This window comes from Hemiscyllium ocellatum, chromosome 4, assembly GCF_020745735.1.
Source record: "Hemiscyllium ocellatum isolate sHemOce1 chromosome 4, sHemOce1.pat.X.cur, whole genome shotgun sequence".
Classification (NCBI taxonomy): domain Eukaryota; kingdom Metazoa; phylum Chordata; class Chondrichthyes; order Orectolobiformes; family Hemiscylliidae; genus Hemiscyllium; species Hemiscyllium ocellatum.
Genome location: NC_083404.1, coordinates 141,362,547 through 141,434,335, shown reverse-complemented (window position 1 = coordinate 141,434,335; position 71,789 = coordinate 141,362,547). Strand labels below are relative to the sequence as shown.

At 46.7% G+C, this 71,789-nt stretch overlaps 2 protein-coding genes across 2 annotated transcripts in view; one reads left to right on the top strand and one right to left on the bottom strand.

Moving 5' to 3' along the window:
* The first annotated feature begins 19,964 nt into the window (after positions 1–19,964).
* LOC132815140 (chondroitin sulfate glucuronyltransferase-like) lies at positions 19,965–47,636 on the top strand. Its single transcript, XM_060823939.1, has 4 exons — positions 19,965–21,632; positions 25,877–26,438; positions 39,187–39,369; positions 42,746–47,636. The coding sequence occupies exons 1-4, from the start codon at positions 21,355–21,357 to the stop codon at positions 44,003–44,005; spliced, it is 2,283 nt and encodes a 760-aa protein (XP_060679922.1). The 5' UTR covers positions 19,965–21,354; the 3' UTR covers positions 44,006–47,636.
* Positions 47,637–60,698: 13,062 nt separating this feature from the next.
* smarcd3a (SWI/SNF related, matrix associated, actin dependent regulator of chromatin, subfamily d, member 3a) overlaps positions 60,699–71,789 on the bottom strand; it is a 48,988-nt gene continuing 37,897 nt past the window's right edge. The window contains exons 10-13 of the mRNA XM_060824072.1: positions 70,326–70,461; positions 68,628–68,750; positions 63,633–63,734; positions 60,699–61,603 (exon numbers count right to left, since the gene is read on the bottom strand). Coding sequence (XP_060680055.1) covers positions 61,550–61,603; positions 63,633–63,734; positions 68,628–68,750; positions 70,326–70,461 — 415 coding nt within the window. The 3' untranslated portion in view covers positions 60,699–61,549. The remainder of the gene's footprint in view (positions 61,604–63,632; positions 63,735–68,627; positions 68,751–70,325; positions 70,462–71,789) is intronic.

Genomic DNA, 71,789 nt, shown 5'->3' with positions numbered 1-71,789 from the left:
CTCATTGACAGCAAATCCAAAATGGCCTCTCCCCTCCTCGGCCTGTCTACATACTGAGTAAGGATACTCTCCTGAACACACCTGACAAAAACGGCTCCATCCAAACCATCTGCACTAAGGAGGCTCCAGATGATATTGGGAAAGTTGAAATCATCCATAACAACAACCCTGCTACATCTGCATCCTTCCAAAATCTTGTTGCGACTGAGAACTTTGAGGAGCTGGGTTACAAGCTTGACCAGGTCAAGATTGATGAAGTTGATGTGCTGGAAATTTTGGAAAACATTGTGATTGTTAAGTCCCCAGGGCCAGACCAGATTTATTCTAGACTGCTCCGGGAAGCAAGAAAGGAGGTTGCTAAGCCGCTGGCGAGGATATTTGCCTCCTCACTCTCCACGGGAGTCGTACCGGAGGATTGGAAGGAGGTGAATGTTGTTCCTCTTTTCAAGAAGGGTAATAGGGAAATCCCTGGCAATTACAGACCAGTCAGTCTTACGTCTGTGGTCAGCAAAGTTTGGAAAAAATTCTGAGGGTTAGGATTTATGGCTATTTGGAAAAGCATAGTGTGATTAAAGGCAGTCAGCATGGCTTTGTAAGGGGCAGATCAGGCCTCACTAATCTTATGGGTTCTTTGAGGAGATGACAAGACAGGTCAACAAAGGTCGAGCAGTATATGTGGTGTATATGGACTTCAGCAAAGTATTTGATATGGTTCCCCATGGTAGGCTCATTCATAAAGTCAGGAGGTATGGGAAACAGGGAAATTTGACTATCTGGATTCAGAGTTGGCTGGCTGACAGAAGGCAGAGAGTGGTTGTAGATGGGAAGTATTCTGCCCGGAGGTCAGTGTTGAGTGGGGTCCCACAGGGTTCTGTTTTTGGGCCTCTGCTCTTTGTAGTTTTTATAAATGACTTGGATGAGGAGGTTGAAGGGTGGGTTAGTAAATTTGCAGATGACACAAAGTTGGAGGTGTCGTTGTTAGTATCGAGGGCTACTGCAGGGCTGCAGTGCGACATAGACAGGATGCAGAGCTAGGCTGAGAAATGGCAGATGGAGTTCAACCTGGATAAATGCAAAGCGATGCATTTTGGAAGGTCAAACTCAAATGCTAAATATAGGATTAAAGACAGAATTTTTGGCAGTGTGGAGGAACAGCAGGATCTGGGTGTGCAAGTACATAGATCCCTCAAAGTTACCACCCAAGTGGGTAGGGTTGTTCAGAAAACATCTGGTATTTTGGCTTTCATTAACAGGGGGATCAAGTTTAGGAGCTGTGAGGTTTTGCTGCAGCTCTAAAAGTCCCTGATAAGACCACACTTGGAATATTGTGTCCAGTTCTGGTCACCCTATTATAGGAAAGATACAGAGGCTTTGGAGAGGGTGCAAGGAAGGTTTACCAGGATGCTGCCTGGACTGGAGGGCTTCTCTTATGAAGAGAGGTTGACTGAGCTCGTACTTTTCTCTCTGGTGAATTTACACGACATTCTGTGTCCTATGATCCTGCCTCACTAGCTAGCTGACGAATAAACCTGTTGGACTATAACCTGGTGTTGTGTGATTTTCAAAGAAGATACTTGGGAACACCACTGCTTCAAGTTCCCCTCCAAGCCACTTACCATCCTGACTTGGAAATATATTGTCATTGTTTTCACTGTTGTTGGATCAAAATCCTGGTAACTTTGTGCAGTGCATCTCCCTTACAGCATGTGGACTTCAGTAAATGACAATCCCATCAAAGCACTGGAACTTACAAATATGGTAATCATACAGACAAGGCCTGGGAAAACCTCCAGGTGCAATGGAAGATAAGGTTACAGGTGAAATGAGAAGCTTTGTTGATGGACAGGTAACAAATAAGAAAGAAGATGAGTTCAAATCCCTGCACCTTTTTGCTGATATTCCACTGAATGAGGCATTTGATCTGTTTCACAGGGTGTTTGGCTGAAATTTTAAACATCTAATGACATAGGAAGTTAATTGCATTCCTCTGAGCTTCCTGCAATTGATAATTAACATTCTTCTTGTGACTTGGCAGTTTTATCTAGCATGGTGCACGCAAATCTGAATTACCTTAAACCATTACATTTCAACAACTGACAATATTTATTACTAAGCTGAAAATGTGTTGCTGGAAAAGCGCAGCAGGTCCAAGGAACAGGTAGATTCGACATTTCGGGCATAAGCCCTTCTTCAGGAATTTTCCTGATGAAGGGCTTATGCCCGAAACGTCGAATCTCCTGTTCCTTGGATGCTGCCTGACCTGCTGCGCTTTTCCAGCAACACATTTTCAGCTCTGATCTCCAGCATCTGCAGACCTCACTTTCTCCTCAAACATTTATTACTAAGGTTTACTCACAAAGAATCTCTAATGATTTCAGGTGTCAGAGGGCCTTGTGCTTGTAAATGTACCCCCCAAAAAATTAGCATATAGAGGATAGAACTAAACTTGGGGGAAAACAAATAAACATTGAAACAAATAAAATTCTGTTCAATGAATCATCTGAATTAACTTTTTAAAATTCTTTCACATGATTTGGCCATCACTGGTGAGGCCTGCATTTGTTAACCATCTCTAATTGCCCTTGAGAAGATGATAAGCAGTTGTGGATTTTGAGTGACTGCCCTGGGGAGTTGGCAAGGAATTTGTCCAAATCAGCGTAACTAGTAATTGAGAAAGATGGTTTGTAAGCTTGCATTGTCTTATGAATAAGGACAGCATTGATTGTGAAGTAGTGAGATCATGACACTAGTTAATTAAATAGAAGATCCTATTGCATCTAGACAGCAAGTGTCTGTTTTTTCAGAGGATATGAGAATAGTGTTGAGAATGGACTTGAGACTGGTGAACACTGCAATGTAAAAGGGAGACAGAATGAGTAAAGGGATAATGGTCAATATCTTACTTGGCACATTTTGTAAAAAGCTTAAAAGAGTTCTTGAGGAAATTCTGTAGTTATCGTTTTATTGGTTTTTGGGTCTGTTATCAATATTTTAAATTTTAGATTGGCCAGAAAATTAAAAGTGCACAGGATACAGGGCAATGTGGTGAGTTGGACCCAAAATTGGCTCAATGACAAAAACATATGCACATACACGTTAGGAGCAGCAACAGATCATTAAACCTTTGAGCCTGTTCTATTGACATTCAATAAGATCATGTCTGATATCGGTATAGCTTCAAATCTGCATTCCCATCTACTTCTGATAACATTTCATCCCTTTGCTTAATAAGATTCTATCCAACTCATTCTTAAAAAGATTCAATGCCTCTGCTTCCAAATGCTTTTCAAGAACAGAGTTCCAAAATTCATGACATTGAGAGATTTGTAGAAATATGTCAAGCAAATGCAAGCAGATGACCCAAACCCTGAAACCGGATAGACACTTTTTGGACTCACACTCCTTGTTAGAGAGAATAGTGTTACTCACCCTTGCTGTGCTGTCCCGTTATCACTACGTTCCTTCTTACTCCCCCCTTTAATTGTTTTTCTGTACCACGGTTCCAGGGTCAGTTTGCGCATCCACTCTGCAGCCCTCACTGAGATTGAGACAAGCTGAAAGACCACAAATCTATTGGACAATTGCAAAAGCTGAGAATCCCAGACTCTACATCCCCTTACCTGCCTCACTCAGAGTCATATTCTCTTGTCCCTGAACACTGACCAAATCAGACAATATTACCCTAAGAGGTGTGACTGCCTCCTGGTGCAAAGAATCCAGGTAACCTTCCCCTCTTTGATATATCAAAGTATCTGTAATTTTCCCTTCAGCAGATAAAGTCAGAGCTGAAGGCACTCAAAATCAAACATTTGTGAAGAAGTGTTTGCTTAGTATCCTACCATTCTCAATGTATTCTAAGGGACTACTTAATTATTGTATTCAATTTAATTCAGGCTTTATATATTTAATTAACCATATCATGATTTGCAATATTTTGAATCTTAGCATCAGAAGAAACCTTAATCACTTATCAGATACTCACCAATTAACAGCCTCTTTTCCTATAGTCTGACTGTGTCAGTTAGGATTGTACAGAATTCACAAGTTTAGGAGAATGAGAGGCAATCTCACAGAAACCTCTAAAAATCTAACAGGAGTAGATGGGGTAGATGCAGGAACAATGTCCCTGATGACCAGGGGAGTCCAGATCAGGGGTCATACTCTAAGGATACTTCCGTGCTGTACATCTCTATGACTCTATAAGGGGTAAGCCATTTAGAACTGAGATGAGGAGAAACTTCTTCACCCAGAAAGTGGTGACCCTGTGGAATTCTCTGCCTCTGGAAACTGTTCAGGCCGAAACATTGAAGCTTTCAAGAAAGATGTAGTTGTTGGTATAGTTCTTAGGACTTGAAGGATCAAAAGTTATGGGAAAAAGCGTTCCAAGTTGGATTATCACATTGATTGTGTAGCAAGATTGAATGGCTGAACAGCCTACTCCTGGTCATATATTCTATGTTTCTATTATGAGGAGAGAAGAAGGGTTCCGTGGAAAAGAGATAACATGAGTTTGCAGCATGGATAGTTACCTGAGATGAGATGATTTAGATGAGGCGATGGAGAGTTACAGAGTAGCTAGGACGAATTTAAAGAGAGATAAGAGGAAGGAGGGGACATGAGCAGTCTCCAGCAGGTAGAATAATGGAGAACCCTAAAGCTTTATTTAGATATGTGAGGAATAAAAGGATGACTAGGGTAGGAATTGGTCTGTCAAAGACAGAAGTGGGAAGTTGTGTGTGGACCCTGTGGAGATTGGAGAGGTGCTGAATGAATATTTCTCATCTGTTTTCACTCGGGAAAAGGAGAATGTTGTAGAGGAGAGGACTGAGATATGGGCTGTTAAGACTTTAAAGGATTGAGGTTAGTAAGAAGGAGGTGTTATCGATTCTAGGAGGTGTGAAAATAGATAAGTCCCCTGAGCCAGATGGGATTTTTCTGAGAATTCTCTGGGATGCTAGGGAGGAGATGGTGGAACCTTTGGCCTTGATCTTTGAGTCGTCATTGCCTACAGCTTTAGTACCGGAGGACTGGAAGATTGTAAATGTAGTGCTCGTGTTTAAGAGGGGCAGTAGAAGTGACCCAGGTAATTATAGATCAGTGAGCCTTACATCTATTGTAGGAAAACATTTGGAAAGGATTATAAGATATAGGATTTATAATCATCTAGCAAGCAAAAGTTTGATTGGAAATAGTCAACATGGATAAGTTAAGGGCAGGTTGTGTCTCACAAACCTCACTGAATGTTTTGAGAAGGTGACCAAGCATGTGGATGAGGGTAGGGCAGTTGATGTGGTGTACGTGGACTTCAGTAAAGCCTTTGATGTGGTTCCACATGGAGAAAATGCAGAGGCATGAGATTGAAGGTGATTTAGCGGTTTGGATTAGAAACTGGCTTTCTGTAAGAAGGCAACAAGTGGTGATTGATGGAAAATATTCAGCCTGGAGTCCGGTTACTAGTGGTGTGCCACATGGATCTTTTTTGGGACCATTGCTGTTTGTTATTTTTATAAATGTCTTGGACGCAGGCATAGGTGGATGGGTTAGTAGGCTTGCAGATGATACTAAAGTCAGTTGAGTGGTGGACAGTGTGGAAGAATGTTGCAGGTTGCAGGGAGACTTGGAGAAACTGCAGAATTGGGCTGAAAGGTGGCAAATGGAGTTAAATGCAGGTAAATGTGTGGTGATTCACTTTGGGAAGAATAAGAGGAAGGCAGAATACAGGGTCAATAGAAAGATTCATGGTAGTGTGGATGTGCAGAGGGAACTTGGTGTCCATGTATATGGAGCCCTGAAAGTTGCCATCCAGGTTGGTAATGCTGTTAAGAAGGCATACAGTGTGTTAGGTTTTATTGGTAGAGGGATTGAATTCCAGAGCAGTGATGTCATGCTGCAACTGTACAAAATGCTAGTGTGGCCTTACTCTGAGTATTGTGTGCAGTTCTGGTCACCCCATTTCAGGAAGAAAGTGGAAGCATTGGAAAAGGTGCAGAGGAGATTTACCAGGATGTTGCCTGGTCTGGAGCAAAGGTCTTATGAGGAAAGGCTGAGGGATTTAGGTCTATTCTCATTGGAAAGAAGGCTAAGGCGGGATTTAATAGAGACATACAAGATGATCAGAGAATTAGATAGGGTGGACATTGAGAGTCTTTTTCCTAGGATGATGATGTTTGCTTGTATGAGGGGGCATAGCTGCAAATTGACGGATGGTAGATTTAAGACAGATGTCAGAGGTAGGTTCTTTACTCAGAGAGTGGTAAGAACATGGAATGCCCTGCTTGCCAATGTAGTTAACTCAGAAACATTAGGGGCATTTAAACAGCCCTTGGATAAGCAAATGCATGATGGGATAGTGTAGGGTGATGGGCTTACATTAGTTCACAGGTCAGCACAACATTGAAGCCAAAGGGCCTGTTCTGCGCTATATTGTTATATGTTCTACGAAAGCATACAGAAATAGACAGAGACATAAATGTCATGTTCTGTTTGAAGGAACAGAATGTTTCCCTCCCTGGTAAGGTGTGTATAATGGTGAAAAAGCTGGAAAATATGGTGAAAATGAAAATAAACTCAGATTCTTGACATTGAAGAAAAACTTTTCCAACTTCTCCCCAATGTGTAAATGGTGACTTCAGAAATCTCACAACTGAGCAGTGACTCCCTTCTCCCCATATATTTGCATCTCAGTAAAGGCCCAATTCACCTTGTTTATGTGAGCAATGGGACTCTCTGCCATTGCTGGCTTCCCCAAGGGAAGGATGCTATTAATCATTTCTATGTTTCTTTGAGAACGCTCTGTAACCAACTTGCAGTCATCGTTAGCAGCAAAAGTACCCCCTCCATCAATGTTCAAATTACACATGCCTATCAATGATAAATTGTGCAACTTGTGTCAGATAGCCTGTGTGCTGCCATAGTCTTTGTTTTGTTTGGATAAAGTGGAACTCCAGTGTTTGTTTCCTTAATATGCTACTGTATAATATAGATATTTTTATGAATAAAGCATATTTGTGAAATTAAAAAGAACTCTCAGGTTCCTGTCTCCCACCAAGGTACTCAGATCATGCCTGCTGAGAGGCAAAGGGAGGCGAACACCTTGATGATACTCAGACTAAACAGGATGGAGAAACAATGCTGGTCACACTTCCACCAGGGCCATAGTGGCACAGACCATAGATTCCCTAAGGATGAGGTTTTGATGCCTTGACCACTGCAGTGGGGCATTGTAGCATTGTCCATAAAGGGTGCCCCACATCACTGTGGTATTTTGTGCTCTTCACACCCAGAATCCAACAAAGAGGGGGTATTCTGGGCAAACATGAAGTGGGAGTTCAGCAACAATCTTCTGAGGGTAAGAATGAACACGTAGATCAGGCCATTAAGCAGGATCCTCAGACGGCCATGTGGAATTTGCACACTCTCCCTGTGTGTGCCTGGGTTTCCTCTGAGCGCTCTGGTCTCATCTCACAAAGATGTGCAGATTAAGTACATTGCCCACGCTAAATTGCCCATAGTGTCCAGGCACGTGCAGGCTAAGAGGATAGCCATGGGAAATGCAGGGTTACAGAGTTAGGGTGGGTGGGGGGTCTGGATGAGCTGCTCTTCAGAGGGTTGGTGTCAACTCGATGGGCCAAATGGCCTGCTTCTATACTATAAGGATTCTGTGAAGATAGCATGACAGAGCAATGTATTGCCAATCTGAGAGGCCAGAGATAACCTCAGTGAATCTCACTTCCAGGATGAATGAGGTGTATTGGAACTATGTTTAATTGCTTAACATTCTATTGGTAATATGGCAAACAGCTTTTATTTAGAGCAAAGGACATGTGGACCTTGTTATTTTTGCCTTTCACATTGCTGAATAAATGCCTCATTATCCATCTGACTGTATCCTTAATCTCTTTGGGTTTTAGCACTTTTAAATATCTACACATAATAAGACCATAAGATGTAGGACAAAATTATGTATAAATGTCCTACTAACCATTAGAGAAGAAGTAGCAGACAGTGAGACAATGAATGAACATTGCAAGGTATTAGGGTTAGATAGTTCTTCAGCCTGCATTTAGTTCATGAAACTTGCGTGCTGTATAGTAAAGCCTCTCAAAGCAGCCAGCAGGTTAAGAGGAATCCTGAATAATCTGTGACAGGCAGCACTTTCATAGAATCGTACAGTACAGAAGAGGCCCTTTGGCCCATCAAGTACCACCAAAAATACACTGAATCTACACTAGTCACACTTTCCTGCACTTGGCCCACAGCATTGAAGGTTCTGACACTTTAAGAGCTCATCCATACACTTTTCAAAGGTTGTGAGGTTACCTGCTTCAACTACGCATCCCCCCCTCCCCCACCCAAGGCACTGCATTCCAGACTTTACCTTACTCTGGTTAAAAAGGATTTCCTCAAGTCCCCTTTAAACCTCATGCCTTTTACCATAAAATTATGCCCCCCACTCCATTACTGACCCTTCAACTAAGGGGGCAGTCACTTTTTTGTTCAACCTGTCCACGCACCGCATAATTTTCTAACTTCACCTCTCAACCTTCTCTATTCTAATTTGAAAAAGCCTGAGCAGTTTTAAGTGGTTTTTACCCACAGCACAGTGCACTATTAGGTGCAGTAGAAATGTGAGCTGTGCATTGTACATCTCCCTGCCTTGAATGGCAATGTGTTCCCTACAAAAGTTGATGCATAAAGTATACCTTTCCTTGCAGAGATGTGTGGAAACATCACTGACTCCATTCTCTCATTCACATTTGGCTATGAATAGAATTTCATGTGCATGTCAGGCTTGAGCATAATCCCAGCAAACCACGTTCAGCATCAGTGTTATTTACATTATTTGCAAAACACCTTGTCAACAGACATCAACAACATAGTTCAATGAGTCCTGACATCTGAGGTTATCTACAGTCAAGGAATCAGTTACATCAGAGATGCATGAGACAATGGTTAGCCATTACTTCTTTCATCCTTGAGATGTTCACCTCTGACATGTGTATGACTTAGCCAGGTCTGACAGTGTAAACTATACTACAGAAGAATGAGTAGCAGTGAAAATGACCATATCTTTACAAGAGTGGAATATATGATGTGACACCAAAGCCACCTAATATACCCTCATTAAGTTTTCTTCTTCCTTTTCCTCCCACTCTGTCTAAGTGCAGTCCTGCATTCTGCAGCTGGGCTGGAGGGACCCTGCTCTGTGATTGGCCCTGTTGCCTTGGATAATATTGAAAGTGATTTCTTTGCTGAGAGTTTCTTGCCCTGATGTAGGTCACTCTCCTCAGCTTGGACTGCTGCAAGCTTCAGCATCACAAGGAGAGGGTTGGTATATTGTTAGGCAGAAAGTACCTAATGGGTGCTTTCAGGTCTGATCAATATGATTTCAAGTGCACTTTAGTACAAAACAAATCTCCTTATTATATATTAAAGAAATAGGCAACTAATGAATGTATCTATTACATTAAACTGCATAATTATATATAGATATGCAAGCCTGACTTCTATTTGTTGGGGACTTCAGTGATGGTGGCACTCAGAATTCTATCTCAGATTTTAGGGCACTGGTCTTGCAAACCCCAGCACAATCGTGAAAAGTCTGAAGAGTGGGGCAAAGTCCCTGATATTAATACTATTCTGAGTCTTAGATTACCTGCTGAGTCGCAATTTCATAATATCTTCAGTACTTTTCCAAACATTCCATTGTGAAGATGAAAGATTTCCATATTATTCTGTGTTACTTACATAAAAGAACGGTTCCCAAAGATAATCAAGGTTATGCAGTTCTCTCTCAACTAAAACAGGCATGTTTTCATTATAACAGGCCTACTTTAATGTATTTTTCCACTTTGTTTCAACTGTTCATTATTTACTAGATTGTGCTCTGAGTTTAATCTATAAGATCTAGTCTTTAACCAAGGTGCAAGTCTCTGAGCTGATGGAGGATGCAGTTGAAAGAGTGTACTGAATGTTATAGCTCAAGCATCATGGTGTGAGGGATTATTCACAGCTTGCAATGTTTGACGTAGTGACAGTTTGGTCTTCAATATTGTGCCATAGCCATCTATGCCAGAATGTCCTTGCAGTGGCACTTGTGACTCTCCAGCTGCAAAGTTCCCTGAGAACAACAGCCAAGAGCCAATTATACAATTAATGAGGGGAGAGAAGATTACATAAGAAAGGTTAGTCCAGGTCACAGTAGACTGTGTCACAAATCTCACTTGACAGAACAGTCTAAAACTGGGAAACCCTCCCTTATAGTTGAACTGTCACTGAAAATGATAAGACATCTTCCATTTTGAGAGACTTTTACTGTGCTTCTTTTGTTTGAAGTCATTTATTGAAGAGGTCGATTCATTGTTTTGATTGGACTGTATCATCATCTACGTATAGACCTAAAAATCTGTTTTTTGATGTTGATAGCGTGTTTGTTGCTTATTCTGCTAATATTGGTGAAATCCCAGGGATCATAGGGCTGCTCTCTCATTAGAGAGAGACAACTGGTGGTGGTTTAACCTGAGGGTCACCATGCCTCAGGCAAGGGGAGAGATTCAGAAGGCAGGGCCTTCATGGTGACCTCAGCCAATAAGGGAATTGAAGTCATGCTGTTGACATCACTCTACACTACAAACCAACTTTCCGAGCTAACTAAAGCTCCTTTTTAGAATCCCCACTGTGTGGAAACAGGCCTTTCGGCCCAACAAGTCCAAACCAACCCTCCAAAGATATGCCACAGAAGAATATCTTCTCTATTTATTTATATGCAAGCAGGCGCATTTTTTGTGGAAAACTTGAGTCATGATTTGGTTGTGAACTAGTTTAAACTGTATGTTCTTCGGATTTGGGAATAGATTATAACACAGATAGTTGGTACTTTGAATTCTTAGGCCATTACAGAAATCAAATGAGGGGATTGGTTAGCTAGAAGGTTAGAGCTGAAAATGTGTTGCTGGTTAAAGCACGGCAGGTCAGGCAGCATCCAAGGAACAGGAAATTCGACGTTTCGGGCCAGAACCATTCCTGATGAAGGGCTCTGGCCCGAAACGTCAAATTTCCTGTTCCTTGGATGCTGCCTGACCTGCTGTGCTTTAACCAGCAACACATTTTCAGCTCTGATCTCCAGCATCTGCAGACCTCACTTTTTACTAGCTAGAAGGTTAGCTTGCTTTGCAAGGTCATGCCTAACAGCATAGGTTCAATATCTACACCATCTGAGGTTAGCATGAATGACTCTCCTTCTCAACCTCCCCTCTCACCTGATTATGTGGTAACCCTCAGATTAAATCACCACCAATTGTCTTTCTCTAACGAGAAAGAGTCACCCCATGATCCTGTAGGGCAAAGGTGACTTCATTTCAAGTTATGAACTTGATTGCAAAGCCTGTTCATTCAAGATCACATGGAAAGAACTGGGGAAAATATAAAATTACATGTTAACGTTTCTGTTTAAAAAATATTTTTGCAACTGGAAGAGGAACATTTTGTCTTAAGAGATTAGGTTTAACCCTGACTCCTTGAAAATGTTTGGCAGAAAATCCAAACTGAACTAATCAAAACATTTTGCTTTTGTTTACCAAATTTTTATTTTCCTTATCTTTCTCATATAAGGTTAAGAACAAACATCAGATTCTGAACATTGTTTTAAAGGAGAAAAACTATAAACAAAAAAATTTAAAAGATAGGAATGTTTTTGTTACTTTCCTACTGTTAACCTGTAAAGTTGTGGTGTTGTTTCTTTAAGTGTCCCTCTATAAATCTTTCCATCAAGAACTATTGAAATCAATATTTAATTGTGAGATCAACTTTTTTCTTCATTTTATATTTCTTTTGATAGTTTTATTAGTCATGTGATTAAGCACATGAAGAGTTAGGGTGAGAACGTTTCAATGTATCTTTCTTTTAAAGTATGCATGATTACTCGTTTTGTGTTGTATTAATTTGAATTAAATTGAGAACAGTAAAGTTAACTTTTATTACATTCACTTGTGGGATATGGGTATTGCTGGCTGGGGCAGCATTACTGCCACCCATCGTTGCCTTGAAATGGTGGTGACATACTTTCTTGAACTGCTGCATTTCATATGCTGCATGTAGACCCAGTGATGTTGGGAAGAGAATTTGACCCAGCAACACTGACGACCAGTGCTTTATTTCCAAGTCTGATTGTGAGTAGCTTGGAAGAGAAGGTGCAGATGGTGGTGTTCCTAATAAATTGTGAAAACTAGAATTTTATTTGTCGGCATAGATGCAGTCTAGTTATTATGTTGAGGCATGTATAAGTTTTTAATTTGGATGAGATCAAAGATATAGGAGCATAAGTCAGCCATTCAGCAAATTGATTCTGCTCCCCCATTAAAGCAGATCATGGCTTATTTAATAATCCTCAGATTGTCTCTGTATAAATGTTGGACTCCATTGTCCTGATTCAGGTATCTGTTGCTCAAGCTTCTTGGTGCACATACAATAGAAGATTGTACGTGTGATTAAAAACACTGAGGATTTCTTCTCCTACTGTCATAACAGTGTGGATGCTTTATAATTCCTAATGAAGGGTTAATGCCCAACATGTCGATTCTCCTGCTCCTCAGATGCTGCCTGACCTGCTGTTCTTTTCCAGCACCACCCTCTCGATTCTGGCTGCTTTATGGTTCAAGATGTGAAATGAGTAGATCTTGCTGTGCAGGTGTAGGACCTTGAAAGACAATTTCTATTTTGGCAATTGGGGTGAATCATTCCATATTATAATCCATTGCTGTGCCTCACTGTCTTGAGAGTGCTTGCATATGATCAATTTGTAATGATTGGTGCTATGATTGGTCTCTGTGCAGTCAATCAATCATAACTTCCACATATGTCCATTTGTGATCTCAAGTGTCTGTATAACACAATTGCTCTTTACAGGGCCTCATATTGCATTAAAATGGAACCCCTTTCCTGACAAAACATTTATTCTGCGCACTCCAGCTTTGATTGCAGCTGTTTATATCAAGATTACAATAGAGATGAAGATGAAGCTTTACAGTGAATCACAGACTCAGCATTTGGGGGTTGCTGCAGCACAGTGGTATTGTCCCTACTTCTGTACCAGGAGGCCTGGGTTCAAGTCTCACCTATTCCAATGGTATGTCTTAACATCTCTGAACAGATAAATTAGAAATACTCAGACTCTGCCTCTCAGTTTACACGACCCCAAAATGTTCACATTCCATTCTTAGATGCCCTCCCCGTCAAACCCACTGGCTTTGATCATAGTCACATTTCTACCAAGCTGTTTAACTGTTCACCTCCCTACTCTATCTGCTAAGTCTCAGGTATACTCTGTAGTCATACCAGACATAGTGCTACACTTCTCTCTCATCAAAGTCAGGGTGCTACTGACTATCAATGACACACTCCTTCCCCCATTCGTCCCTTTCCTCCCTTGCTCTCTTATCTCTTCCTTATATGTTGAATGGTCCCATCTTTACAATTATTGTCTACTCTGCATCTCAGCATGCTGCCTCCAATTCTGACAATTGAGTTCCCTAGCTTCACACAACAACAGCGGCCTCTGATATTCTCCCTTCACTTTCCTTAGGTTGATAATGCTAAGAATTGACCAGGATCCATTCACACAATTGATTTGAACAGGTATTCCCAACTGATAGGTAACTGGAACCCTGACTGGTATCTGTGCAAATCCCTGGACTGACTACACTGGACCTGCGAGACTGATCATAGCTCCCTTCCCTACCAGCAGTGATACAAAACAATGAACCTGACTGTTCCTTAAGCGAGGACAAATGTTCGGCACAACATCGTGGGCCGAAGGGCCTGTTCTGTGCTGTATTGTTCTATGTTCCAAGTAATTGACTGAAAGCAAACATTGCCCTAGACTTACTGTGCTGAGACACCCTGACTGAAGACAGTCTTCCTTGATGGCCCTTAAATCTTAAGACATGGCCATTTAGTTCATGCATATGCAGTGTGTTTTGCCACATTAGCCGCTGGCACATGGTGTAGATGTGAATGAAGTAGCATACTGCCATACAACATTGTCCACACCTTTGAATGATCAATGTTAACACCATGATAAAGTGCATGGCCATGTGTCTATGCTAAAAATGCTGAGTATCCAAATAGATACAAAGACAACATGCAAAGAATCCAGAGGTGCACCCAGGTCTAATCTATCAGGTGGGCATCTGTTCATGTGCGCGATGTCCTGGCAGCAGCATGATAAGTGCCAGAATTCTCCAACATGCAACATCCAAGTGTCAGACTTTATTGTAAATGGATCAAAAATGTGTCATGAGATACGGAGAGACTGAGATCTGTCCAATGCCAACAGCTATGGACTTGGTGGGGGGGGGTGTCTCTATGTTTGGTGGTTTCTGCCATGAGATGTTACTAACTGTTGTCCAACATGGAAGTCTGGAGAAAAAAAGATGAGCTGGAGTGCCAGGTTACCACTGATTTTCATGTCGGGTACCGTCACCTTCGAGTTTGGTTTTAGTATACGTGGGAGAATGGGAAACTGTATCTCAATGAAGTAAGGTTAGGGAATAATACAATGCTAATGTATGCAAATAGGCTTCTCACTACTCACTAGTGAGATTCTTGCCTCATCATCTGAAGCACATTTAGAGAATTGTATGTTTTCCTTTTGACGTTAAGAATCTTATTTCTGCTGACTCCACCCTATTTTCCCAACTGATTTGTCAACAACCATGTTCTTCATGGGCTGGGAAGATTCCACCTGTGATTCCGAATCAGGAGGACTCATGACTTGACACGTGGCGTTCCTACAGCTCTCTTGCCCTTGTCCTTCTGGAGGTTGTGAGTTTGATAGGTGCTGTTAAAGCAGCCTTGGAGAGTTGCTGCAGTGTATCTTGTAGCTGCTTGCTACTGTTGATAGTACTAGATATAAAAGATACAAGATATATTTTTAAAATGGTAATGATAGCTCAACAGCACCATCTGGTGTAAACTTTATGATGGTCCAGTCCTCTAGTACCCTTTCCATACCTACGGCCAAAGACTCCACAATTTATTTATTTCCCTCAGTAAGACAAGACACATCCTATGTTAAAGAATGGCTTATTAATTTAAACTTTGAGTATACAAACCTATTAAGACCCTCCCTTACATCATTATTTTATTCTATTAAATTTTAACATGAGAATTGAACACACCGATGTCCTAAAGACATCCTAAAGCAAGGATCCTTTATTTCACTGGCACTGGACCATAACAAACATGAAGGGAAATACAAGTTAAACATAGAAGACACAGTATTTAATGGAATTAAGCCTGTGGTTTACATTGATGAGGAAATGCTTTGTTTATATGACACTTCTACTTATTAAACTTCCTTCCCGTAAAGACACCCTTTCTTTCAGAAAGGGTTCATTTGAATTGCGAGTAAAAAATGAGGTCTGCAGATGCTGGAGATCACAGCTGCAAATGTGTTGCTGGTCAAAGCGCAGCAGGCCAGGCAGCATCTCAGGAATAGAGAATTCGACGTTTCGAGCATAAGCCCTTCATCAGGAATAAGAGCTCGAAACGTCGAATTCTCTATTCCTGAGATGCTGCCTGGCCTGCTGTGCTTTGACCAGCAACACATTTTCATTTGAATTGCTCCAGCTGCCTTGCTCAACAGACTCATTCACCATTACCACCAATTTCTAGTCTCCTTTCATCTATTAAGACATTATCTTCCAGCTACTTTCTTGTGAAGACAGGTGAAAAGTGTTCATTAAGTATCTCATTTAAGTGTTCTGCTGCAGAACCTTCCTTGTCTGGACTACACTATCAAGATTCTGGTCTTATTCTGGTTATCTAACGGTACAGAACAAGCATATGGTTTAAACAAGTTTCTTCATTGACCTTTCTGCATGCATGAGTCCATTGATCTGCTGAGCAAAGCCTCTTCAAGATTTCAGTGGGAGACCAGAACACTCCTTCCTGATGATTACCTCCCGCATATTATCATGTTTATAGTGTGAAGTATGTCAATGCTGGCTGATGTTATCCAACCTTCTCTCACCTGGGGTTCTGCTAGACACTTGTAACACCACAAGAGGCAGAAGCAGTAGTGGGTCATTCAGCCACTGAGTCTGCTTCAACGTTCAATAAAATCATGGCTTCTCTGACAATCTTCACCTCTACTTTCCTGCCTTTTCTCCAAAATACTTGATTCCCTTCCTGATTAAAAATCTGATTATCGCAGCCCTGCATATACTTGCCCTGGCCTTCTTGCATATGGATATACACTACTTCAAAATTGGAAGAGTTGATCATTGAACTGAACATTGTGTAATCATTAAGGAGGTTGGATCTGAAAATGTGTTGCTGGTTAAAGCACAGCAGGTTAGGCAGCATCCAAGGAACAGGAAATTCAACGTTTCGGGCATAAGCCCTTCATCAGGAATGAGGAAAGTGTGTCCAGCAGGCTAAGATAAAAGGTAGGGAGGAGGGACTTGGGGGAGGGGCGATGGAGATGTGATAGGTGGAAGGAGGTCAAGGTGAGGGTGATAGGCCAGAGTGGGGTGGGGGCGGAGAGGTCAGGAAGAAGATTGCAGGTTAGGAGGGCGGTGCTGAGTTCGAGGGAATCGACTGAGACAAGGTGGGGGGAGGGGAAATGAGGAAACTGGAGAAATCTGAGTTCATCCCTTGTGGTTGGAGGGTTCCCAGGTGGAAGATGAGGCGCTCTTTCTCCAACCGTCGTGTTGTTATGTTCTGGCGATGGAGGAGTCAAAGGACCTGCATGTCCTTGGTGGAGTGGGAGGGGGAGTTAAAGTGTTGAGTCACGGGGTGGTTGGGTTGGTTGGTCCGGGCGTCCCAGAGGTGCTCCCTGAAGCGTTCCGCAAGTAGGCGGCCCATCTCCCCAATATAGAGGAGGCCACATCGGGTGCAGCGGATGCAATAGATGATGTGTGTGGAGGTACAGGTGAATTTGTGGCGGATATGGAAGGATCCGACTTACATTAAGGAGGTTGGCCAAACAAGACTTTTCCTTTCTGACAGGGCAAGTTTAATTTGGGAGACCTGGTCAGCGTAGATGAGTTGGATGACTCTAGGAGTGAACATCTTCCTACTTCACATCCCTATGATGGAGGGAAAGACATTGATGAAGCACCTGAACATGCTTGGGCACATGACACTTACTTGAGAAACTCCTACAGAGGTGACCTGGAGCTGAGATGTTTGACATTAATAGTTAAAACCATTTCCCTTTGTGTTAGGAACGCTTATGGTCATTGGCGATTTTTCCTTAATTCCCATTGACTTCAATTTTGTTAAGGTTTTTTGATATCAAACTTGCTCAAATGCTGCCTTAATGTCAAGGTAGCTACTCTTTCCTTGCCTCTGGAAGCCATATCTTTTGCCTGTTTGGAAACAGACTGTTTGGGGAAGAGGGATTACTAGACCTCAAACTGTGACTCTGCGCTCTCACCACAGATGCTGCCAGACTGGCTGAGTTTCTCCAGCTATTTCTATTTTTGTCACTTGATCCCAGGAATGAGTTGAGTGAAGCAGTAGTTATCTTGCCTTTACTGGTCAGTGCATTGAATACAGGATTTGGGAGGTCATGTCGTGGCTGTTTAGGACATTGTAGTGTGGGAAAAGCACAGCAGGTCAGGCAGCATCCGAGGAGCAGGAGAATCGATATTTCGGGCAAAAGCCCTTCATCAGAACGTTGATTCTCCTGCTCCTTGGATGCTGCCTGACCTGCTGTGCTTTTCCAGCAGCACACTATCGACTCAATCTCCAGCATCTACAGTCCTCACTTTCGTCTGTCCAGGACACTGGTTAGGCCACTTTTCAAATATTAAGCACACTCCTGGTCTCCCTGCTATGTTGTGAAACTTGCAAGAGTTCAGAAAAGATTTACAAGGATGTTGCCAGAGTTGGAGGATCTGAGCTACAGGGAGAGGCTGAACAGGCTAGGGCTGTTTTCCCTGGACCGTCGGAGGCTGAGGGGTGACCTTATAGAGGTTTACAAAATCATGAGGGTCATGGATAGGATAAATAGACAAAGTCTTTTACCTGGGGTGGGGGAGTCCAGAACTAGAGGGCATAGGTTTAGGGTGAGAGGGGAGAAATATAAAAGAGACCTAAGAGGCAACTTTTTCACACAGAGGGTGGTACGTGTATGGAATGAGCTGCCAGAGGAAGTGGTGGAAGCTGGTACAACTACAACATTTAAGAGGCATTTGGATGGGTATATGAATAGGAAGGGTTTGGAGGGATATGGGCCGGGTGCTGGCAGGTGGGATTAGATTAGGTTGGGATATCTGGTCGGTATGGACGGGTTGGGTCGAAGGGTCTGTTTCCATGCTGTACATCTCCATGACTCTATAAGCAAAATTATATCTTTTTTCTCAACTAACGAGACCACTTCTCCCGAGACGGAATAGGACTGTTGAGTCGGAGCTCAGCTGCTCTGTCCGTTCTTTTATTTCTCTGTGTCTTTAACCTCCCAAATCCTCGGTGATATCCGGGGTGTGTGGGGAAGGAGAGCCAGCGCGGTCCCTCGGACTCGAGGTGAAGCTCCACGCCGTCTGAGTTGTAGCGAATTACAATCCCTGCAGTGTGGAAACAGGCCCTTCGGCCCGACAAGTGCAGACTGGCCCTCTGAAGAGTATCCCACCCAGACCCGTTCCCCATTACTCTACATTTAACACTGACTGTTGTTCCAAACTATTACTTTCCCAAGTTTCTGATTTATTCAAAGTTTGGGAGAGGATTTGTAGCTCGGGTGCTCATTGTTGTGGTTCTGTTCACCGAGCTGGGAATTTGTGCTGCAGACGTTTCGTCCCCTGTCAAGGTGACATCCTCAGTGCTTGGGAGCCTCCTGTGAAGCGCTTCTGTGATCTTTCCTCCGGCATTTATAGTGATTTGTATCTTCCGGTTGTCAGTTCCAGCTGTCCGCTGCAGTGGTCGGTATATTGGGTCCAGGTTGATGTGCTTATTGATTGAATCTGTGGATGAGTGCCATGCCTCTAGGAATTCCCTGGCTGTTCTCTGTTTGGCTTCTCCTATAATAGTAGTGCTGTCCCAGACCAGCTATCCTTAGTAGCCACACACTCAGATGACAAGCAACATGAGTTCGACTGGGACAACACTACTATTATAGGAGAAGCCAAACCGAGAACAGCCAGGGAATTCCTAGAGGCATGGCACTCATCCACAGATTCAATCAATAAGCACATCGACCTGGACCCAATATACCGGCCACTGCAGCGGACAGCTGGAACTGACAACCGGCAGATACAAATCACTATAAACACCGGAGGAAAGATCACAGAAGTGCCTCACAGGAGGCTCCCACACACTGAGGATGTCACCTCGACAGGGGACGAAACGTCTGCAGAACAAGTTTCTGATTTATTGCTGGACTTCTCCCATTTTTCTAACTTGTTTTCGCCCCAAGAATCTGTTCTGAAGACTCTGTACCTCAGATAGTGCAGTCAGCGGCGACACGGACACTTCTGGACATTTCTGACCGGCGGATCTCCCGCGCTTTCCCCTCCGCACGCGCAGCCGCGACCGTTGACGCGCACGCGCAGCGAGACACAAGGCACCGGCTCAGCGCATGCCCAGTCCAACACCTCTTCCGCGACTCCGGAGGGAACCATGACCGTTGACGCGCACGTGCGGCAATACACAAGTTACCGGCTCAGCGCATGCCCAGTCCAACATCTCTTCCTCGACTCCGGAGGGAGCCGTGACCGTTGACGCGCACGCGCAGCGATCCACAAGGCACCGGCTCAGCGCATGCCCAGTCCAACACCTCTTCCTCGACTCCGTGAGGGAGCCGTGACTGTGACAGGCGCACGCGCGAAGGGAGGTCACCGGTTCGGCGCACGCGCAGTCCAACACCCCCGTCCCCGATTCCGGCGGGAGCCGTGACCGTTGACGCGCACGCGCAGCGAGGTTGAGAGGGGGACCGTTTCTGCGCACGCGCGGTTGGACCACCCCGCGACTCCGGAGGGAAGTGTAGGACAGGCCGAGGCCGTGGTCAGGGAGAAGGCGCCTCTGCTCCTGAGGCCCGCCGAGGCCACCCCTGGCAGACAGCGGGAGAGCAGCAGAGGCCTGTCCCGCCGAGCAGCCGGCCGAGGGGGCGGGGGGGATAGTGGAGCCGTCCTCACCCCCCACCCTCCATTGACTGGGGGTGAAGCAGGAAGGCCCACAGGGATGGCACTGTCGAGCTGGTCCTGGGCAAGCCTCTCGAACCCGGGCATGAGGTGACTGCAGTGAAACTGTGCCCTTCTCCAGCAGGCCGTCTGTCATATACTCTGACAGCTCTCAGTCACAACACTCCGCCTTAAAGAAGATTTAAACTCTGCTTCACACCCTGGCGTCTCCCTGACTGAGAAATTCTGGTCGTTAACTGGGAGGAACAAGCGTTTAAACTGAGAAGAGTTTACTCACCAAATCCCCACGATTGGATTGTGATTTGCTTTCTTGTCATATAAGAGAACAAGGATTGAGGATGATATTAATGCTGCCTGCCAGGTTGCCCGAATTTCCCTGTCATCTAACAGTAACCCAGTGGTCAGTGCAGACATTGGATGCAGCAATGGAAACCAGAATCTAAAATCATCAGAGAGCTCTCAGAAACCTTTTCTCAAGAGTAGCACACTTCACTGTGTTGAATACCTGGTTGAACCTTTCCATTGTATAAAATAACGAGCTGCGGATGCTGGAGATCTGAAAACCTGTTTTAATTTGTCCATTCACTGGGCCATACACATTTAGAAGAATTATTCTCCTTGCCCCACTCCAAGAGCAGTGGAAATTGGGAAAGTGTGGGAAATGTTTATCTCTGCATCACTTTAAAAGATGTGGAAATGTGAAACGTGACAGCAGTAGTGTTTTAACAAGTTTGTGACAACTGTGACCAAAGCCACCTGGCATCAGGGTGTAGGATTTGTGAAAAATTGAAGTTATTTTGGTCCTTCACTGCCATTATTTATTACAAATTCTGATTAAGTTTACAGCAGATAGTTTGAATTCAGTTTACTAATGTGAGATGTCAGTTTATGTGTTGCTAAATATGATGTGATCAGCATTACTGTCTTATCGATCAGGTTTTGATTTGAATTGAATCTGCCTGTGAGGCTGACTTCATGTCCTTTAGGTGTTGCTTTGATATACTTTGTTGTGATTAGGGATAGTCAGTGCTCATGGCTTAGACTTATCACTCCAAGTCTCATCAGTGTTTGTTTCTGTTTTATACCTGTTTACAGCTGAGATGAAGCAAATCAATTTTTAAATTATTTCCCTGAGAGTATCTCTGTGAGGTCTTTATTTTGTGCTTGTCTCACTTTCATTCTTTGCTGGCTTTCCAACCCATTCCAAACGATGCGCTTCACCTCTCTGCTTCTCTTCTTCCGGCCTGCCCTGCCACTCATCCTGGGACTCTCTTTGGGCTGCAGTCTGAGTTTGCTGCGAGTCTCCTGGAGTCAGGGAGATGGGCATGAATCGTGTATGGATGCTGGGCACAGCAGGGGGCTGCCCCATGATACCAGTCACCTGGAGCCTAGATTGGAAAATGGAGAGTTCAGTAACAACAAAGAGTATGAACCCAAAATTGTCCCTTATTACAAAGATCCCAACAAGCCACACAAGAAAGTGCTCAGGTAAGAATTTAGGATGAAAAGAAATACATGTTAACAATGTTTAAAAGCAAATGCACTCACATTTGGAATATCTGATTTTATTCTGTTTGGTATCCTCTTGCTGAAAAAGTCCTGACCAGTGCTGTAACAGCCAGCCCAAATGCCACGTGTAAATTTTAAATTGAGAGTAGTGGAAAACTATTCAACCTACAGATGACACCATTCTGTCCTTGCCTGATATTCCTCCAGAGACTCTAATGTTCTGGGAGACGTAGGTTCAAATCCCACTGCTGATGAAGGGCTTTTGCGCGATACTTCGATGCTGCCTGACCTGCTGTGCTTTCCCAGCACCACTCTAATCTAGGCTCAAATTCCACTGCAGCAGTTGATAAGATTTGCGTTCAGGAGAAGTCTGGAATAAAAAGCTAATGTGTTGATGACCACTTAACTATTGTTAACATTTAGCTCATTAATGCCCTTTGGGGAGACAATTTCCTGTCCTTACCTCCTCATCTGACATGTGATTCCAGACCCACAGCAATTTGGTTGACTCTTAACCGCCCTCTGAAATAGCCTAGCGAGCCATTCAGTTCAAGTGCAATAAGGGATGGGCAATAAATGCTAGCCCAGCTAGTGACATATACATTCCATGGAGGAATTTTTTAAAAAAGCATGTTCGTGATTCATTAAGGAGCAATTGAGAGGCAGAGTATTAACCAATTCGTCAGTCATTAAAGACAGCAGTCATTCTGCAAGAATTATTATCAGCCATGGCTCACTTAACATAGAACATAACAGCGCAGTACAGGCCCTTTGGCCCTCGATGTTGCACCACCCTGTCATACTAATCTGAAGCCCATCCCACCTACACTATTCCATGTACGTCCACATGCCTGTCCAATGATGACTTAAATGCACTTAAACTTGGCAAATCTACTACCGTTGCAGGCAAAGCATTCCATACCCTTATTACTCTCTGAGTAAAGAACCTATCTCTGACATCTGTCTTATACCTATCTCCCCTCACTTTAAAGTTGTGTCCCCTCTTGTTTGCCATCCCCATACTTGGAAAAAGGCTCTCCCTGTCCACCCTATCTAACCCTCTGATTATCTTGTATGTCTCTATTAAGTCACCTAGTAAAAAATGAGGTCTGCAGATGCTGGAGATCACAGCTGCAAATGTGTTGCTGGTCAAAGCACAGCAGGTTAGGCAGCATCTCAGGAATAGAGAATTCGACGTTTCGAGCATAAGCCCTTCATCAGGAATAAGAGAGAGAGAGCCAAGCAGGCTGAGATAAAAGGTAGGGAGGAGGGACTAGGGGGAGGGGCGATGGAGGTGGGATAGGTGGAAGGAGGTCAAGGTGAGGGTGATAGGCCGGAGTGGGGTGGGGGCGGAGAGGTCAGGAAGAGGATTGCAGGTTAGGAGGGCGGTGCTGAGTTGAGGGAACCGACTGAGACAAGGTGGGGGGAGGGGAAATGAGGAAGCTGGAGAAATCTGAATTCATACCTTGTGGTTGGAGGGTTCCCAGGCGGAAGATGAGGCGCTCCTCCTCCAGCCGTCGTGTAGTTGTGTTCTGCCGGTGGAGGAGTCCAAGGACCTGCATGTCCTTGGTGGAGTGGGAGGGGGAGTTAAAGTTAAGTCACCTCTCAACCTTCTTCTCTCTGACGAGAACAGCCTCAAGGCCCTCAGCCTTTCCTCGTAAGACCTTCCCTCCATACCAGGCAACATCCTAGTAAATCTCCTCTGCACCCTTTCCAAGGCTTCCACGTCCTTCTTATAATGCGGTGACCAGAATTGTACACAATACTCCAAATGTGACCATACCAGGGCTTTGTACACCTGCAGCATAACCTCCTGGTTCCGGAACTCGACCCCTCTATTAATAAAGGCCAAAACACTGTATGCCTTCTTAACAAACCTGTCAGTCTGGGTGGCAACTTTCAGGGATCTGTGTACATGGATGCCGAGATCTCTCTGCTGATCTGCACTCCCAAGAATCTTATCATTAGCCCAGTACTTTACATTCTGATTACTCTGCCCAAAGTGTATCACCTCACACTTGTCCACATTAAACTCCATTTGCCACCTCTCAGCCCAGCTCCATATCCTATCTATGTTTCTCGGCAACCTACTTCATCCTTCGTCACTATCCACAACTCCCCAACCTTAATGTTGTCCGCAAATTTACTAACCCACCCTTCTACGCCCCCATTCAATTTATAAAGATGACGAACAGCAGTGGACCCAACACCGACCCTTGCGGTACGCCGCTAGTAACTGGACACCAAGATGAACATGTTCCATCAACTTCAACCTCTGTCCTTCCTGCTCCTGTAACTCAAGATCTTGGGGTCAAGCTTTGTCCAGTCCTGTAGTGTGATGGACGAGTTGGACCAAAGTGTCTGTTTCCATGCTGTATATCTCTATTACTCTATGACCCACCTTTTAGATCAGTTATTAAATTAAGTTTCTGCCTGTCCCCTCATTGGTGTAAGTGATACTGCAAAGAAGAGGTTATTGTGAAGAAGAGCAAAGGAATTTTCCCTGGCCGCTGATTTTCCTGCTACCAACATCAAAATGCTTCAGCTGATTGGTATCACATTATTGTTGGTGGAGCTTGCTGTGTGTAGGTTGACTGCTACCCCTCCTTGGCTCTTGGCTGTGGTTGTTTATTCAAACTTGGTGAACAGCATCAGAACTATTCTAAAGAAGAATGTATCAGAATTGCAATATTCACTCTGTTTCTCTCTCCACAGATGCTGCTAGACTTGCTGAGTTGCTCCAGCATCTTGTTTTCATTTCAGAATCTGCATTAACAGATCTGGGTGAGGGAGACATAGGAAGGTGCCATTCCTGATTGAAGTGTGTGCTGGTTAGGAAATGCTGAGATGGACACGGATGTGGTCAGCTTCAGGGCTGGGACCTTGCTCAGACATTGATGCCAAATGATGAAGGCTAGGCATTTTGTAAGAATATCAATGGGCTAAAATACTAGAGTACAGAAAGTAAAAGAAGGAAGTATATTTCTGTGGTGTTGTTTACAAGTCCAGAATTTGAGAACCTCGGGCCATTCAGCCTATTGTGCCTGTGCTGACTGTTTGAATGTTATTCAGATAAATCCATTTGTTTACAGCCTTTCTGCTGAGTATTTGTATAATTGTCTCCTGAATGTTACTGCAGCTCCTCCCACTATGCTTTCAGACAATGATCTGAAATGCACCGCAACTCGATGTGTTAGGACATCCTGTTTCTCATTTATTGCCAATCTGAATGAACGTTACTGACATCACTGCCCCGGCAATAACAGTTTCTCCTTACTTACTCTCTCAAGATCCCTCAAGGTGTTGAATGCCTCTGTCAGATCTTATCTGTATGAGGGAGAACAGTTGCAGATTTTTAAAGTTCTTTTATGGGTTTGGGGGCATGTTGGCAAGGCCAGCATTGATCTGTCTATCACTCGTTCCATATAACTGAAATACCTCTTCCAGCAGCATTTTAGTCAATCCCGCCTCCACCCTCTGTAAAGCCCTGACATCCTCCTTCAGCGCTTCAGCTGAAGCTAAACTGTAGTTTGTGATAACTTCATTGCTTTTGTAAAACCAAGGATTTTTTAAAATTACGTTTTCAACTTGTTTCATCCTGGTTAATGAAGTGCTGTTGAAATGTCAGTACTGGTGTTAATTCTGTTGTAATGCTACAGCCAATGTACACATAGAACAATTCTACAAATATCAATGAATCAAACACTTTTACTCATAGCGTTAACCAGTTTGCTTTAGTGATACTGATTGAGAGATGAAGTTTGCTAGGACGCTAGGGACAATTTTCCCTGCCTGTCTTCAAAAAGCATTGTGGCTTTTTCAAGTTCACCTACATTCCTCAAAAGGAAGCAGAAGCTGAGTACTTGAATATTTTTAAGGCAGAGATAGATTCTTGACAAACAAGGGGATGAAAGGTTATTGGGATAGGCAAGAAGGTGGAAATGTTTTTGTTGCAAATGTTTCGTCCCCTGGCTAGGCGACATCATCAGCGACATCAACAGAACCACAACAACGAGCACCCGAGCTACAAATCTTCGCACAAACTTTGAAGAAGGTGGAAAATCAGACCTGCCGTAATCAGATTTAGTAGTGGAGCAGATACAAGGGGTTGACTGTCTCTCTCCTGCTTCTAACTGGTGTGCTCCAGAGGAGAAGGGCAGGTGTTACTATGGAAGAGAAGTACAGGCATTGGTGGTTAAAGTTGTCTGTTTCTTTTCACTCAGGACACGTTACATTCACACGGAGCTGGGAATTCGAGATCGACTCTTTGTTGGTGTCCTAACGTCTAAGGCTACCCTGAACACGTTGGCTATCTCTGTTAATCGAACCATAGGTCACCACTTCAACAGACTGATTTATTTTACTGGCTTTCGCAATACCAAGATCCCACATGGGATGCAGATAATCTCCCATGGAGATGACCGGCCAGTCTGGTTGATGTACCGGACCATACAGTACATCTACGAGCATTTTGGCAATGAGTTTGATTGGTTCTACCTGGTGCAAGACAACACTTACACCCAAGCCGAACGTATCAAGTCACTTGTTTCTCACCTAAGCATCAAAGACCTGTACCTGGGTCGGGCAGAGGAGTTCATTGGGGGTGACCCGGACTCCCGCTACTGTCATGGCGGTTATGGTTATGTGATGTCACGGAGTATTCTTGTCAAGCTGCAGCAGTACTTGGACAGCTGTCGCAATGATATCCTGAGTGTTCGGCCTGATGAGTGGCTCGGTCGCTGCATCATCGATTACATTGGTATCAGCTGCATTGATAAACACAAGGTCAGTGGCCAGTCACTTTCTCCTTCTGTCATATTTGGAAGATAGTGGCAGCATCGTCTTTACCCACATAGTGATGAGACTGTGAATTCTCCACCGTAGTGAGTAGTTGAGACAATAGCATAGGTACAGATAAGTACATGAGCAGTTGATAGGGAGAAATATGGAACACCCTCCCACAAAGCAGGAGATACTAGCTCAGTAATTACCCCTGCTAAAGGTGGCAAGAATTAGTGTTTTCCCACATTTATCATCTGTTTAAAAAATGTATCTCAATGTAGTGGATGGATTTTAACAAAGTTTAGCCTAAGGAAGAATTCTTTACCTTTTGGTGGAGGTTCAGATCTTGAAAAATTATAGGCAGATGACAGTCTATAGTCTCTGAACTATTAATCCCGAGACCTGCTGTGCTTTTCCAGCACTACACTCGCAACTAATGTTCTGGTGACCCAGGTTCAAATGCTGCCAACTTGAATTCAATAGAAAATCTAAAATTCGGAAATTAATGATGACCATGAAATTTTTTTTCAATTGTCTGAAAACCCAACTGGTTCATAATGTCCTTTAGACAAGGTCATTACCACCCCTACTCGGCTTGCATACATGTAATTCCATTCCCACAGCAGTTGTGCCTGGGCAATTAGGGTGGGCAATAAACAGTCAATGATGCCCACATTCTGTGAATGAATAACAAATTGGGGAATTTATTAAAATTGGGATGGGGCAAATTGATTTTTTTTTTGTTGAAGTGTTGCAGATTGTTTCTGCTGTTGTGGTGAATTTTGTCAAATTGTGAGCAGAACATTGGAACCGTAACTCACTGCCCCCAAAGCTGCAAGTAGAGAAGACCATCTGATTTCATAAAGAAATTGGATGGGGACCTTGGAGAAATAAATGGAAGGACTACAGGAATTGAACAGCAGAACCAACCTGCACTATGGAGAGCAGATATGATTAGCGGAATAGTTGTTTTTAACCTGTGACATGAGAGGGCATATTGGTTCTTGTTCTAACCAAATGATTATCCCAGCTACTGCACTGGTCTTGTCAAGCTTGATTCTGTGCTCCAGCTTGACTGCAGTTGGAATCTGTGTTGAACTTGGGTCTGCGATGCCTGGAGCTCCATCAGATGTCTTTCCTTCCCATGTTGGGAATGAGGCAGTTCAGTGCTTTGATCTTCCCCTATCAGGGGATCACTGATGTAGATGGTGATTCACCAGGAGAGTTCCACGTTTTATTCCCAAACTGTACCAGGTTGTTTGATCTTGGATGCAACAGTCGAAGAGGATGTTCCAATTACTTTGTTTCTCAGGGCCATTTTATTTCCCTAACCTTTACCGAGTGACCCCAGTCCCCATTAGTACAGATCTTGAGTGAATGTGGAGCTGGGGTGAAATGATGGCCTCTGGAGCTGCGTCCATTCCTGGGGCTAAAGTGAAGTGACCACTTGTCTGAGTTGGCAGAAAGCTGGGTCAGCTTATTGAAACCACAGCAAGTGCCCTGTGCCTTTGGGAAAGGAGAACATTGAGACGGCAATATCTCTAGGCAAGAAACAAGCAAGTCACTGAAAGTTCATTACCAACGAGTGGTTTTAACAGAAGGCACTAATTTGAATGTTTCCTTAGTTCCTGTCTCATGCTGTGAACATAACGAGTAGCAGATGATAATTTTTACATCGGGCAGGGTCTATCCTTGTAAACCACTGAGCATGCTTCTTTGAATATAGAGGATGTTTTTTAAATGCAGAGTGCTTACTGGCAATTAACCCCAGTCTTCATGAATGTTGCAAGTGGCAACAGGGTTACCAATCTTGGATGGTATTGCGCTTCTTAAGTGTTGTTTGGAGCTGCACTCATCCAGGAAAGTGGAGGTTATTCCAACACAATCCTGACTTATGGATTATGGTTGAGGGAACATTGCAGTAGGGGAACACTGAAGGAATGGAGGTAAGAAATGAGTGAGTGATGGTGAAAGAGATCCAGTGGCAATGACCTTCTGAGAGAAGCAGCCTCCATTCTCCACCATGTAGTGACAGTTCCCTCAGTTCTGAGAGACCTGGCTGCTTTCCTGTTCTCTCAATGGCACAGACTTTTCCATAGTGGGAAATCAGGGGAGGTGGTGATGTAGTATTATTGCCAATAATTTATTGTCCATTAATTGCCACTAAGTTATTTCAAAAGTATCTAAGGGTCAGCTTCATAAGGGATGTCAATGAAGAGGAGCAGCAGCACTGTTGGAGGGTTAGTTACTGAGGGAGCTACCCATTTTCAAAGGTTTTGTGCTGGGGGAGAACCATACTGTCAGTCCTGGAGAAGTGCAATACTGTCAGAGGATGTCTTCAGACAGTCAGTGCAGGAGGGCATCTGCATTGTTGGAGGGTTAGTGCTGAGGGATCACTGCACTTTTGGTGGAGCTGTGCTGAGGGATGGCCACATTGTCAGAAGTCTGCTTGGAGTGTCAGTTCTGAAGTAGAGCTGTATGTCAGAGGATCTGTTCGGAGAACCATAGTGGCAGACAGGCTATCTTTCAGGTGAATTGATAAAGGGATCCAATTCCCTTCCAGTGGGGAAAAAAGTTTCTATTGCATCATTTTCCTGGTCATAGAATCTTAAAAATCTACAGCACAGAAAATGACCCTTTGACCCATTGAGTCTGAGCTGGTCAGTAACAAGCACCTTACTAGTGTAACTCCATTTTCTATCACTGGGCTCACAACCTTGTATGCCTTGGCATTGCAATTGCGCATCTAAATATTTCTTAAATGTTCTGTCTCTCCCACCCTTACAGGCAGTTTGTTCCAGATTCTCACCAACCTCTGGGTGAAAGGGTTTTTCCTGATGTCCCCTCTGAATCTTTTGCCCTTTGCCTTAAATCTATGTTACTGGCCTTTCCATCAAGGGGAAATATTTCTTCTTGCTTCCCTATCTGTGCCCCTCATTATTTTATACATCTCAATATGTCCTCCCTCAATCACCTCTGCTCTAAGGAAAACATTGCCAATCTCAGAGTCATAGCGATGCACAGCATGGAAACAGACCCTTCGGTCCAACTCGCTCATACTGATCAGATATCCCAACCCAATCTAGTCCCACCTGCCCGCACCTGGACCATATCCCTCCTATTCATATACCCATCCAGATGTCTTTTAAATGTTGCAATTGTACTAGCCTCCCCACTTCCTCTGGCAGCTCATCTGTTCAATCTCTCCTCATAACTGAATTTCTACAGCCCAGGCAACATCCAGGTAAATCTCCTCTGCAGCGTAGTCATATTCCTCCCATACTGTGAAATCTAGAGCTGCACACAATACTCCAGCTGTGGCCTAACCAATGTTTTTTACATTGCCAGCAAGACCTCCCTGCTCTTACACTGTGTCTCAGCTAATAAAAGCAAGTATCCCATATGCCGCCTTAACCACTTTATCACCTGTCCTGATACCTTCAGGTACTGGTGGATATGCCCACCCTGGTCCTCTGATCCTTGGTGCCTCCCATCATGTGTTCCTTTGCCTTGTTTGTCCTGCCCAATTGCATCATCTCACATTTATCCAGAATGAACTTCATTCACCATGCATTGCCCGTCTGACCTGCCCCTTGATATCCTCTTGTAGTCTAAGGCTTTCCTCACTACTATTTATCACCTCATCAATTTTTGTATGTTGTGCAAACTTATTGATCAAACTTTCTATATTCAAGCCTAAATCATTTACATAAACCGCAAACAGCAAGGACTCCAACACTGACCCAGTGGAATCCCACTGGACACAGCCTTGCCATTGAAAAGGTACCCCTCAACCTTCACCCACTACGTCCCGTCTTCTGGTCATTTGTGGATTCACTTTGCCATCCTTCCTTGGATCCCATGGGCTTTTATCTTTACTTTCAGTCTCGAATAATTATTTATCAACAAGCATGACACAAACTGTTTGTTTGGACATTCGTTGCAGCTGTTTTTGGGATTATACTGTGCACAAATGATTGCTGTATTTCTGTTACAAGTGACTGTACGCCAGAAGTATTTCATTGACTGTGAAACCCTTTGAGTTTTTCTGAGGTGGTTACAATGCGCTGGAGAAATGAGTTCTCTCTTGATGTTGAGACTGCAATTCTGCTTTCATGAGGATTTCTCCAGCTTATTGAATTTTTTTGGTGTTTTTTAAATCTTTGTGAAGCTGCTCCAGGAAGTTTCTGTGCTTGATCTGTCTGGATTGCATCAGTGAGGGAGAGGCTGAGGCAAGAGAGCTTGTGCTGTTCTTGAAGAAAGCTCATGGTGGAATCGGTTGAGAGTAGGTATACCACTTCCAACTATGAAAGATTTTGCTTGTTTCTTTAATTACTGGGAGCTGTTTAGTTTTTGAAAACGAATGACCTTCAATTTGAAACACAAAATTGTTTGGAATTTTGTTGTGCCTAATCGTTTAACAAAGCAGTCTGCTGTTGCTTGTGGCAATCTCATGAGTGAGGCTTCAGTACTACATTGACTCTGGTGGGCTGTTACTGATTGCTGAGCACACATTGCGTGCCACTGACAACTGCACTCTGAGATGATTGACCTGTGCTCTACAGAACAGTTGCCAGAGCCACTTGCTTGTGTAAACTAGGGTGAGGCATGTCAGTTGCTATCCTCTTCCTGACACCAATTTGGAAAACTCATTTAATTTCCAGTTTATGTAAACGAGTTTGTTGTGACAGGGCTACGTTTAAAAAGAAAAATACAGGAGAGACAGAGAGAGTGCAAGAGGTCTGGGATTAATCAGGTGGCTGTTGCAAAATGCCAATACAGACGTGATTGGCTGAATGACCTCTCAGTGCTTCACAGTTCTGTGATCTGTAGTCTTCTAGAAAATTTCATTCAAGCAATACCTGGAAGACTTGGAAATAACTGGACATTTTCACAGGAACGCTACTGATATCTCAGAACAGTAAACAAAATAACTGCATGTACTTGTACTATTTCAAACTGTTCCATGACTATTCTGCAAGGACACCAGAAGACCGTGAGCTCTGTGTGTGGGCGAGACTTTGTGGCAAAATAATCTAGTCTAGTGCTCCAGTCCAGTGTTGAGGTAGATGTTTTGAGGCATCCCCACCCTGTCAGTGAGGGGTGGGCAGTGCTGAGGGATCCTCACCCTGTCAGTGAGGGGCGGGCAGTGCTGAGGGATCCTCACCCTGTCAGTGAGGGGTGGGCAGTGCTGAGGGATCCTCACCCTGTCGGTGAGGGGTGGGCAGTGCTGAGGGATCCTCACCCTGTCAGTGAGGGGTGGGCAGTGTTGAGGGATCCCCACCCTGTCAGTGAGGGGTAGGCAGTGCTGAGGCATCCCCACCCTGTCAGTGAGGGGTGGGCAGTGCTGAGGGATCCCCACCCTGTCAGTGAGGGGTGGGCAGTGTTGAGGGATCCCCACCCTGTCAGTGAGGGGTGGGCAGTGCTGAGGCATCCCCACCCTGTCGGTGAGGGGTGGGCAGTGCTGAGGGATCCTCACCCTGTCGGTGAGGGGTCGGCAGTGCTGAGGGATCCTCACCCTGTCGGTGAGGGGTGGGCAGTGCTGAGGCATCCCCACCCTGTCGGTGAGGGGCGGGCAGTGCTGAGGGATCCCCACCCTGTCGGTGAGGGGCGGGCAGTGCTGAGGGATCCCCACCCTGTCGGTGAGGGGCGGGCAGTGCTGAGGGATCCTCACCCTGTCGGTGAGGGGCGGGCAGTGCTGAGGGATCCTCACCCTGTCGGTGAGGGGCGGTCAGTGCTGAGGGATCCCCACCCTGTCAGTGAGGGACGGGCAGTGCTGAGGGATCCCCACCCTGTCAGTGAGGGGCGGGCAGTGCTGAGGGATCCCCACCCTGTCAGTGTGGACCTGTTTGTATCCACTGAAATTGTGGAGAACGATTTTGGCAGTGTAGTATAATCTGGGATCCAGTGCTTGGTGGTAGATGGTCACCAGCAATGTAACACCATGCATGGCAGTTCTGAAGCCATGACGCTGAAGGAACGTTAACAGGTTTTCATGTCTGGATTGACAGTGGCTTGGAAGGGAACTTGCAGCTTGTGGTGTTCTCATGTTGGCCTTGTCCTGATTGGTTGAGCTTGTGTGGATTTGAAAGGTACTGTTGAAGGAGCTTTGATGAGTTGCTGCAGTAGATTGTGGAGATGGAACATAGTACTGCCGTGTGTTGGTGTGGAAGGAGTAAATGTTTAGCATGTTGAATGTGAGGCCCAACAAGTGTGCAGTTTTGTCCTAGATGATTAGCGTCTTGTGTTATTGGAACTGCATCCATCAGGGTGGTAAAAACAAGGACTGCAGATGCTGGAAACCAGAGTCTAGATTAGAGTGGTGCTGGAAAAGCACAGCAGGTCAGGCAGCATCCGAGGAGCAGGAAAATCGACGTTTCGGGCAAAAGCCCTTCATCAGGAATAGAGGCAGGGAGCCTGCACCATGGAGAGATAAATGAGAGGGGGGTGGGGAGACAGTCGCATAGAGTACAATAGGTGAATGGGGGTGGGGATGGAGGTGATAGGTCAGAGAGGAGGATAGATCTCCACCCTCCTCTCTGACCTATCACCTCCATCCCCACCCCCATTCACCTATTGCACTCTATGCTACTTTCTTCCCCCGCCATTTATCTCTCCACCCTGCAGGCACCCTGCCTCTATTCCTGATGAAGGGCTTTTGCCCGAAACATTGATTTTCCTGCTCCTCGGATACTGCCTGATCTGCTGTGCTTTTCCAGCACCACTCTAATCTAGACGCTGCAGGTAGGTCAGGCAGGTGGAGGAGTGTTCCATCACACTCCTGACTTGTGCCTTGTAGATGGCACACAGGGTTTGGGGAGTCAGGAGTTGAGTTACTCGCTGCAATATTCTTCATCTCTAACCTGTTCTTGTATTCACTATTGCTTATTAGGTGAGTCCAGTTCAGTTTCTGGTCAATGGTAATCATCAGGACGTTGATTGACAGTGAGATATGCTCGTGCGGTCAATAGTGACTGTTTACTGTTGTGCGGTGCGAATGTTACTTAACAGCCCAAACTGCTTGGCACATTTCCCTCATTCCTGAAGAAGGGCTCATGCCCGAAACGTCGATTCTCCTGCTCCTTGGATGCTGCCTGACCTGCTGCGCTTTTCCAGCAACACATTTTCAGTTGAAACTTAGATAATGTCCAGGTCTTGCTGCATGCAGCCACGGACTGCTTCAGGGTCTGAGGAGCTGTGGTCATGCTGAATGTTGTGCAATCATCGGCAAGTTCTGAAGACTTTTGATGAAGCAGCTGAAGAAGTTGATCCTGGGCCTCTGAGAGATTATTTCCACCGTGATGTCTCTAGTAGTTAAAGAAATTGACTTGCCAGTTTCTTAGCACTGGGTTAGGCCTCAGCTGCAGTTTTGTAGACAATTCAGGCTTCTGAAATAACGTGAAGGCCTTGGAGCACAGGGGATATTTTCCAGGATATTCCCGAGAGAGGCTGGCAAAGTTTGGGCTGTTTTCCTGAATGTAAAGTAATGGAGGTTTTCAAGTCCGTTCTTCTATAACATCATAGTTGCATTCTTGTGTAACCCCATGTTATAGAAAAATCACGCTTTACAAACCGCTCAAGATGGTGCTGATGTAATCACATTACAGCCAATACACATTTTAAAACCGTATCCCCAATTCATTAATTGCATTACAGTGAATTTGCATTGATGAAATGCGCATTATAGCAGAATGACTTGTTAAAGAGGTTCTGTAGGAGCAAATAGCGAAATGTTCTTTCCTCTGGTGAGTAAGGTGATAACCAGATGTTGGTTATTCAATTAAACCGGTTTCTCCAGAGCAGTGAAGAGAATGTGATGGAAGGTGTTATCAACATTGCTATCGAGCAGTTCCTCAGCAATAACCTGCTCAGTGATGCCCAGTTTGGGTTCTGCCAGGGCCACTCAGCTTCTGACCTTATTACAGCCTTGGGTCAAACATGGACAAAAGTGCTGAATTCCACAGGTATGGTGAGAATGACAGTCCTTGACGTCAAGGCTGCATTTGACTGAGTTTGGCACCAAGGAGCCCAGCAAAACTGAGTCACTGAGGAAGGTGGTTGTTGTCATTGGTCAGTCATCTCAGCTTGAGGTCAGATCTATAGGAGTTCATCAGGATAGTGTTCCTGAGCCCAAGCATCTTTTCATCAGTGATCTTCTCTCCATCAATTGTCAATTTGTGATCCACTGGTTGAAAAGGAAGATGCATCAAGTGAGAGCCACTCACCAGTAAATTTGACAAATTAGCTTCAGACAGTTCATAAGAAATGGGGATATTCACTGATGACTGTGAAACATTCAACGCCATTTATGACTCCTCAGGTACAGAAGCAATCTGTGTCTCAATGCAGCAAGATCTGGACAATGTCTGGTCTTGGACAAGTGACAAGTAACATTTGCACTGCGCAGTTACCAAACTGTAGCCATCTCCAACAAGAGAGAGCCTAACCATTGGCCCTTGACTTTCAATAACATTGCCATCTCTGAAATTCCTCTGGATGCAGAGGTTATCATTGTTAGAACAATCCCCACTTGCCTGGATAAAAGCAGTTCCAACAACATTCAAAAAGCTTGGCATGTCCAGGACAAAGCAGCCAGTCTGGTAGCACATCCACCCCCTCCATCCACCACTGATGTTCATTAGCGGCAGTAGGTACTATCAACCGGAAATACTGCAGAAATTTAACGAAGCTTCTTCGAGACCTTTACAAACCCATGACCACTGCCATCTAGAAAGACCAAGGGCAGCAGATACACCACCATCTGCAAGTTCACCTCCAAGCCACTCATCTTCCTGACTTGGAAATATATCACCGTTTCTTCAGTGTTGCTGGGTCAAAATCCTGGAAATTCCTCCTAACAGCATTATAGGTCTACCAACAGCACATGGACTGTAGTGGTTCAAGAAGGCAGCTCATCACCAGCTCCTCAAGGGCTACTAGGGATGGGCAATACATTGTGGCCCAATCAGCAAAGCTTGGATTCCACAAATGAATTAAAATAAATACTTGTTTTGAGATGTTAGTGTCTTGACCTGAGCAAGGAAACTGATTCTATCAATAATTTTAAGGAAGAAAATTTCAGATATTTTACCAACGTGTGGGGTCAAGCATGATTATTCTTAAGAGGAGACAGCACAGGCGTGGCTGGCTGAATGGCTTCTAGCACTGTAAATGTATGATCCAATGGAACCAGAATATTGAACAGTTTTGTTTTTAATCTGCTGCAAAGCAACAAGCTGAACCAACACCCACCGTCTCCCTCTCAAATCCATATGGTAGCAAACACCGAGCTCCCTATAGGGAGCTGCAAACCCCGCCCGATCCTGCTCATGACTGAGCAGAGATTTTGCAACAAAATAGGAATGATTAGTGGATGGCAAGGATGATGAAAAATGGAAGGAAAACTTCCAATTTAATGAAAAGCTATCACAAGGACTTATCAAGAGGTCATTGTGTTCTAGTACAAAGATCTTCCTTGTCAGCACCTTTGTGTATGGAACCTGGCTCTAATTATTGATCAGGAAGTGGTCAGCATTAACTCCAACTGTCTAACTTTTACTAAACACTCTCAAAGTCCCTTCATAAAATACAAAGGGATATTATAGAATTTGACCACAAAACTTTTCCAAACATTGGCCTGGGTGGATCATTCTCGGGTTGGCTCAAGGGGCGAAAAATACCACTTAACTGGAGTAACTCGTTAATGTGAGGTTTACTCGTGGACTGTAGGAGTCACTGCTAAGACCGATATTTCTCCATCTCTAATTGCCCTGAGCTGAGTGGCTTGCTTTGGGGCAGTTAGCGGGAGGGAGAACTCCACATTCAACATGCACGCTTTGGATCTACACAACAGCAAATGTTACCTACATTATTCATTACTCTACAGGTAACCATTTTTTCTCTGTCTGTCCTCATTTATCTTTCCCAGGTTATAATGCCACCTCGTGGTCCATGCTCACTCTTTTTTTTTAAATTTCCCAATTGGTAAATTCCCAATTGCTAGTCTCAAGCTTGTCATCAAACTGGTCTTTGGGATACAGTGATGGGGAGGAGATGCTCATGATCTTAACAGAACCTGTTTGGATGAAGAGGTAGATGGAGAGAACATAGAATCATAGATGTACAGCATGGAAACACACCCTTTGGTCCAACTTGTCCATGCTGACCAGATATCCTAAATTAATCTAGTTCCATTTGCCAGGATTTGGCCCACTTCCCTCCCTAACCCTTCTTATTCATAAGCCCATCCAGATGCCTTTTAAATGTTGTAATTGTACCAGCCTCCACCACTTCCTCTGGCATTTCATTCCATATTCGTACCACCCTCTGGGTGAAAAAATTGCCCCGCAGGTCCATTCTAAATCTTTCCCCTCTAACGTTAAACTTATGCCCTCTAGTTTTGGACTCTCCCACTCTGGGGAATAGATCTTGGCTATTCATTTTCTCCATACCCCTTATGATTTTATAAGCCTCTGTAAGGTCAGCCCTCAATTTTTTATGCTCCAGAGAAAATACCCCCTATTTGGGTGGCACGGTGGCTCAGTGGTTAGCACTGCTTCCTCACAGCACCAGGGTCCCTGGTTCGATTCCAGCCTTGGGGGACTGTCTGTGTGGAGTTTGCACGTTCTCCCCGTATCTGTGTGGGTTTCCTCCAGGTGCTCCGGTTTCCTCCCACAGTCCAAAGATGTGCAAGTCAGGTGGATTGGCCATGCTACATTGCCCATTGCAATAAGTGCATTAGTCGCAGAGTGGTGGATGACTCTTCGGAGGGTCGAAGGGCCTGTTTCCACACTGTAGGGAATCTAATCTAAATGCTGAAATTGCCCATAGTATTGACTGTATTAGTCAGAGGGAAATGGTTCTGGGTGGGTTACTCTTTGGAGGGTCGTTGTGGACTGGTTGGGCCGAAAGGCCTGTTTCCATACTGTAGGGAATCTAATCTAATCTATTTGGCCTTTCCCTATAACTCAAACCCGCCAACCCTGGCAATGTGCTTTTGAATCTTTTCTGAACCCTTTCAAATTTTACAATATCTTTCCTATAGTGGTGATACCAGAATTGAATGGTTAGGCACTTTTTGAATACCTTAATGTCCTGGACATCCACAGCATGACTTCCCAACTCCTATACTCAATGCACTGATCAATAAAGGCAAGCAAATGATGCCTTCACTATCCTGTCGAGCTGAGATTCCACTTTTAAGGAACTATGAACCTATGTTCAGCAACACTCCCTAGGATCTTACCATACTTCCCTTTACAAAATGCAGCATCTTGCACTTATCGAAATTAAACTCCATCTGCCACTCCTCTGCCTGATCAAGATCCCACTGTACTCTGGGGTAAACTTTTTTGCTGTCCACTACACTACCAATTTTGGTGTCATCTGCAAACTTACTAACCATACCTCCTTTGTTTGCATACAAATTATTTATATAAATGTTCTGAATGTTCATAATAGATTCCACAAATGATTCAGAACATATCAACAGGAGTTACGAATCCCCAATAGTGAAGCTCCTTACCAGTTTGGTGGAGTAGGAAAAGTTAAGAGGGAAATGGACTGAATGCTGGCAAATGGGACTAGATTAATTTAGGATATCTGGTCAGCATGGACAAGTTGGAATGAAGGGTCTGTTTCCATGCTGTACATTTCTATGACTCTAGCTTCCTCTCAAACTCTAATTTATCCCTTTCTATTAACCTTCCAACCATTCTCTGACCTTCTTTAATAATTTGACTAAACATCTGACCTGCTATTTATGTTTCTGCAGTTATGTCCTTTATCCTGAAGTTAAGCTCTCCTTAACTTTAGTTAGCCATAGATAGTAGATTCCCTCCTTCCCCCTTAGAATTTTTCTTTCTTGTAGGGATATGCTTATCCTGAGTATTCTGACATTTCTTTAAATGTTGACCACTGTGTCTGTTGATCCATTCCTATCCTGATATGTCAGCTAGCTCAGCACACAGTTGTTCTTATTTAGATTTAAATCACTAGGCTTAGATCCAATTTTCTCCCTTTGACACCGGATGAAAAATTTAATCTCATTGTGGCTACTGTTACCTAATGGTGTCTTAATCTGGAATCATTAAACCTGTCACATTTCACAATATGAAGTCTAAATTAACCTGATCTCTGATCTTGTTCATCCTGACCAACAATGAAAGTTAATTGTTTCATGGCATATATGTCATTGGCTGGACCAGCATTTCCAGTCCTAATTCCCTCAAACATGGTGGTAAGCTCCCTTCTTGACCTGTCACAGACTTGTGGATGTTGGAGAATGTAGTGTACAAATAGGAAGAGAGTTCCAGGATTTTGACCCAGCCACATTAAGTCTTAATGGTGAGTGGCTCGGAGTGGAACTTGCTGATGGCAGTGTTTCCATGGATCTGCAGCCCATCTCCTTTCTAAATGGTTGAATTTGCAGGTGCTGTCAAAGAAGCCTTGATGAGTTACCACAGTGCATCTGTCTGGTCAGGCCATGTCTATGTCTTGTGAGATGGAAAGTCTGAATCTATGTGGTCATGGTGTAAAGCTGCGTCTAATTTGGCTCCAGTTGTCACTGTGGTGGTTGTCTAATTGGAAAACATTGCAGAACAGCTGTTACTGAGATTTGGAAAAGAGTCACACTGCTGCATTCGGTGCTGCGATGTTGTAGAGTTGACGGAACTTTACTCCAGGTGTAGGATTGTTTGCTGATGCTTTTCCCTTACACTGAAACTGTCTCCTGATGCACTTATTGTTTCAGGATGTACGTTACCGCTCCTTTCAACTAGGCAAGAACACAGATCCAGATAAAGAAGACAGCACAGAGTTCAAAAAAGCTTTCACTGTTCATCTGGTACCAGACCCCACACTAATGTACCGCCTCCATCGCCGCTTCAGTGAAATTGAACTGGAGAAGACATACAAGGAAATCGAAGAGCTGCAGGTAATGTTGGGCTGGAAGGAGCTGCACGTAATAAGACCATAAGATATAGAGGCAGAATTAGGCTATTCAGCCTATCGGGTCTGCTCTGACATTCAGTCATGACTGATCAGTCTCTCAACCCCATTCTCCTGTCTTCTCCCCATAACCTGTCTATCTCTGTCTTAAATGTACTCACAGAACTTGGCCTCTACATTCTCCTGCAGCGCATGGGTTCACCACTAATTGAAGAAATTCCTCCACATCTCAGTTCTAAAGCATCGTCCCTTCACACTGAGACTGCCCTCGGGTCCTAGTCTCTCTTACAAGTGAAGATGTATTCTCCACATCCAGACTGTCCAGGCCTCTTAGTATTCTCTAAGTTTAATCAAAGTGCCCCTCCCCTCTCTCTCTCCCCCCCCCACCCAAACCACCTCCATCTTCCTACTCCGTTGAGTAGAGACCCAGAGTCCTCGCCTGCTCCTCATGTGACAGGCATTCATCTCCAGGAACATACTTGTGAACCTTCTTTGAGCCCCCTCCTTGGCCTGCACATTCCTCCTTAATGTTAGGACAAAGGGAACTTCATTATCAGGGAGCCATTGGCTCATGTGTGTGACACATAGACTGATTCTGTTTTTACTGCACAGAATTTCAGGACTGTTTATTGGTGCTTTAAGAATTAAAGTCCATAGGTTCCATCTGCTTTACCACAAAATCCACTGTTACTCTTTATCTTCTCTTGTGTCTTTAATTCCTGGGCTACAGTTCTGCAAAAACCACCATTCCCTCACTCATCACGCTGCTCCGAAAGACTTAACAATTAGTCTAATTCTTCTCTGCAAATTTCTCCTTTTCAAGTATTTAGCCCATTGCCTTTTGAAAGTTCCGATTGAATCTTTTTCCACTGCCCTTTTAGGAAGAGTGTTTGAGATCCCCATAACTTGCTGCAATAGAAGGAATTGATTTTCCCCACCTTGCAATTTTCCACCAATGACCTTAAATCTGTGCGCTCTGGTTACTGAATGGAATGGATACAGCTGTCATGGAAACACTCTAACTTGTCTACACCATTCTAGAACCTTCCATTTCTTTGTGGTGTTCTCTAAGAGAAATGAGTGCATATACAAGGTGAACAAAAGTGTTGACCTTTAGAGCTTTTAATCAGCTTGTGTGCCATTCCAGGGAAAAAACATATAATAACAACTTCCTCAGATTGCATCACTACTTCCATATTTGGCTGTTCAAATCATAGAGATGTACAGCATGGAAACAGACCCTTCGGCCCAACCCGTCCATGCCAACCAGATATCCCAACCCAATCTAGTCCCACCTGCCAGCACCCGGCCCACATCCCTCCAAACCCTTCCTATTCATATACCCATCCAAGTGCTTCTTAAATGTTGCAATTGTACCAGCCTCCGCCACTTCCTCTGGCAGCTCATTCCATACCCGTGCCACCCACTGTGTGAAAAAGTTGCCCCTTAGGTCTCTTTTATATCTTTCCCCTCTCACCCAAAACCTATGCCCTCTCATTCTGGACTCCCCACCCCAGGGAAAAGACTTTGTCTATTTATCCTATCCAGGCCCCTCATAATTTTGTAAACCTCTATAAGGTCACCCCTCAGCCTCCGATGCTCCAGGGAAAACAGCCCCAGCCTGTTTAGCCTCTCCCTGTAGCTCAGATCCGCCAACCCTGGCAACATCCTTGTAAATCTTTCCTGAACCCTTTCAAGTTTCACAATATCTTTCCGATAGGAAGGTGACGCAATATTCCAACAGTGGCCTAACCAATGTCCTGTACAGCCACAACATGACCTCCCAACTCCTGTACTCAATACTCTGACCAATAAAGGAAAGCATACCAAATGCCTCCTTCACTATCCAATCTACCTTTGACTCACTTTCAAGGAGCTATGAGCCTGCACTCCAAGGTCTCTTTGTTCAGCAACATTCCCTAGGACCTTACCATTAAGTGTATAAGTCCTGCTAAGATTTGCTTTCCCAAAATGCAGCACTTCCCATTTATCTGAATTAAACTCCATCTGCCACTTCTCAGCCCATTGGCCCATCTGATCAAGATCCCGTTATAATCTGAGGTAACCTTCTTCGCTGTCCACTACACCTCCAATTTTGGTGTCATCAGTAAACTTACTAACTCTTATGCTCCCATCCAAATCATGCACATAAATGACAAAAAGTAAAGGACCCAGCACTGATCCTTGTGGCACTCCACTGGTCACAGGCCTCCAGTCTGAAAAACAGCCCTCCACCACCACCCTCTGTCTTCTACCTTTGAGCCAGTTCTGTATCCAAATGGCTCTTCTGTCATCTTGTTTTATACAGTCCTTTTTGATATTATTCCCAGCATTCCCTTGATCCCAAGAGCTTTTTGAACTTTCTCTCTTGTGCTGTCTCTCGCAAGTGCACTCTCCAATTTCTATCTATTCTCTCTGTCTGCAATGTGCTGACCTCTTTTTCTGTGCTGTCAATGCTAATCAATCTCTTCCCTCTTGCTCTCATACTCTTTGCCAGTCTTTCTCATTGAGTACAGGAGTTGGGAGGTTATTTTGTGGCTGTACAGGACATTGGTTAGGCCATTTTTCGAATATTGTGTGCAGTTCTGATCTCCATCGTATTGGAAGGATGTGTGAAACCTGAAAGGGTTCAGAAAAGATTTACAAGGGTGTTGCCAGGTTTGGAGGGTTTGAGCTACAGGGAGAGGCTGAACAGGCTGGGGCTGTTTTCCCTGGAGTGACGGAGGCTGAGGGGTGACCTCATCGAGATTCATAAAATCATGAGGGACATAGATAATGTGAATAGATTAAGTCTTTTCCCTTGTGTTGGGGACTCCAGAACTAGTGGGCATAGGTTTAGGATGAGAGGGGAAAGATTTAAAAGGCACCAAAGAGGCAACGTTTTCACACAGAGGGTGGTACGGGTATGGAATAAGCTGCCAGAGGAAGTGGTGGAGGCTGGTACAATTGCAACATTTAAGAGGCATCTGGATGGGTATATGAATAGGAAGGGTTTGGAGGGATATGGGCTGGGTGCTGGCAGGTGGGACTAGATTAGGTTGGGATATCTGGGCAGCATGGACCGGTTGGACTGATAGACATCTGTATACTCTATGCTAATCTCACTCTTATTTTCTGTGCCCTATGCTAATCTCTCTCTGTGTCTGTCTGTCCTTCTCTCTCTCTCTCTCACACACACCTTCTCTCTTTATCCTGTATTAATCTCTCTCTCTGTCTCACTGTTTGTCTTTCTGTTTCTTTCCCTGTCTCTCTCTCTCTCTCTCTGTCTCTCTCTATGTCTCTCTCTATGTCTCTCTCTCTCTCTCTCTCTCTCTCTCTCTCTCTGTCTCTCGGTGTCCTGTCCTAATCTTTATGTTTTGCAGGTGGAAATAAAGAACCTCAGTAAATTGACCCCAGAGGGTGAGGCTGGAGCCTCCTGGCCAATCGGCATCAACCCACCTTTTAAACCTAAAACTCGCTTTGAGGTTATCAACTGGGACTATTTCACAGAGGAGCAGATTTACTCGTGTGTCGAAGGCACTCCGAAGTGTGAGCTCCGCGGCATCAATAAGGCAGACATAAGCGACATCATTGAGACTGCAGTTCAGCAGCTGAACGAGAAGTACCAGCCCCTGCTACGTTTTCGCAAGAGGCAGCTTCTCAATGGCTACCGGCGTTTTGACCCAACTCGGGGAATGGAATACACCCTGGACCTAATGCTGGAAGCCCACACCCAGAAAGGTTACAGCCGGACCATTGCCAAGCGGGTCAGTCTACTCAGGCCTCTCAGCAACGTGGAGATCATCCCCATGCCATACGTGACCGAGGCCACCCGGGTTCAAGTCATCCTACCCCTCACCGTGCATGAGGAAGGCTATGTGGGCAATTTCCTGGATGCCTACTCCATGAATGCCCTGGACATGCATGACAACATGTTACTGACCTTCCTCTTCATCTATGACCCCTTTGATGCCCAGCGTGTCAGTCAGAATGATGTGTTTGCGGGGGTGAAGTCCGCCATAGCTGAGATTGAAAAGCGTTACTCTGATGTGAAAATCCCGTGGATTAGTGTCAAGACAGATGTTCCTTCCCAGGTGAAGATCATGGACATTATCTCCAAGAAGCACCCCGTGGACACTTTGTTCTTCATCGCCAGCGTCTGGACTGAGATCAATGGTGAGTTTCTTAACCGCTGCCGCATGAACACCATAAACAACTGGCAGGTCTTCTTTCCCATCCACTTCCAAGAGTATAATCCTGCTGTCGTCTACCGGGAGCAGCAGACCCCCTCCTCTGCTGAGTTCCTGAAGGATGGCCATTTTGACCGCCGGGTCTTTAGTGAGTCCTGCTTCTTCAACTCTGACTACATGGCAGCTCGGACCAAGATGGCTGCCGACATCCTGGACAATGATGAAATGCTCGAGAGTATGGAGGTGTACGATGTGTTCATCAAGTATTCGAGCCTGCACGTCTTCCGGCCCGTGGAACCAGGCCTGGTGCAGAAGTACACCCACCGCACGTGTAACCCCCGGCTGAGCGAGGAGGTCTACCACCGCTGTGTGCTCAGCAACCTGGAAGGACTGGCATCACGCTCCCAGCTGGCCTTGGCCATATTTGAGCAAGAACAAGCCAACAGCACTTAGATTTGATTGTAGCAAGAAGTATTTTGGGTAATCATACACAGGATTTGATGTGGAGAACTGTTGGCTGTAGCCCATTAGAGTCTCTAGAATCTCCATTTAAATCTACTCCCCTTCATATAAAGGGTAAGGGTAATCTGGTACTCTTCCCACCCCTAAGACCCCACACCAAAGCAAACAATTGAGGCTAGGGATCAATCCCCATAATTTAAAATCTAAGATCAACAAATTTGAGCAATCTTAATTAAAGTTTATGCAGTTGCCTTCTAGTTATGTCCATTTTGTTTTAATCTGTGATTTGTAACATTAATGGAACAGGCATTCCCTAAGGTTGCTAGATGGCCACATTAAATTCAGAATCAAAGTCAATGTGGGGCTTATTTCAAGGTTTGCAGTAAGCCTTTCCACCATTGCTAGGCAGATGTGGATACGGTCACTGACTGCCTGTCACATAAATGTTGGCCTGCCATCCGGTGCTGGCTAGCTTATTTACAATTAATGTATTTAACTAGAGGATTTCATTACCACCATAAAGGTCAGCCATGATCCACTGAATGTTGGGATAGTTTCCTAGCTCGAAGATCGCTGCAGATCCGAAAGATTTGGAATTTTGGACAATTATAATCCAGCAAGGAATTACTTGCTGTTCTCAGTTCTGTCCTTCTTTCTCACCCGCACACTTCTTGAGCCCAAATTCAGCCTGATCTGCCTCTTTTTGGTTTTAGTGATATCTTCAGGCTCACTGTAGTGCTGCAGCATGGCCTTTCCCTATTGCTGTTCTCAGTATCGGAATAGTTTGGAACTGAACAGGAGCTGCTGCATTCTCCAGTCCCAACGTTTTCTCACTTTGAGCAAAGGTATTCTCCAGGAAAACACCTAGCATTAAATGGAGGGAAGATTTAGTCAGACCATTTGACAGATTCCCCCTACTGATTCAGCTATTCTGCAAACTGTCTGATTTTCAACATAAAGATCAGCCATCATTTTACATTCTATAAGCGCTTTAGCAGGAGCACCTGACAGGAAGAGGCCATTCGGCATAGTAACTCAGTGGTTAGAACTGTTGCCTCGGGAAACTATCTGTGTGGCTTTCCTGCAGATGCTCTGGTTTCTTCCCATGGTCCAAACATATGCAGGCTCGGTGAATTAGTCATCAGAAATGCAGGGATAGGGTAGGGGTGTGTGTCTGGGTGGATGCTGTTTGGGGGGCGTCGGTGTTGACTCGATGGGCCGAATGGTCTGCTTCCACACCAGAGGGATGTATGATTCAGCCCATCCAGACCTCGAGCATACTCTCTCCACTCTTTAGTCACAAACACTACCCATCCATGTGATTTCCTTAAGGAGAGTTCTGAGCTTTCAGTGGGATGAAGAACATTAACAGTTGTGATTGGAACACTTTCCTGCGTTCGTCACCCTTGTTAATGCTGAGCACTCCGCTTTGGTGAGATGCATAGAATATTGGAATATGGAACTAGGTCTTTTGACCCAGCAACATAAAGCTCCTGTAGTTTTGAAGAAGAGTCAGATTCAAAACATTCACTTTTTTTCTCTGCACAGATGCCACCAGACCTGCTGAGTTCCTCCAGTGTTCTCTGTTTTTATCAGATTTCCAGCGTCTGCAGTTCTTTGTAAAACTTCTGACCTTGTCCAATCCTGTAAAACAGACAATACCACGCACGGTTTCTAGCTTTGACTTCTGAGAGCAGTTGAATTCAGTTGATTGTCGCGTGTACCGAGGCACAGTGAAAAGCTTTGTTTTGCGAGCAATACAGGCAGATCAGAGTTAAGGAGCATCAATAAGTAAATAATAGGTAAACAGCGGCAAGAACAAAAACACAGGTACAAGCTTATTTGTTTGTTTAGTTTTAGTTGCTGGAGAATGTGGCCCACTTTGCTGACCCACACTCACCCCACAGCCAGGAGAACCTAGCACTACCTCCGTCTCAACGCTGAGAGTCCCAGCTCTGGGCAGACCATGCTGCTGTAGCAGCAGCCACCTCACCAACTCCAGAACTCTCCACCTACTGCAACTCGGCGTCCCTGGCTCCTCTGTCAGACCAGGCCTCTGCACCCCCATCTCGCCAAGAGTCCCACTCTGGCCGACCTCCTGCGAGAGGTCACTTCCTAGTGCCACCATCTTAAACTTTGGCTGCCTCCAGTCACTGTGAGAAGCCGTGTCCCCCGCTGCCGGGAGGAGCTACCATTCCGTACAGGGGCCCACTCCAGCTGACACGATTTCACCGGTTAACCCACCGCGAAAGGCTCCAAAGGAAAGAAAAAGGAAAATTAAAGAGAACTCGAGAGAAAGGAGGAGAAAAAAAAGGTTTGCAGGAGTGGCTGAGCCCACACACACAGCCTGGTTCCATTCCATTTTGAGAATATGAGGTGCACGTTGGTTTTATCCCAGTTTCCTGTTCACTAGTTCGAGGGACAACAGCATGTGTTGGGACCTCCTGATCTCTGTTGCTCTTGCCGGCTGTATGTAAGTTCCAAGGATCGAATCCTGGCCGTGGGTTGAGATACTGTGATTGTCATTGACTTCCTGGGAGGGGAGCAGAGAATCAAACATTCCTCATCATTCTGGTCATCAGCTAAACCCATGTGTACAGACATTCAGTCAGGACAGTATGACTTGGTTATTGTTCTCTGTGCTAATGTCCTGTCAACACTTAATCATGTAATCTCTCATGTAAACCTTCAGAACTTCCTGGCATCTGTCAGATACATTACATGGCCACTAGAACTTGAACCCACGAATTCCTTTCGAGCTGGTGGGAGAAGGTTGGAGGAAGGTGTAGGCTGAAGGCTTTCTCTTTCTTTTTTCCCACCCGAAGTTATTTTGAGTATGGGATTCATTCTGGTTTGATTTGTACCTTGTTCCATACATCATCACTCCACTCTGGTGCTGGAGTACTGTAGGGAACTTCTCCCACCTGTTGATATGTTACATGTTAATGTATTGTTCTTCATTTCAGATGTTTCCCACTGTTTTCACATGAGTATTATGCACAGTGCTCCCCAGACACGTTGCAGGTCTGGCAGCGCAGAAGCTTTAACTTCCCAGGTTATGAAGATTCATCCAAATCTCTATCCCATTCAGTATTACTATTTAAACATTTGTGCCGCACAGTCAAAGGGTCAGTGCTGAGGGAGTGCCGCACTGTCGGAGGGTCAGTGCTGAGGGAGTGCCGCACTGTCGGAGGGTCAGTGCTGAGGGAGTGCCGCACTGTCGGAGGGTCAGTGCTGAGGGAGCACTTTCTATTTAAAGGAAGAGAACAAGAACTCCGACAGCGTTGTCACCCTGTATTCCTCTGTTACAATCAGTATTATTTTTCGTTTGTTTAATTGTTGTTTTGGGAGTGTCTATGTGTAAACAGCTTGCCACATATACCTGCGTAACAATGGCTTTGAGAATAATTCTAGTCTGTGAAATGTTTTAGGAATTTCTTGCTGTAATCCTAGTGGTAAAACTGCTGCCTGTAAGCACTGTATTGCACTTGTCAGAATGCCTTGGCCCCTTTAGTAAAGGACTGTGTTTAGGGCCCTCCAAAGGCGCTCTCTGACACTGTCTTAAATGCTGTAACTTTACATTGTAACTCTCTGTTCTAAACACAGCTGCTGTTTCATGATACCACGTTATGAGCTGTTGGTGTTTGATTGCTGAAGGGACCAAGCTACAGAAACGTCACATTCCTCATTACTTCTCGTAAATATATTTTGCTAATTTCCAATGCCATCTCAACAAGTTGACTGTTAATAATGATCATCTGAAACTCTTTTCTCGAATTCTTTTCCTCCTGTCTCATGCAGCCAAACTCCTATGAAAGACAGCTCCAGCTGGTATTTATATTTTGCTTTAAAGGAATGAAGCATCAGCGTGATTTTCCGAGGGTTTCAAATACATTATGTACAGCTGCACGATTATCACCAAAACTGCACTAATGCTCCCTACACTGATGAAGATAATGCACGTCCAGGATCTATATAGTGACATCAACCGTGCTACCCTCATCTACACACTTACTTGCTGACCTTGAAAAATTCACTTGTATTTGTTCAGCATGATCGCTGTCTGATAAAGCCGTACTGATCCCTTATCAAACCTCGTGTCTTCAGGTGGAGATTAATTCTCTCCTTCAGAATTTTCCCTAGTAGTTTTACTCTCTGATGTGAGACTTAATGGTCTACAGTTCCCTGGTTTATTTCTTCTGTTGTTCTTGAAAAGTGGAACTGTGTTACTCCCAGTCCTTTGACATCTTCCCTGTGGCCAGAGAGGAATTAAAACATTTGGGTCAGGGTTCCTATAATTTTCTTCCTCATTTTCAACAGCAGACTGGGATGTAACTCATCCTGGCCCTGGGAATTTGTTCACTTTTCACCCTATGACAACCACAAATCCCTCATCACTACTGCTGTCAAACTGTTCCAAGAGCTTGACAATCCCTCTTCCTGAACTTTGTATCTACACCTTCCTCCTCCTCCTCACTGATGACATCCATGAAATACTCATTTAACACCGTACCAATAACCTCCAGGTCCACACCCAGATTGCCCCTTTGGTCTGTAATGGATTGTATTTTCTCTGGTTATGAAAGAAATGTATTACTTCAGGACAGATTTGCTCTGACAAACTCCGTACTATTTCCCTGTGTGCAGGATTATGACTGAAGGCTTCCAGAAGTACTTGGCACCACTTCATCATGTGCCCTGTTAGATCTGACCTGTCAGTTGACTTGCTGAGCAAAGTGCACGCTGCATATATCAAAGAGGGAGCAATGTTTGTGCAGAAGAACCCTCGTGCTCTTGTCTGAGATGGCTAATACTGCAATGCTGCAATGTGTGTCACCACAAAACAGCTAGAAGGACCCAGGTTTGCATTCTGCCATTGCCCCTTCTCAAGCTGCTAAATTAACTGGAGAGCCTTACCAACGTGTTCCTCATTGCTATCCACCTCTTTGGATTGTGTGTTCCTGCAAACGCTCAGCATACACAGTCTTTTTGACCCATCGAAGGATTTAAATCAGAATTTCCCTTCTCTGACTAGCCATGCCTAAGCAGGGTACTAGAAATTTCCATCTGTCCACAATTCCAAATAGAATGGCAAGTGCAGTCAGGTTTGGGAATTGGATTGGGAAAGTTTATTTGAGGCATTGACTGCAAGACCATCTCAACTCTACATCATTCCAGGGCTTACAGCCTAGAGCAGAGTGGTCCTGGTGGAATCATCATCGACATGTGATTGTGCTACTAACGGTATAGGGAAGTAGTGCAGAATAACGGAACAACAGGGCATTAGAACCGTACTTTGTACTAGTTTTCAAAGAACTAGTTGCTACAGAATAATGGAGAAAGGAGCTTTGGGATGTTGCAAAACACCTGACAGCAAATGAAACATTTTGAAGTGTAAGATTAGGTTCCTACTGGATAATTAGAGAGAACGACGCTGGTGGTGATTTAACCTGAGGGTTACCATGCCTTAGATGATGGGAGAGGTTGAGAAGGAGAGTCCTTCATGCTAACCTCAGTTGGTGCAGCAATTGAACCCATGCTGTTAGCATCACTGTACTTTAAACCAGTCATCTAACTAATTAAGGTAACCATAGTTACCATTGTAATGAAGAAACTGAGACAGCCAGTTTACTCAAAGCAAGCTCCCAGTGTGATACTGAGGGCTAATTATTGACTACAATGGCAGGGATAACTTGTTAAACTTTGAAATTGTTTTATGGGATCACTTCTAGTCACTTGTGAAAGTAGACAAGACACATTGACACATCCAAAGGTTGGAATGTTCAACAGTGCAGCACTCCTTTAAAACTACCCTGGAGCATCGCACTAGATTCTTGTGCTCAAATCTTTGGAATGGTATTTGAACTCATAATCGTGCAGACTAAAAGCCACCCACTGAGCTGTATCTGGTTAACTGAAGAGAATTGGAAGTGAGATCAATACCACCTCAAGGAGACAAGGTACAAGAATCTGATCATTTACGTCTGGGGGTCCAATAATCATTTAACAAGTAGCAGACGTTCCCAACTGTAATTTTCAAAATGTCTGTGGTAAGATGATTTCTGTGAACTGCAGGCCAACACTGGAAAAATGCAGGAATGGGCATGGAAATTATAGACTGGTTATATGGGATGGTTCCTAAACACTGGGATAAACTTGAATTAATCAGGGCCAGTCAGCAGGGATCCAGCACCATTAATCCAGAATCTGGTTTCCAGCATCTGCTGTCATTGTTTTTACCTCGTTGATTTTAACCCTACTGCGAATCCTCTTGCAAGGTTGCCTGCCTTGAAGAAGTTTTCCTCCTCTCTCTACAAGAATCTCAGGGAGTCCCTCTCCCACTGCAACTCCCAGGGATATCTGAAATGGCAGCTCATGCTAAACCAACGATTGAATTTGTCAAGAGGGTAAAAATAGAATTGCAATGGATGTGGTTTATCTGTAATTTTAAAGGTGATCGTTAAAGTACCATTTGGGGCAAAAGCATTTTTAAAAAATCATTCCCAGGATGCAGGCATTGCTGGCTATTGCTGCCCATCTCTGATTGCCCAGAGAGCGGTGAAGTTTCAACCTTTACCGTGAGTCTGAAGTCACGTGCAGGCCAGACTTCCCTGAAGGACGTTAGTGAACAAGATGGAGGGTTTTATGACCATCAGCATCATCAGACTCTTAATTCCAGATTTTGTTTAAAACTGAATTCCCCTATCTACCATGGCAGGAATTTAAACCCTAATTCCCCAGAACAATACCTGGTTCTTTTCATCTTAGTCTAATGACAGTACCACTAAGCCTTCTTCGGCAAGTGAAATTCATTCCAATGAAGTAGTTGAAGTTTCCTCAGTGAATGTTTCTAAAGCTGGGATAGGTAATTTTTTTTGAACAGTAAAGCAATTAAGGGTTATTGTGAGATGCTGGCTAATTTGGGTTCAGGCTATGAAAAGATGAGTCATGATCTTATTGAATGGCAGAATGGGCTCGAAAGGCCTAGCTGGTCTGCTCCTGCTCCTGCTCCTTATGTTAAGGCCAAGCTAACTCAGGTGATGTTTAGAGTGTGTAAAGTGCAGGGTGGGGAGTTAATGCATGGAGTGAAAAACTGAATAATGCTCCACAGTTATCTGTGTTGAGATAACATTGTTAGCGCACTTATGAATGATTTCCATTTGAGGAAGTTGTGATAAAATTTGCTCAAGATCCCAGATTGGTGGACTTCAGGAAGAGCTAGTCAAGACTTGGTGGAGGACAATTCAGTTCAGAACCCCCTGAGGTAATACACTGGGGACTGCTGTCCTTGATTCTGAGTATAAGGGGGAAAGTGGCCACCACATGTATCTGCTGCCCCATCATCCATATCTATCAACATTGGTGAGTTGTCAGTCGCCAGGAAAGTTCTCGTGTTAGATCACTCAGAATCTAGGCTTGTTTGGCAGCATGCCACCAGCATCATGGGAAAGATCACTTGGTTAAGAATTTGAACCTATGAAGGGTTAGAAGAGGAGTAATTTGATCAGTTATAACTGCAGTTAAGCAGGTAGACAACTGATAAAATTATCATTCCTTGGCCAGGCAGGACCTACCTTTTTTAAAGGTGTTGACTTGCCAGGTTAATTGATGTCTATTGAGAAGGTTTTGTTCCTTCTTTTTGTTAGTTACAGCAGAAAATGAAGTGGAGATCCTCATACTGTAACCTTCCTCAGTTTTGACCTTGGGACAGCTGACTGATATTCTGCTTTCATACCGGGGCTGGACATTGCTCCAGTCATTTACCAATGCCTGTACTTGCTGTTGTGTGACACCTGTAATCTCTAATCTCGCTTGCCTTCTCCCTCAGTGACTGTGTCTGATACTGACTTATCCCAAGTGGATTCCAACTGAAATTCCATCCTTCATGTTGCTGCAAGTTCCTCAGGCAGCTGCTTCCCCTCATCCTGAGAACCACACTGAATGCCAGATACAAACTCTCACCCTGACCAACATCACTGCCTCACTATATCTCAAAACTGATCCAATTCCCAGGTCTTCTTATTCTTTATCTCATCTAAAGCCTCAACACAAACCTTTCTCTCTCCTTTCCAGATGTTGAGGAATGCAAATCCATGGGTATCAGTGCTTCTCCTGACCCTTCCTCCCATCCCCCCCCCCCCCCCAAGCCCGTTCTCCTCCCAGTCACAACTCTCATCACACATTCACTATATCCTCTGGCCTTGACTTCCTGATGAATAATCTATGTTCAGCAAAGGACTCCTTAAGGCCTTAGACCTAGGAGCAGAAGTAGGCCATTCAACCCAAGTCTGCTGTGCTATTCAATGGTTGATCTGATCATCCTTAACTCCAGTTTCCACCTTTTCCCTGATGTGGAGGTGCTGCTATTGGACTGGGGTGGATCAGGTCAGAAGTCAGATGACACCAGGTTACAGTCGAATAGGTTTATTTGAAATCTCAATCTTTTGGAGCGCTGCTCCTTCATCTAAGCTCAATCTCCTAATCTTTCCTTGTGTATAAAATCCTTCATTTCTAGTATCATTTCAATAATTTACTTTGAACTCTCTCCTTAATATCCCTCCTTAAATTAGGTGAACGGAACTAAACATAATTCTCCAAATGTGATCTGGCCAATGATTTGTAGCGGTGTAGCATAATACCCTTTATACCCTCTGTCTCTTTATAAACCCAAGGATCGAATACACCTTCTTGATAACTATTTCAACTTGCCTGGCCACCGACAGAGAATCATGCACGTAAACCCTCAATGTCTTATAATTCTGCCACTTTCATCTCTGTGCCCACTTTTTTGAACAGGAGTTCTCTTCCTGCCACATAGACCCTTTCACCCATCTCCAACCTCCCCCTCCCTCTGGCCTCTTACATGCCCTTGATCTCTTTCATTGTGATCTGTCAGTGTCACATCAGCCACTTGTATTTCTCTGAACCTATTTCCTTGACTCATTTCTCCCCTCATCCAGTGTCGTCCCTTCAGCATTCGTGGTTCTGACAACTCATGGCGTTTCCACTGAGCTGCCTTGACCACCGTGTCTTCTTGATAAAGATAATCTCATCCTGCCACACCTCTTCTATCCCTCTTGAGGCCATTCTAGGATTCTCCACTACTTCCCTGAATGGAGACATGAACAGTTTCCAACCGCCACCCACTCCTCTGTCAGGCTGATCTTGCCCTCTCGTCAGTTTCTCCTTTAATCTGTCTCACTTCCTCTAAATGAGTGTAGCCGTAGAAACCTGTCTTGGCCCCTAGTGATGTCTGTGGGGTATGTCATACCTTCCTTGTTCCTGTTTTCACCCTGCCACAACTCTTTCTCCAGTAAATTGTTGACTTTTATCGCTGCCGATTCCCTCTCTCATCTGGAATTGGAAAGATAACCTGTCTTGTTTCCAATTTTCATCCTTCTCTCACCCCCGTCTGGTCCACCACTGACTCCTTCTCTGTCTCACCTTGAAGGACAAGGGCAGTAGATATGTGGGAACACCACCCCCTGCAAGTTCCTCTCAAAGCCCATCTCTTGGAAATATATCACTGGTCCTTAATTGTCGCTGCATCAAAATTCTGAAGTTCCCTCCTTAAGGGCATTGTGGGTCCACTTACAGCACATGGACTGCAGCGGTTCAAGAGACAATTAACTGAGACTTTCTCAAGGGGCAACTAGGCATGAGCAATGAACACTGACCCAGCCAGCAATGCTCACATCTCCTGAATGGAGAGAAAAGAACTGACAAATTTTCCATCTAGGTATTATACAACTTTCTATGCTCAACGTTGAATTCAGCAATTTCAAACCGTGAAAACCCTTCCCCCTTGCCTTGAGATGGTCTGGTTTTCTTAGATTTGCTTCCATAGAGCTGAACTATATTCTGCCATTAACACCAACTCTAGCTCTATTGCTCTTCTCCACAACCATTCCCGCTCCCTGTGGGCTCTAACCTTCCCTTCAGTCCCATTTCCTTCTCCTCACCCTTTTCTACTTGGATCCACTGCTTTTCCTCATTTATATAAATGATTTGGATGTGAACATAGGAGCTATAGCTAGTAACTTTGCAGATGACACCAAAATTGGAGGTGTAATGGACAGTGAAGAGGGTTACCTCAGATTACAGCAGGATCTTGATCAGATGGGCCTATGGGCTGAGGAGTGGCAGATGGGAGTTTAATTTAGATAAATGTGAGGTTCTGCATTTTGGAAAGGCACTTCAGAGCAGGACTTATACACTTAATGGGAAGGTCCTGGGGAGTGTTGCTGATCAAAGAGACCTTGGAGTACAGGTTCATAGCTCCTTGAAAGTGGAGTCACAAGTAGATAGAATAGTAAATAAAGCATTAGATATGCTTTCCTTTATTGGTCAGAGTATTGAGTACAGGAGTTGGGAGGTCATGTTGCAGCTGTACATGACATTGGTTAGGCCACTGTGGGAATATTGCGTGCAATTCTGGTCTCCTTCCTATCGGAAAGATGTTGTGAAACTTGAAAGGGTTCAGGAAAGATTTACAAGGATGTTGCCAGGGTTGGAGGATTTGAGCTATAGGGAGAGGCTGGGGCTGTTTTCCCTGGAGTGTTGGAGGTTAAGGTGTGACCTCATAGAGGTTTATAAAATCATGAGGGGCATCCACACACCTGATCTACTGTGTCCGTTGGTCTCAATGTGGTCTCCTCAACATTGGAGAGGCAGAATGCCAACTTGCAGGACATTTCAGGGAACATCTCTGGGACACAGGTCCCTAAAAACCAACCCCATCGCCCTGTGGCCAACCATTTCAACTCCCCCTCCCACTCTGCCAAGGAAATGCAAGTCATGGGCCTCCTCCGCTGCCAAATCCAAACCACCCGAGGCCTGGAGGAAGAACGCCTCACCTTCCGCCTTGCGACCCTCCAACCACATTGCACCAATATCACCAGTTTCCTCATTTCCCCTCCTCCCACCTTGACCCAGATCTAACCCTCCAACTCAGCACCACCCTCTTGAACTGTCCCACCTTTCCATCTTGCTTCCCACCTATGCATTTCACCCTGCTCTCCACCAATCACCATCACCCCCACCTTCATCTACCTATCACCTTCCCCCATGCCCCACCCCCACATTTATCTCTCAGCTAGTGTCCCGACCTCCTGCACTTTCCTGAGGAAGTGTTTATGCTGTAAATGTCAAATCTAGTGCTCCTCGGGTGTGCCTGACCTGCTGTGTTTTTCCATTGCCACACATTTTGACTCCCTCTTTCATGCTGTTAGACCTGCTGAGTTTCTTCAGCTCTGTCTCAGGACGAAGGTTAATGACTCTGCCACAGAGGGTATTGTCCCACACTCTGGGAGTGCATGAAAGGTAGTCAGTTTTCACAAACACTTGAGCATCAAAGCTTTTTTAATTTAAGTTAACAGCTCATTTGTACAATCTAGTCCCCACTTCAACAAAAAAAGTTTCCCCTCCCCACCCCAACATTGTCATTCCCAACATCGTCCATCCCCGACCCAACATTGTCATTCCCAACACCGTCCATCCCCGACCCAACATTGTCCATCCCCACCCCAATATCGTCCATCCCCACCCCAATATCGTCCATTCCCACCCCAACATTGTCCATCCCCACCCCAATATCGTCCATGCCCACCCCAATATCGTCCATGCCCACCCCAACATCGTCCATGCCCACCCAAAGTATAATAGAGTTATATCCAGCCAGTTCACAGTTACATTATCAAACATTGCAGATGAGCGAGTCTATTTGTGGAGGACCTGCACAATGCACTTGGCTAGAAAGCAACATAGCTTTGTACAGTACAAACAAGGCTGGGGTCAAAGCATTACGACTCTAACAGCACACAGCAGCTTAGAAACTGCTTGGACAATAATCCAGAATACACCAGAATAAACGAGACGAACAAGCTCAGCTGGCGCTACAGGAAGGAAGTAACTGGAGTTTCCCAAAGGGCAGATGTTTCAGTCACACTCTCATTGTGCTCCCGTCAGTCTGAGCTCTGGATAGTGGGGAACACCCGTGCGTGGCTGCATTTCATACAACGTTTACTCTGCTGTTCAGCAGAAACTGGAGCAGGGAGCGTTCACTCAAGCTTGCTCCCCCATTCAATAAGCCCGGCCAAACTCCACTCCAGCCTGGTTACCACTGACACCTCTGTCAGTCAGGAATCTCTCAAACTCAGCTTTCAATGTCTTCAATGACCTGCCTCCACCAATCTCTGTCCAACAGTCCTGATCCTCAAACAATTCTCATCTCTGTCTTAAATGGGCGAGCCCACAGTTTTAAGTCTGTACCCGCCCCTCCCCCCCTCCCCTTCTGACTCGGCCACAGGAGGAACTGTACTCCCACAATCTACCCTATTCAATCTCCTCAGGATTTTGTAGTTTTCAATAAGATCATCTCCCATTCCAATGGACACAGAGCCAAACTTCCCTCTGTAAGGTCACTCCAGATCCCAGGAACCAATAGAATGAACCTGGGACATGAGTACACCCAGTTGGACATCCATTGTGTTTCCCTCCACCAGGTAGCCACTGTGTCTGATAGCTACTGGGCCAGAATCCTGGGATAGCTCATCAATAATCTTCACGGGAATGTCACACAGACTTCCCATCACTGTCTCCCACCTTCCCGCCTGTAAACCCTGGGATTATCTGCAGACCACACATTCAGAGAAGTAACATTGAAATGACTTGGCCCTCTGCTCTGATCCTGTGTTACACAGCCTGGGATCAGGAGGAGATTTATTCAGCGAGGTTTCATTGCCAAGACGCCTGGTTCAGAGATTCAGGACAGCAGCGAGGATACAGCAATGGGAGAAAATCCCACCCATTGCGTGGGAATGTGGCACTTCCTGATAATCACAATGACCACGGACTTCTGGAAGCTGATGGCACTTTTAACAGAGTTAACGATTCAAATAGGGATCACCGTACTCCAAATGTTAACTCTGCTTCTCTCTCCACAGACCTACTGAAGTTCTCAGCATCATCTGCTCTTATTTCAGATCGTCAGCACCTGCCATCATTTAGATTGGGTTTTTTTAATTTGTTAGAATGACAGAATAATTCCGACATACCGGGAGACCACACATGGGCCCAGACTGGGTTTTGGGGAAGGGGTGGTAACAGACCTTTATCCCTTGGTGGGGCTAAGCCACTTTCTTCAATCTGCTGCACTCCCAGAGAGTAGTAGGCACTGTGACTGCATCGCTGTGACCGGCTGGTGTCACTGCCAAGGACTGGAATGGAGTCACTTGGAAAGAACACCCAGTGGTGTCAGTGCAGCATGGAGCTAAATGAACGCAGCTTCAGCTCCATCACCGTCTCTCTGAAACTTCACCGCTGTTTCTCAAGGCAAAGCTTGGATCAAATTGAGAGCCTCAGAGTCTAACAGCAGCATGTGGACATGAGGAAGAATTTCCCTGAGATGCTGCATAAACACAGCCTGAGCCTAGGGCTCCAGTCCCTGCAAAACACTCCAGACACCTCCTGGTATTAAAGACATTTACTCATGGTGACTATGGCAACAGTCTGGCAGGGAGTGGCTTGATTCTGGACGAGCAGCGAGAGTGTCCAGGGACACACTGACAGCTACAGAATCCTCAGCTAATACCTATCAGACAGCAGCTGGGGCTCCAGCCAGCTCCCTCTGCTCTATTCAACAGAATGGAGAACGTCATTTAATCTCCCAAATTAAACGTGAAGCTCCGTTTGTTGTATTATATAGAAAGTAAAGCTCCTTCTACTCCTTTAAACTGAAAGTAAAACTTCCTCAACACTGCCACCAAATGCTCCCAAGACTGAGACAGCATGGACAGCATAGGGTCTGACATCAAGTCCTGACAAATGTGCCTTCAGTTCCCCACGCTCCCCACCCCCCCCCTCACAACTGTTGGCATTATTATGGAAACGGCTGAATGAAATTATCTGGATTTGATCCTGGTCTCCCTGCTCTAGGAGAGATGTTGTGAAATTTGAAAGGGTTCAGAAAAGATTTACAAGGATGTTGCCAGGGCTGAAGGATCTGGGCTACAGGGAGAGGCTGAACAGGCTGGGGCTGTTTTCCCTGGAGCGTCAGAGGCTGAGGGGTGACCTTATAGAGGTTTACAAAATTATGAGGGGCATGGATAGGATAAATAGACAAAGTCTTTTCCCTGGGGTCGGGGAGTCCAGAACTAGAGGGCATAGGTTTAGGGTGAGAGGGAAAAGATATAAAAGAGACCTAAGGGGCAACTTTTTCACGCAGAGGGTGGTACGTGTATGGAATGAGCTGCCAGAGGAAGTGGTGGAGGCTGGTACAATTGCAACATTTAAGAGGCATCTGGATGGGTATATGAATAGGAAGGGTTTGGAGGGATATGGGCCCGGTGCTGGAAGGTGGGACTAGATTGGGTTGGGATATCTGGTCGGTATGGCCGGGTTGGACTGGTCTACACCCGTGCTGCACATCTCTATGACTCTGACTGATCTAGTTTCTCCCCTGTCCTTGTGATCACATGATCCAATGATAATGAAGTTGTTCACAGTCACAGCAAATATTCCCTCACATGAAGTGAAGGAATGATCAACCACCATCCACGCTCCCTCTACCACTGACGCTCAGGAGCAGCAGGGTGTACCATCCACAAGATGCTCTGCAGAAATTCACCAATGATCCTTGGACAGCACCTTCCAAACCCACAACCACTTCCATCTGAAAGGACATGGGAACCCCACCCCCTGCCATTTCCCCTCGGAGCCACTCACCATCCTGACTTGGAAATATATCACCATTCTTTCAGACTCCCAGAATCCTGGAATTCCCTCCCTAAGGGCATTGTGGGTCTACCTACAGCACATGGACTGCAGCGGTTCAGGAAGGCAGCTCACCCCCACCTTCTCAAGGGGCAACTAGGGACCGGCAGTAAATGCTGGGCCCAGTCAGTGACCCCCACACTCCATGACTGAATCCAAGAACGTTCACACTCGAGTGATTAGCTTTGACCCTTTCCTATTTGGGGACAGGATGGAAAACGAGCAGAGTCTCAGCGAGACAGGGGTGTGGGTGAAGGGAGAGAGAGAAGGGGAGAGAGGAAGAGGTAGAGCAGCAGGGAAACAGACACAGAGAGAGACAGAGGGAGGGGGAGAGGAAGAGAAACAGGGAGAGGGAGAGGGGGAGTGGGGCAGAGAGAGGGACAGGGAGGGTGAATAGGGAGATGGAAAGGGAGAGAGAGAGAGACAGACAGACAGAGGGAGGAGGGGGAAGGTGGAGGGGGAGGGAGGACATGGGGGAAGGGTACAGATGGGAAGGGGTAGAGAAGGGTAGGGGCGGGGGGGCAGAGTGAGAGGGGAACAGATGGGGAGGGGGGCAGGGAGGCAGAGAGGGAGGAGGACAGAGGGGGATTCCGACAGAGGGCGAGGGGGGGACAGAGGGCGAGGGGGACAGAGGGAGAGGGGGAGGTGGACAGAGTGGAAGGGGACAGAGGGAGACGGGGACAGAGGGAGAGGGAGAGGGGCACAGAGGGGGAGGGGGAACAGAGAGGTGGGGGAGGGGGATGGACGGAGGGAGAGGGGTGCGGGTCCAGAGGGGAAGGGGGAGGGTGACAGAGGGGGAGGGGGGGCAGAGGGGGAGGGAGAGGGGGAAGGGGACAGAGGGGGGAGGAGGGAGAGGGTGAGGGGGACAGAGGGTGAGGGGGACAGAGGGAGAGGGGGACAGAGGGGAAGGGGGACAGAGGGAGAGGGGGACAGAGGGAGAGGGGGACAGAGGGAGAGGGGGACAGAGGGAGAGGGGGACAGTGGGGGAGGGGGACAGTGGGGGAGGGGGACAGTGGGGGAGGGCGACAGTGGGGGAGGGCGACAGAGGGGGGAGGGACAGAGGGGGGAGGGACAGAGGGAGAGGGGGAAGGGGACAGAGGGGGGAGGAGGGAGAGGGTGAGGGGGACAGAGGGGAAGGGGACAGAGGGAGAGGGGAAGGGGAATAGAGGGGGAGAGGAACAGAGGGGAAGGGGAACAGTGGGGGAGGGGGACAGAGGAAGAGGGGACAGAGGGGGAGAGGGACAGAGGGGAAGGGGAACAGTGGGGGAGGGGGACAGAGGGGGGAGAGGGACAGAGGGGAAGGGGAACAGTGGGGGAGGGGGACAGAGGGGGGAGGAGGGAGAGGGTGAAGGGGACAGAGGGAGAGGGGGACAGAGGGGGAGAGGGACAGAGGGGAAGGGGAACAGTGGGGGAGGGGGACAGAGGGATGGGGACAGAGGGGTGGAGGAGGAGGGAGGGACAGGGAGGGGTGACAGAGGGGAAGGGGAACAGAGGGGAAGGAGGAGGGAGAAGGGGGAGGGGGAGGTGGACAGAGGGGAAGGGGGACAGAGGGAGAGGGGGAGGGGTGACAGAGGGGAAAGGGTACAGAGGGGGAGGGGGACAGAGGGGGAGGGGAACGGGGGGACATGGAGGCAGAGGGGGGAACTGGGGGGGAGGGGGACAGAGGGAGAGGGAGTACAGAAGGGGAGGGAGACAGGGGGGAGGGGGAACAGAGGGCGAGGGGGGGACAGAGGGAGAGGGGGAGGTGGACAGAGGGAGAGAGGAGGGGGCCCAGAAGGGAAGGGGGAGGGTGACAGAGGGGGAGGAGGTCAAAGGGAGAGGGGGAGGGGGGCAGAGGGGGAGGGGGACAGAGGGAGGGGGAGGTGGACAGAGTGGTAGCGGACAGTGGGGGAGGAGGACAGAGGGAGAGGGGGACAGAGGGGGAGGGGAGGTGGACAGAGGGGGATGGGGACAGAGGGGTGGAGGAGGAGGGGGGCAGAGGGGGAGGGGGACAGTGGGAGAGGGGGAGGGGTGACAGAGGGGGACGGGGACAGAGGGGGAGGGGGACAGAGGGGGAGGTGGTATCAATAATCCAGGTTGACTCCAGTGGTTGTGCCCTGTGATTGGCTGACTTTGTTTGGATACAGTGAAAGATCTAGCTCCCCACCCCCACCCCCATTACAGTGGGTGTGAGAGAGCGTGTGTATGAGTGAGCGTAAGTGTGAGAGACAGTGGGAGTGTGTGTGTGTGTGTGTGTGTGTGTGAGTGTGAGAGAGAGAGAGTGGGTGTGAGAATGTGTGTGACTGGGTGTGTGAGTGGGTGTGTGTGACAGTGTGTGAGAGAGTGTGTGCACAGGGAACACTGCAGCCTCGGTGCTGGTGGAGGAAGGATCACGTTGCCTGTGTCTCCTCTCTCCCTGATCCCGCTCTGCGTTGGGGTCCTCAGCATCCACCACCCGCTGACACCAGGAGACAGAAATGAAATCATTGGGTCAATCCGGGCTGAAACGCCCCATGTAGCCAAATAGCCAGCTGACAGACACTCTTGGGCTAGGAGGGGAAGAGCAGCCTCAGTGAGGAGTCAATTGGGGTCCACAATACGGTATGGAGCGGGAGGGGGAGGGGAGGGGGTGGAGGGAGTCAGGAAGTGAAGGTGCAAGACCCAACGTACACAGCAAGCGAATGGGAAGGGGTCAGTGCCAGGAGGCTGGCTCCTGTCGATAACATTGTCCTGGGCGGCAGTGTCCTGTCTCTTCCAGTGGTGACAAAGCTCCGAGGGATTGCTTTAGGTGTTGCGCACTCCCATGGCTTGCTCCAGTTCCTGTCTCCGCTGTTGTATCTGAAGGAGGAAATGAGGACTCATTAGAAATGACAGAACTTGCATTTCTCTAGCACCTACAACAGACACCAATCACAGCCAATGGATTCAGTGAGGGCATCACAAGAATCACATCAGCTCATTGTTGTGGGATCTTGCTCTGTACAGTCAGCGAGGTAATGAGCTGATGTTTGACAATGGAGCTGGGAGGGGAAGGCAGGCTGGTGGAGTGGGGAGACTGGGGGTGTTGGGGTAAGCAATGAGGGGGTGGAGGGGGTCTGGGTGTTGAGGGGAAGGGGGGTCTGGGTTTTGTGGGGCGGGGGTCCTGGGTATTGTGGGGATGGGGAGGTCTGAGTGTTCTGGGGAGGGGAGTCTGGGTGTTGAGGGGGAAGAGGGTCTGGGTGTTGCGATGGGTGGGGGTGGGTGTTGCGATGGGTGGAGGTGGGTGTTGCGATGGGTGGGGTCTGGGTGTTGCGATGGGTGGGGTCTGGGTGTTGCGATGGGTGGGGTCTGGGTGTTGCGATGGGTGGGGGTGGGTGTTGCGATGGGTGGGGTCTGGGTGTTGCGATGGGTGGGGTCTGGGTGTTGCGATGGGTGGGGGGGGTGTTGCGATGGGTGGGGGTGGGAGTTGCGATGGGTGGGGGGGTGTTGCGATGGGTGGGGGTTGTTGTGATGGGTGGGGGGTGTTGCGATGGGTGGGGGGTGTTGCGATGGGTGGGGGGGTGTTGCGATGGGTGGGGGGTGTTGCGATGGGTGGGAGGGTGTTGCGATGGGTGGGAGGTGTTGCGATGGGTGGGGGTGGGTGTTGCGATGGGTGGGGGGTGTTGCGATGGGTGGGGGTGGGTGTTGCAATGGGTGGGGGGGTGTTGCGATGGGTGGGGGGGTGTTGCGATGGGTGGGGGTGGGTGTTGCGATGGGTGGGGGGGTGTTGCGATGGGTGGGGGTGGGTGTTGCGATGGGTGGGGGTGAGTGTTGTGATGGGTGGGGGGGTGTTGCGATGGGTGGGGGTGGGTGTTGTGATGGGTGGGGGGGGTGTTGCGATGGGTGGGGGTGGGTGTTGCGATGGGTGGGGGGGTGTTGCGATGGGTGGGGGTGGGTGTTGCGATGGGTGGGGGTGGGTGTTGTGATGGGTGGGGGGGTGTTGCGATGGGTGGGGGTGGGTGTTGTGATGGGTGGGGGGGTGTTGCGATGGGTGGGGGTGGGTGTTGTGATGGGTGGGGGGGTGTTGCGATGGGTGGGGGTGGGTGTTGTGATGGGTGGGGGTGGGTGTTGCGATGGGTGGGGGGGTGTTGCGATGGGTGGGGGTGGGTGTTGTGATGGGTGGGGGGGTGTTGTGATGGGTGGGGGTGGGTGTTGTGATGGGTGGGGGGGTGTTGCGATGGGTGGGGGTGGGTGTTGCGATGGGTGGGGGGGTGTTGCGATGGGTGGGGGTGGGTGTTGTGATGGGTGGGGGGGTGTTGCGATGGGTGGGGGGGTGTTGCGATGGGTGGGGGTGGGTGTTGCGATGGGTGGGGGGGTGTTGCGATGGGTGGGGGGGTGTTGCGATGGGTGGGGGTGGGTGTTGCGATGGGTGGGGGGGTGTTGCGATGGGTGGGGGTGGGTGTTGCGATGGGTGGGGGTGAGTGTTGTGATGGGTGGGGGGGTGTTGCGATGGGTGGGGGTGGGTGTTGTGATGGGTGGGGGGGGGGGTGTTGCGATGGGTGGGGGTGGGTGTTGCGATGGGTGGGGGTGGGTGTTGTGATGGGTGGGGGGGTGTTGCGATGGGTGGGGGTGGGTGTTGCGATGGGTGGGGGTGGGTGTTGCGATGGGTGGGGGTGAGTGTTGTGATGGGTGGGGGGGTGTTGCGATGGGTGGGGGTGGGTGTTGCGATGGGTGGGGGGTGTTGCGATGGGTGGGAGGGTGTTGCGATGGGTGGGGGGGTGTTGTGATGGGTGGGGGGGTGTTGCGATGGGTGGGGGTGGGTGTTGTGATGGGTGGGGGGGTGTTGTGATGGGTGGGGGTGGGTGTTGTGATGGGTGGGGGGGTGTTGTGATGGGTGGGGGGGTGTTACCTTGCAGTAGAAGTATCTGCTGACAGCTTCCTGGGACCACGGTTGTTGGTAAAAGTCCGCCCGGCGTTCCTCCTCCGGACTCCCGACCACATCCGTCATGATCTGCCCAAACACAAACCCCACCCACGGTCACCTCCGAGCACGCTCAGCTCCCTCACCCCCCCACCCCCACACCCCCCTCCCAGGAGGCACCAATTCACTACCTCCTCCCCACCCCCACCCCCACCCGGCCTCAACCATCTCCTCTCAACTACAGGAACAGGCCCTTCAGCCCATCAAAGCAAGTCCCCCCATTCCATGGGCTCTTGGCTGTGCCATCTCTCGGTGCTGCTGGGTTTATTTGGCCTCACCGTGTGCTCAGTGGGTCAGGACCATCGGACCCTGGGAGGGTGCACTGTCCGAAGGTTCCTTTACCCCCGTCCCGACTCCAGCCCCACCCGAGGGCAGCTTCTCTCCGTCAGAAACCTTCACCGTAAACATCGCCATCCTGCCCAGAGTCTCCGTGCCTGGCCCTCTCCCTGGTTACCCTCTCCCCCCGGTTACCCTCTCCCCCGGTTACCCTCTCCCCCCGGTTACCCTCTCCCCCCGGTTACCCTCTCCCACGGTTACCCTCTCCCCCCGGTTACCCTCTCCCCCGGTTACCCTCTCCCACGGTTACCCTCTCCCCTGGTTACCCTCTCCCCTGGTTACCCTCTCCCCTGGTTACCCTCGCTGGGACACTGTCAGGGGGTCCCTATACCTTTGTGGTGGGCTGTGGTTTCGGTCACTTTGCTCCCACCCTATGCCCACTCCCGATGGTGCTGACGTTAAAGTTTGGCCGTGATGGAATAAGGTCAATGGGCCGAGTGGCCTCCTCTGGCTTCTCCTCCTTAAGCTCTGACAGACCCTCAGAGAGATTTAACCAATCACAAGCAACAGCTGGGAGCCCACCCCCCCAGAAATGACCAACCCGCTGGTGGACAGCAGCAGGTCAAGGCCATTCAGCCCACCCAGCCTGGACATACACCTTGTACAGGTCAAAGGTGAGCTCACTGCCTGCTCACTCTCAGTCTGAAACATCGTGACCTCATTCCTGACCTTAGTCTTTTCTCTTTCCCTTGAGCAAGTGTTAACTCAAGAGAAACATTGATGTTCCTGCTCCTCGGATGCTGCCTGACCTGCTGTGCTTTTCCAGCACCACTCTAGTCTAGACTCTGGTTTCCAGCATCTCACTTTGCCTAGTCCGTTTGACTGCTCTACGTGACTGCAAGAGGAACTTAGTGAGTCAATCTCACCCATAGAACTCAACACATTTGCTCTCCGGATAATTAGATTTAGATCTAGTGGGTGGCACAGTGGTTAGCACTGCTGCCTCACAGAGACCCGGGTTCAATTCCCGCCTCAGGCGACTGTGTGGAGTTTGCACGTTCTCCCCGTGTCTGCGTGGGTTTCCTCTGGGTGCTCCGGTTTCCTCCCACAGTCCAAAGATGTGCGGGTCAGGTGGATTGGCCATGCTAAATTGCCCGTAGTGTTAGGTAAGGGGTAAATGTAGGGGTATGGGTGGGTTGCGCTTCGGCAGGTCAGTGTGGACTTGTTGGGCCGAAGGGCATGTTTCCACACTGTAAGTAATCTAATCTTATCCAATTCTCCAAACTGGTCTTTGAAAGCCTCACCTCACCCTCAGCCAGTACGTCCCAGACCCTACCCACTCAATGTGGCAGCATCAGTTTCTCTCTGACCCCAATGGCTCTTCTGCTAATTACCCGAAATCCACACCCACTTATTATCAGGCCTCCCACCCCAATGACAACAGCTTCTTCCTAACGATAAACCAAAGAACTGAGGTTGCTGGGAATCAGAAACAAAACCAGAAATTGTTGGAGGAACTCGGCAGGTCTGACAGTATTCATGAAGGGGCAGCACTCCCGAAAGCTAGTGTTTCCAATTAAACCTGTTGGACTATAACCTGGTGTTGGGGGATTGTTAACTGTATCCATGGGGAGAGAAACAGACTGGAATTTGGTGTCCAATGACGCTGGTTCACAGCTCCATGAAGAATCGTTGGGAGGGAATTTGTCTAAGGGTTATATTCACAGATATGCCAGACCTGCTGAGTTTCTCCAGCGCTTCTTAACGATTCTGTCCACACCCCTAATGTTTTTAAATACCTTTCCAATGGGGACAATCCCACCTCCTTCACTCGATCCTCCTGGTTAAAGTGTCTCCTTCCTGAAGCCATTCCTGTAAATCGCTTCCGCACTCTCTCCTGTACATCCACATCTTCCCTGGAATGTGGTGCCCACAAACGTACACAATCCCCCAGCTGAGGGCTTATACAAGTTCAACATCAACCCCTCCCTCCTGTCCTCCATTGCCCATGAATAAAGCCGAGGACACTGCCTGCTTTATTAATTGCACTGTCCACGTGTCCCCCCACCTTCTGTGTTCAGTGACATATCCACCCAGCTCCCTCTGCTCCGGCACCCTCTCGAAGGGTTGTCCATCCCTGGTTATCTCCTCAAAGTGTAAATCCTCACACTTCCCTGCATTGAGTTGTAGCCGCCTCCTTCCTGCCCTCTCACCAGCCTTTCCTTTCCATCTTAGTGATGAGCACTGACCCCGAAAGATTACATCAGAGTACGGAACTTCTGCATTTGTATCCTGAACACCCAGGGACCAGCTCATTTATACAGATCAGGATCAACTCAACCCTACCTCCTGTAAATAACCAGTGACACCAGCCTGCCAAGCCTGGACCGGGGAGAGGTCCTCTCCTCTTGTTCCAGCACCTTCTCCCAGTGGCTTGGCCATCTCAGGGACTCTCCTTCCGGACAGCCCCTCGGTAAGGGGGAGGGCCAGAGAAAGGTCTCAGGTTAGTGAGAGGTCAACAGGAAGGTGCAGTAATCAGATCAGCCATGACCTTCGGGAACAGGGAAGCTGGGGTGAGGGGCTGATCCCAATCCATACGCTCTGTAACAGAATCAAAACACCGGGGACTCTCTTGTTGTGCAGTGCACCGAGAGATCCGGTCCAGAGGCTTTGTCGTAACTTTCCTGAACAGACTGATTTTAAAATAATCTAAATATTCAATCGAGTCAATTAAACTCAAGCTGGTCGAAACAGATCCTTTCTGACTTTGCAGCAGTGATGTTAACCTGGTTGGTTGGGGGATATACTGAGCTTATTACTGAGCTCCAACACGTCTGTAACATTTGATCTGGAGATGACAGTGGGTCAGACAGTATCCACGGGCAGAGGGGAAGCGAACATTTGCACTCTAGATGCCTCTTCCTCAGAGCTTCACCTCAGCTCCCTGACCCACAGTGACCTCCTGCATTGGCTGTTTTTTCCTGCTCAGATTCCAGCCTCTGTAGTAACGTGCCCCTGTAATATTTAATCGCTAGGCTGTCCCAGTGGGTGCGTCACCGAAACCAGTTTTGTCAAACTGTTCCTCTCAGACTTGTTGGGGCAATGGGCAAGATTACCAATTCAAGTGCAAACCATCACTTCAAATTAGAATTCGAATGAACTTTACAGTCACGTGGATTCACATGGGGGAGGTGTTTCCCAGTTCCCAGTATGGCGTGACATTAGGTACTAGGTACCGAGGGCAGGGGCTTGAGTACAAATTCAATAGGAAAAAGAATTTAAAACTAAATAAATAACACGTGCAGCTTTACAGACCTTCATAAATACCAAATCATTGGAATAAATTCAAAAAATACAGAGAAAATAAGTTTAGAATATAATAAAGGAAAAAAAATGAAAGTGAGAATGAATTTAAGGCAATGTCTATTTAGTCCATTTCATGGCTCTGGGCTCTACTGTGTGACAGGAAAGTGCTGATTGGTTGACAAGTAGCGTCTGATTGGTAGAGGTTTTGCAATGAAGAATGCACCAGTTAAGTGATGATTGACAGTTAACTGCCAAGTTTTAACAGCTCTCTCTAGGCCACTCTCCAGGATACCCTGATCAGATCACCTCTTGCTGTAGATCATAAAAACTCACAAACAGCACAAAGGTGGTCACTCTTGGTCCTGAAATGCCCACAGTTACCTCAGGGAAAGGGCAATACCCATGTACACAGTCGGTTCCATTCTCGTGTGAACTCGTATTATTAAACAATTGTGCACTAGCCGCGTCATTTTAAACCAATGGGGCCAGAATCGTGTTATAGCCAGTGAAGTAAGGAAAGTTCGCATTCTACAAACAACAGTCTAAATTCTTCAATTTGCATTATAGCAGTGGTGAGGAGGGTGGGTTCTTTCTTGATTATATGTTTTACTGAGATCTGTCTCTTATTCTGTCAGAGGATGTGGTGGAGGCTGGTACAATTGCAACATTTAAGAGGAATTTGGATGGGTATATGAATAGGAAGGGTTTGGAGGGCTATGGGCCGGGTGCTGGCAGGTGGGACTAGATTGGGTTGGGATATCTGGTCGGTGTGGACGGGTTGGACCGAACGGTCTGTGTCCATGCTGTACATCTCTATGACTCTATGACAACAATGCACAGGGATGGAGATATGGACACTTCCTGAGACAGACTCTGTTGGTTGGATTGGTGGCTAAATCCCATCATGAACAGGGAATAGTCAGGTTGTGTGTTTTGGGTGGGATATGCAATTACATTTAAATTATTGTTTCAGAACTTGATTATCTGAGATTTCCTCATAAGCAGCCAAATTAACGGTAGTTTATGGTGATCTACCCACAACAGAACACGCTCCCACCCTGAACTCACTCGCCAACCAACCAGAATCAATGTAGGGTGTCTTGTTGTTTTGGTTTTTGACGTGAATTGTCCTGATCACTGCGGGACATTTCTCCAGCGACTGTCACCCCCCTCACATCACCGGGTCACCGGCCTCAGGAGCTAAGCTGGTGGTGACCTCATCCTCACTCCCCGTGACCTCACCCTCACCCTCACTCCCCGTGACCGCGCCCTCACTCCCCGTGACCGCGCCCTCACTCCCCGTGACCGCGCCCTCACTCCCCGTGACAGAGCTCCCCCTACCTTCAGGTCACGGCTCTGCGACCTGAGCCAGTCCTGGATGTAACCCTCCGGGTCCTTGGAGAAACTCAGCATGAAGTCCCTCTGGATCTTCAGCTGGTTAATCGATTCAATCGTCTCATGTATCTGATGGTGACAACAACAGGACAATGAGACACAAACTCCAGCCAACGGAGTCCGGTACACGCTATAATCCCAGAACACGGAGATGGATCCAGAACACGGGGACGGACCCAGAACACGGGGACGGTCCCAGAACACGGGGACGGTCCCAGAACACGGGGACGGTCCCAGAACACGGAGACGGTCCCAGAACACGGAGACGGTCCCAGAACATGGGGATGGTCCCAGAACACGGAGACGGTCCCAGAACACGGAGACGGTCCCAGAACACGGAGACGGTCCCAGAACACGGGGATAGTCCCAGAACACGGGGATGGTCCCAGAACATGTGGATGGTCCCAGAACTCTGGCATGGGTCTCCATGAATGCAGCTACCCACCTCCAATCATCACATTCCCAAACGTTCCCATCCCCAGGATAGTCATGAGGGCGTGGGTGGGAGTGTGTGTGTGTGTGAGAGAGAGAATGTGTGACTGTGAGAGTGAGTGCATGAGTGTGAGTGAGCGTGTAGGTGAGAGTGAGTGAGTGTGAGAGTGAGTGTGTGTGAGAGTGTGTCTAAGTGAGAGTGTGTGAGAATGAGTGTGTGTGTGAGTTGTGAGTGAGTGTGTACGTGAGAGTGTGTGAGTGTGTGTGAGTGAGTGCGTGTGTGTGTGTGCGCGCCCAGCGGGTGTGAGTGAGTGAGCCTGTGAAAGTGAGTGTGTGAGTGAGTGAGTGTGAGAGTGTGTAAGTGAGGGTGAGTGAGTGAGTGTGTGAGTGAGTGTATGAGAGAGTGAGTGTGAGTGTGTACGTGAGAGTGTGTGAGTGAGTGTGAGTGTGAGAGTGAGTGTGAGTGTGTGAGAGTGCGTGTATGTGTGTGCGCCCAGCGGCTGTGAGTGAGTGAGCGTGTGAAAGTGCGTGCGTGTGAGTGAGTGTGAGAGTGTGTAAGTGAGGGTGAGTGAGTGTATGAGAGAGTGAGAGTGAGTGTGTGAGTGAGTGTATAGGTGAGAGTGTGTGTGTGTGTGTGAGTTAGTGAGTATGTAGCTGAGAGTGTGAGAGTGTGTGTGAGCGTGAGTTAGTGAATGTGTAGGTGAGAGTGTGTGAGTGAGTGTGAGTGTGGGAGTGAGTGAGTGTGTGTGTGAGTTAGTGAGTATGGAGCTGAGAGTGTGAGAGTGAGTGTGTGTGAGCGAGTGTGAGAGTGTAAGTGAGGGTGACTGAGTGTGTGAGTGAGTGTATGAGAGAGTGAGAGTGAAGTGTGTGAGTGAGTGTGTAGGTGAAAGTGTGAGAGTGAGTGTGAGTGTGGGAGTGAGTGAGTGTGTGTGGGAGTGAGTGAGTGTGTAGCTGAGAGTGTGTGAGTGAGTGTGTAGGCAAGTGAGTGTGAGTGAGTGTGCCCAGCGGATGTGTGGGCACTCCGTGTGCAGCCTGTGTTAGTGAGCAGAGGTCAGTGGGATTACTCTGTGGTAGTGTCTCCCACACGGAGGGAGATGCTGAATCACTCTGACACCCGCTGCCCTGTTTGGGATCAGGATGAGGAATGATGTCATGGATAGCACAGCAGCCTGTGTGATCCCAAACTCCCAGCAGTGAAACGAAATGGAATACCTTGTTGTCGAGTGCAGCAATCTCCTGCTGATTGGCTGTGGAGAGCAGGAAGCTGCTCATTTGACCTTTCAGAGGGTCATCGACCTCCACATCGATATCGTAACAGGCTGTTTTCTTCTGATCATTCGGATCCACGCTGTACAGCAGACAGTGAGACAGTCAAAAACACACACTACTGTCAGCGACGACGTGTATCAGTGTCAGCTCCTGGACATCCTGTGTGTCTGTGTCTCAGTGTGAGTGGCAGAGTGAGAAAGAAAGTGTGTGTGAGTGTGAGAGAGAGTATGTGTGCATTTATATGAGTGTGTGTCTGTGTGTGTGTGTGTGTGTGTGTGTGTGAGTATGTGTGTGTGAGACTGTGTGTGAGTGTGCCTGAGTGCGAGAGTGTGTGTGTGTGTGTGTGTGTGTGTATATGTGAGTGTGGGTGAGTGTGGATGTGTGTGTGTGTGTGTGTATGCGAGTGTGTATGTGAGTGTGTGTGTCTACATGTGAGTGTGCATGAGAGTGTGTGTGTATGTGAGTGTGTGTGTGTGTATATGTGTGAGTGTGTATGTGAGTGTGTATGTGGTGTGTGTGTATGTGAGAGTGTGTGTGTGAAGGTGTATGTGAGAGTGTGTGTGTGAAGGTGTGTGTGTGAGGGTGTATGTGAGAGTGTGTGTGTGTGTGTATATGAGAGTGTGTATGAGTGTATGAGAGTGTGTGTGAGAGTGTGTGTGTATGTGTGTGTGTGTATGTGAGTGTGTATTTGAGTGTGTATGTATCTGAGTCTGTGTGTGTGACTGTGTATGAGAGTGTGTATGTGTGAGTGTGTATGAGTGTGTGTGTGTGTGTGTGTGTATGTGTGTGTATTTGAGTGTGTATGTAAGTGTGTATGAGAGTGTGTGTGTGAATGTGTATCTGAGTGAGAGTGTGTGTGTAAGTGTGTGTGTGTATGTGAGTGTGTGTGTGTGTATTTGAGTGTGAGTGTGTATGTGAGTGTGTGTGTACATGAGTGTGTATTTGTGTGTGTGTGTATCAGAGTGTGTGAGTGTGTGTGTGTATGTGAGTGTGTATTTGTGTGTGTATGAGTGTGAGTGTGTGTGTGTATATGTGTATGTGTGTATGTGAGTGTGTATTTGTGTGTGTATGAGTGTGAGTGTGTGTGTGTTTGTGTGTGTGAGTGTGTGTGTGAGCGCGCGCGTGTGTATATGTGTATGAGTGTATGTGTGTGTGTGAGTGTGTATGTGTATGTGTGTGAGCATGTGTGTGTGTATGAGTGAGTGTCTGTGTGAGTGTGTGTGTGTGTGAGTGTGAATGTGAATGTATGTGTGAGTGTGTGTGAGTGTACATGTGTGTGAGTGTGTGTGTGTGAACGAGTGTGTGTGACAGACTGGGGGTGGGGGGGATGGTGATCAGGAACATGCTCCCTGAGAGATGGGGAGATGAAGGGGTTAGGGTGGGGGGGGGGGTGCGGTGTTTGTGGTC

Excerpts from the sequence above, each read along its gene's own strand:
- LOC132815140 (XM_060823939.1), top strand. The coding sequence starts at position 21,355 with ATGCGCTTCACCTCTCTGCTTCTCTTCTTCCGGCCTGCCCTGCCACTC. Across the intron at positions 21,633-25,876 it reads CCACACAAGAAAGTGCTCAG|GACACGTTACATTCACACGG; the intron begins GTAAGAATTTAG and ends CTTTTCACTCAG. Across the intron at positions 39,370-42,745 it reads AGGAAATCGAAGAGCTGCAG|GTGGAAATAAAGAACCTCAG; the intron begins GTAATGTTGGGC and ends TATGTTTTGCAG.